General features: G+C 34.4%; 9 protein-coding genes across 20 annotated transcripts; 5 read left to right on the top strand and 4 right to left on the bottom strand.

Moving 5' to 3' along the window:
• Window positions 1-4,398: 4,398 nt before the first annotated feature.
• LOC7484636 (receptor-like protein kinase FERONIA) lies at window positions 4,399-7,901 on the bottom strand. Its single transcript, XM_002308223.4, has one exon. The coding sequence runs from the start codon at window positions 7,350-7,352 to the stop codon at window positions 4,671-4,673; it is 2,682 nt and encodes an 893-aa protein (XP_002308259.2). The 5' UTR covers window positions 7,353-7,901; the 3' UTR covers window positions 4,399-4,670.
• Window positions 7,902-13,907: 6,006 nt separating this feature from the next.
• LOC7484635 (mannan endo-1,4-beta-mannosidase 6) lies at window positions 13,908-16,846 on the top strand. Of its 6 annotated transcripts, none has more exons than XM_052454112.1 (8): window positions 13,908-14,152; window positions 14,255-14,278; window positions 14,707-14,790; window positions 14,875-15,155; window positions 15,289-15,482; window positions 15,597-15,719; window positions 15,836-16,047; window positions 16,209-16,846. In XM_052454112.1, the coding sequence occupies exons 1-8, from the start codon at window positions 14,046-14,048 to the stop codon at window positions 16,639-16,641; spliced, it is 1,458 nt and encodes a 485-aa protein (XP_052310072.1). In that variant the 5' UTR covers window positions 13,908-14,045; the 3' UTR covers window positions 16,642-16,846. The 6 variants fall into 6 exon arrangements, with proteins under 6 accessions (XP_052310072.1, XP_052310071.1, XP_052310074.1 ...); XM_052454111.1 differs by having other exon boundaries at window positions 14,704-14,790; XM_052454114.1 differs by lacking the exon at window positions 14,255-14,278.
• Window positions 16,847-18,483: 1,637 nt separating this feature from the next.
• Window positions 18,484-21,323, bottom strand: LOC7497580 (serine/threonine-protein kinase STN8, chloroplastic). Of its 2 annotated transcripts, XM_024603880.2 has the most exons (5): window positions 20,433-21,323; window positions 20,037-20,210; window positions 19,392-19,796; window positions 18,765-19,128; window positions 18,484-18,679 (listed from the first exon to the last, which is right to left on the bottom strand). In XM_024603880.2, the coding sequence occupies exons 1-4, from the start codon at window positions 21,009-21,011 to the stop codon at window positions 18,781-18,783; spliced, it is 1,506 nt and encodes a 501-aa protein (XP_024459648.1). In that variant the 5' UTR covers window positions 21,012-21,323; the 3' UTR covers window positions 18,484-18,679; window positions 18,765-18,780. The 2 variants fall into 2 exon arrangements, with proteins under 2 accessions (XP_024459648.1, XP_024459647.1); XM_024603879.2 differs by having other exon boundaries at window positions 18,484-19,128; window positions 20,433-21,320.
• A 558-nt stretch (window positions 21,324-21,881) lies between these two features.
• LOC7484634 (serine/threonine-protein kinase AtPK2/AtPK19) lies at window positions 21,882-26,006 on the bottom strand. Of its 2 annotated transcripts, XM_002308221.4 has the most exons (7): window positions 25,843-26,005; window positions 24,133-25,092; window positions 23,828-23,910; window positions 23,620-23,740; window positions 23,342-23,515; window positions 22,777-22,884; window positions 21,882-22,440 (listed from the first exon to the last, which is right to left on the bottom strand). In XM_002308221.4, the coding sequence occupies exons 2-7, from the start codon at window positions 24,769-24,771 to the stop codon at window positions 22,138-22,140; spliced, it is 1,428 nt and encodes a 475-aa protein (XP_002308257.1). In that variant the 5' UTR covers window positions 24,772-25,092; window positions 25,843-26,005; the 3' UTR covers window positions 21,882-22,137. The 2 variants fall into 2 exon arrangements, with proteins under 2 accessions (XP_002308257.1, XP_024460344.1); XM_024604576.2 differs by lacking the exons at window positions 23,620-23,740; window positions 23,828-23,910 and having other exon boundaries at window positions 25,843-26,006.
• A 4,051-nt stretch (window positions 26,007-30,057) lies between these two features.
• On the top strand, window positions 30,058-33,875 carry LOC7484633 (uncharacterized). The gene is made up of 7 exons (XM_052454269.1): window positions 30,058-30,602; window positions 31,688-31,768; window positions 31,944-32,018; window positions 32,339-32,383; window positions 32,461-32,550; window positions 32,696-32,797; window positions 33,407-33,875. Exons 1-7 carry the CDS (start codon window positions 30,135-30,137, stop codon window positions 33,587-33,589), a joined length of 1,044 nt encoding a protein of 347 aa, XP_052310229.1. The 5' UTR covers window positions 30,058-30,134; the 3' UTR covers window positions 33,590-33,875.
• Window positions 33,876-34,655: 780 nt separating this feature from the next.
• Window positions 34,656-35,780, top strand: LOC7497579 (high mobility group B protein 6). Of its 2 annotated transcripts, none has more exons than XM_024603577.2 (2): window positions 34,656-35,308; window positions 35,380-35,780. In XM_024603577.2, the coding sequence occupies exons 1-2, from the start codon at window positions 34,874-34,876 to the stop codon at window positions 35,563-35,565; spliced, it is 621 nt and encodes a 206-aa protein (XP_024459345.1). In that variant the 5' UTR covers window positions 34,656-34,873; the 3' UTR covers window positions 35,566-35,780. The 2 variants fall into 2 exon arrangements, with proteins under 2 accessions (XP_024459345.1, XP_002309188.2); XM_002309152.4 differs by having other exon boundaries at window positions 34,664-35,308; window positions 35,383-35,780.
• Window positions 35,781-38,263: 2,483 nt separating this feature from the next.
• LOC7484632 (transcription elongation factor TFIIS) lies at window positions 38,264-41,936 on the bottom strand. Of its 2 annotated transcripts, XM_024604664.2 has the most exons (3): window positions 41,692-41,935; window positions 41,411-41,589; window positions 38,264-39,406 (listed from the first exon to the last, which is right to left on the bottom strand). In XM_024604664.2, the coding sequence occupies exons 2-3, from the start codon at window positions 41,573-41,575 to the stop codon at window positions 38,513-38,515; spliced, it is 1,059 nt and encodes a 352-aa protein (XP_024460432.1). In that variant the 5' UTR covers window positions 41,576-41,589; window positions 41,692-41,935; the 3' UTR covers window positions 38,264-38,512. The 2 variants fall into 2 exon arrangements, with proteins under 2 accessions (XP_024460432.1, XP_052310134.1); XM_052454174.1 differs by having other exon boundaries at window positions 41,411-41,936.
• Window positions 41,937-53,253: 11,317 nt separating this feature from the next.
• On the top strand, window positions 53,254-62,856 carry LOC7484631 (phospholipid-transporting ATPase 1). 3 transcript variants are annotated; one of them, XM_002309151.4, is made up of 9 exons: window positions 53,256-53,538; window positions 53,761-55,837; window positions 56,266-56,605; window positions 56,767-57,508; window positions 57,681-57,804; window positions 59,827-60,046; window positions 60,663-61,121; window positions 61,213-61,512; window positions 62,406-62,856. In XM_002309151.4, exons 2-8 carry the CDS (start codon window positions 54,040-54,042, stop codon window positions 61,412-61,414), a joined length of 3,885 nt encoding a protein of 1,294 aa, XP_002309187.4. In that variant the 5' UTR covers window positions 53,256-53,538; window positions 53,761-54,039; the 3' UTR covers window positions 61,415-61,512; window positions 62,406-62,856. The 3 variants fall into 3 exon arrangements, with proteins under 3 accessions (XP_024459927.2, XP_002309187.4, XP_024459926.2); XM_024604158.2 differs by having other exon boundaries at window positions 53,612-55,837; XM_024604159.2 differs by lacking the exons at window positions 61,213-61,512; window positions 62,406-62,856 and having other exon boundaries at window positions 53,254-53,538; window positions 53,612-55,837; window positions 59,827-59,957; window positions 60,663-60,967.
• Window positions 62,857-64,260: 1,404 nt separating this feature from the next.
• LOC7484630 (probable WRKY transcription factor 70) lies at window positions 64,261-66,335 on the top strand. The gene is made up of 3 exons (XM_002309150.4): window positions 64,261-64,735; window positions 65,396-65,500; window positions 65,611-66,335. Exons 1-3 carry the CDS (start codon window positions 64,383-64,385, stop codon window positions 66,152-66,154), a joined length of 1,002 nt encoding a protein of 333 aa, XP_002309186.4. The 5' UTR covers window positions 64,261-64,382; the 3' UTR covers window positions 66,155-66,335.
• Window positions 66,336-68,610: the final 2,275 nt, after the last annotated feature.

Below are 68,610 nucleotides of genomic sequence, written 5' to 3'. Positions count from 1 at the left end.
AAGAAAAAAACCAACTATTGAGGCGCGCAAGCATGAACATTAAAAGTTCATCTGGTTCTCTTGAATAGTTCACCTGAAAAGTTTAACAAAATAGGTTAATATAAACTGATAAAAATTAAAAAAAAAAGAAAAAGAAAAAACAATATAGAAAAGAGAATAGACAGATCCAACTTGGAGAGACAAAGAACTTGAAGGAGCGACTGCTAGTTTTGATTTAGAGACAAAAAGATTGAGAGATGAAGATTTGATTGAGAGATTGAACAAGAGGGAGGGGGGCGGCGGCTGAGTTTGCTAGGGTTGGAAGAAGAAACTAACAAGTAGATCTGTATATGGGAGAGATGAAGATCTGATCGAGAGATTGAATAAGAGGGAGGGGGGCGGCGGCTAGATTTGCTAGGGTTAGAAGAAGAAACTACAAAGCAGATCTGTAGATGGGAGAGAATAGAGATGAAGATTTGATCAAGAGGGAGTGAGGGGGGGCGGCGGCTAGGTTAGAAGAAGAGACTGAAATGTAGAAGAAGAAGTGTTGATGGGAGAGAATAGAGAAGAGATGAAGATTTAATCAAAGAGAGAGTCAGAGGGGGGGGCGGCGGCTAGGTTAGAAGAAGAGACTGAAATGTAGAACTGTAGATGGGTTAGGAAGGTATTTATAGTACCGGTTTTTTTTTCTATTTGAACCGGTTCGGTTCGGTCCGGGTTAACCGGTTCCTGCATTACAAAACCGAAAACCGAACCGAACCGGGATTTTTTCTAACTATTCTAATCGGTTTAATCGGTTTTTTTTTTCGGTTCGGTTTTTTCGGTTAATTTTTTCTCGGTTTTCTCGGTTTATTCGGTTTTCCGGTTTTTTTGCACACCCCTAATGGTGACTGGAGTAGTCTAGTAGACTACATTTGCTATCAAAGGTGAGTCCCGCCACCTTTGAGCAATAATCCATTAGTCTATGTTTTTTTTTCTCTCTCTCCTCTAATCTCTCATCCTCATAATATGCAACCCATTTCAAATTTTTTTTAATGTCATAATTCTGAATAACAAGCTATGAATGTCATGTTTTCCAATCGCGACATGTATAAATTGTGTTATTTCATCAATTTTTTTAAACTATATTATTTCACTAATATTTTAAAAAATGCTATTTTTTTAAAAAAAATCTTGTTTTACATAATGTTATGACATAAATTCTCAATAATTTGGTTGATGGTTTTTCTTTGAAAAGGATATTGTGGATGCAATTTCCACATTTTACCACCTGGTGCCTACTAATACAAGCTCTGCTTATTGACTATTTTTGGAATCTTTAGAATGCCTCGAAAGCAATAGCATTCACAAAGCTTAACTCTTTCTCCTTTGACCACCATGTTTTATTATAGTTTTTTGGGGCCAATTTAAGTATGCAAAAAAGCAAATAAAATAAAAGATTAAAAGAGTTGTCAAGAGTTGGATGACATTTCCTTTTCTGTTATAGCTTTATCTCTTTAGCACTCTTAAGTTTTATAACTAATAGATTATAGATGAAGGCCTCATTTGGTAGAGAAGATACAATTATGTTTGTTGTTGGGTATGATCCCTAATAGCATAAAAACACATATAACAAAAGCATGTTTTTCATGCTTTTGTTGTATTTTCTATTGGGCCTTATATATAAAGTTGTTGCAACTGCTCCACCAAACACATTCATAACCTCTTATGGATCCATGAGCACCCTTAAATTTCCCTCATATAATATGGTTGTGTCGGTTTTTCTAGCATTATCAAATCATGTCGTTAGGTATTTTGAAACTTCTAATATCATGTCACATATGGTTCCAAAATAGGCCCTACAAACATAACACATAAGCATACTTTCAGTTTATGCATGATGTCATTTAGAAACCTTTAACAATTAGGTTAGCATTTAAAAGGGCTTGCGGGTTAAGTAATTATATTTCAGACTCAAATTCAAGTAGGAACTGGTTTAAATGAATTTACTTTTTATCATTTTGCCTTATGTACATTATTCTGGATACAAATAACATATTTAAGATCTAACTTGGAAAAGATTGTTCTTTATACACAAAACCTAAAAACTAGTGTAAAATGATGCTTGTCCAAAATGCTTCTTGTATCATTAAGTTGATAATTAGATAGGAGGCTCGCGCTACATTGCAAGCTGACCTAAAGTTTTTCCAACCTAAAAAAAGATGCTAAGGCGACACAAATGTTCCTAAAAAACAGGTTATTGACTTAATTATGTTTAATAAACTCAATTAATTAAAATAACATGAACAAAAAAAATGCAACGACAATAAATAATCTGGAAAAAAAATTGACAAAGTGAAAAGGCAAAAAAAAAAAAAAAACCCAACTTGAGCCCATCCAGGTTAGCATGCCAAATTTGCAACATGGTCGTGATATCGAGGTAACCTCACCGAAAATAAATTGAATAAAACTATAAAGCTCAATTATCAAACAACTCAATGTTGAAGGGTGAAACTGAAACAAAATTAATGACAAAAATAAACAAAATAAAAATCTAAGTCAACCCAAGTTAAGCCGCTATACTCGCGACCATGAATTTATGATTGTGATAACCCCATAGAAAGGAGATTGAAAAAAAAAAAGCATGAAGACTAACCCCCAATAAATCAAATATTGAAGGATGAAAAAAAACTCAATTTTAAAAAACGACCTAAAAAAATTCAAAGTCAACATGTGTTAACCTATAAAACTCGTGACCCTAGTCATGAGGCCGTGACTAACCCCATAGTAGGAAAACCCTAAAAAATAATGACGCAAAATACCAAATGATGAGATTGAGAAAGAAAAATTCAAAAAAAAAGTTTTTTTAAAAAATAACAATTAAAATAATGATGACTAAATTTGATGTAAAAATAATTTGAAATCAAATGTTAAGGAATGAAATTGAAAAAAATAATTAGGAAAATGATTAAAATAAACAAACAACATTCAAAAGAATAAGGATCAAATTTGTGAAAAAAATTAAATGAAATTAAATGACGAGGGCCAAATTGAAGAAAAAAATTAATCAAAAAAAGATTAAAAACAAAATAAATAACAATCACAAGAATGGGGACCAGATTAGAACAAAAAACAAATTAAATAACATCTTTTATATTTTGACAAAGGGAAACAAGTGAAAGAGGGAGGAGAAAAAAAAATCAATTGGAGCTCAACTATCGTGTTGCCGGCACCAATGAAAGAGGACAGCAAGACACTTTTAACACCACCCTATAAGACGGTGTTTAGTGATGGGGTGACACCACACATGCCAATAATATTTTTTTAATAATATTTATATTATTCAAAAGACCAATTCATCCTCTATCAACTTATTTATTACAAAAAAAAAAAAAAAACTAATATGAAAAGGTCTCTTTGTATAAGTTTAACAATTTTTGCATTAAAGGTAATATATATATATATATATATATATATATATATATATATATATATATATATATATATATATATTTTTTTTTAAAAAAAAAGAAGAAACCCGGAATGTGTAACCTTTTATAATAATTTGCTTTTTAGGATAATACTGTACTTTTAAAAGGTAAAAAGATCAAGTTGCTCAATGAATTTTATAATGTCTAATGGACATATATGGACCCTTAAAAAAAGACCTCCCTACCCCAAACACCAAGGTGTTGATTTTTTAAGGGCAAAATAATAATTATATTATTGTCATGAATACTAATTTGTATCTAAATGAACAGTAAACCATCCATGAATTTTAAGTTTTTTTATAATAAGTTATTTTGTAATATAAAAACTCAAATCGATATCATGCTACAAAATTTTGGAACCTGGCTAAGTTTTTGTAATATAAAAACTAAGTTTTTTTAGTATTCTACTCGAATAGAATACTAAAGCCTACCTGGATATACTTTCTGGTTATTGGTTCAGCCAGGGGCGGAGCCAAAAGATACAATTAAGGGGGGCAAGATTTCAGTTGTATTATTATTTTAACTAAAATTATATAAATTATCAAGGGAGAGCTGTAAAAACAATTTTCTTGCAGGGGCCCCAGCCCCTGCTTGCCACCCCCTGTCTCCGCCCCTGGGTTCAGCAGCCTGCACGTTCACCTTCTGTAAGAACTAATAATAATAAAATATTTTATTAAAATTCTTCACTCATGAAAGTCAATTAATCAACAAATCCTATGACAGCTCTCCCAGTTACTTTCCCCGCGTTTTTGCCAGCTGACTCGAATATTCGTTGAACCGAACAGTCTGGCCTGTCCTCGTTATGACAACAATCAACTTGGCCCCCACCACATGTAAGAGACCAGATTTCATGGCAATTCAGACCTTCAAATACTAACAACTACCACATGAAAACATGCATCTTCAGACATGGACGGTTGTTCTATCCAAATCCAGACACTTGAGAATCTAAGCCAGAAAGAACAGCATGAAAGCAGATAGATTGTAGAGATACAAATAAAAGTTACACCACACTCTTCAGGTGAATTGTAGATACAAATTATAGTAATTGATTTGATCAAAACATATCAGAACCAGGTGAACAGGTAACTAAATGAATTGGATAAGAAAAACATTAAAGAAAAAAGCCAAATTCAAGTCCTCTGATGATTGGCAGCAGATTGCAAACTGCCTTACTGGGTTTCCGAAAACTTGATAACAAATCCAGTCCTGTTTATGATCTCATCTTCCTTTCGGGTTCATGATCTGTGAGAAAACAGCGCTTGGAGTTAAGCCATCAGAGTCTTCACTGGCGAGGCTCCGACCGCCTATGCTCATACTGATTCCACTGCTCCTTGAATCTGTTACATTACCATCATAACCAGGGGATGCATCGGGATCTTTCTTCCCTTTATAGGCAACATTGAACGGCACCTCCTCGTCTACTCCGACAATACCCTTGGCACCGTCCTCTGCACTCTCTTGTAGCTGCAAGGCAAACTCTAGGTTCCAGAGTACGTCTCCCATTGATGGCCTGTCAATGCTTTCATCAGAGACGCACTTCATTGCAGTCTCGGCAAACTTTTTGAAGCATTCTGGTGCAATCTTCCCCTTCAGATAGGGATCAAGAATCTGATCAAGAATGCCTTTCTTATGGCAATGAGCAGCCCATTCTGCCAGGCTCACCTGTTCCTTGGGCAGCGTTGGGTTCAAGGCTGGTCGAGCACAAAGTATCTCAAAAAGCACAACTCCAAAAGAGTATACATCGGATTTTTCAGTTAGTTGCTGCCTCCTGAAGTACTCTGGATCCAGATAGCCGAAACTACCTTTGACAACAGTGCTGACATGAGTGTGATCCAAAGTAGGGCCTGTTTTTGACAACCCAAAATCAGAGACCTTAGCAACCCACTTCTCATCCAAAAGAATGTTTGTTGTCTTGACATCACGGTGGATGATAGTGTACTTTGCACCAGTGTGGAGATAGTGCAAACCACGAGCAGCCCCAATGCATATCTCAAGTCTTTGCTTCCATGGCAGAGGGGGCTTTTGGGTTTTGTATAGATGTTCACGCAATGTTCCGTAAGCCATGTGGTCATAAACAAGGATCATCTCAGTATTCTCTTCGCAGTACCCAATCAATGAAACAAGGTGGCGGTGTCGAAGTTTTGAGAGCATTTCAATCTCAGTCTGGAACTCATGCACTCCTTGCTCAGAGAGTGGATTACCACGCTTGATCGCAACTTTAGTTGTTCCACCATCAATTTCTCCCTTGTAAACTTTACCAAAACCTCCCACCCCAAGGATCAAAGCCTCATCAAAGTTCTTGGTGGCAGCCTTGATCTCAGCAAATGAGAAGTGGCGGCAAAGGTTTGAAGGCAGGGAGGAAACATAACTTCCTGTAGTATTTGTCTTGGCCGAACTAGCAGAATGTGAATTTCCATAAAGAGAAAGAGGAAGCCACCCAGATGGCCCGTCACTTGAACTTGGCTCCTTTCTATGTCTATGGCGGCGGCGTGATGCAGCAAGAACACAGAAACCAATGACAATAGCTAGAACAACTCCACCACTCACACCTCCAGCTATAATTGCTGTTTGGCTCTTTGATTGACCAGAGCCAGATCCTGGTCTGGCCTTTATGGGGTCAATTTCCTCCTGTTTAGGAGCAGGGATTGGATTTGGTCCAGCAAGATTACCATCATTTGGATTGCTTAACTTGAAAATCTCTACACCATTTAAGATTGCATCATAATACTGGGGCTTTGACTTCGGATTAGGATGAAGACCAAGCCACATATCCTGCTGAGGAGGTCCACCAGGAACTAGCACCACGTAATCTTTATAGACTGGAACTCCATTGTTCCCATTCCCCCCTGCCCAGGCAATCACATCCGCTCCATCTTCAGCAGTTTGATTATTGAGGAAGATGTCAAACACTTGCTGGTTAACCTTGGTTATATTCGAAACCTCACAGAAATGTAGCCTAACCAAGTAATTGAAATTGGAATCCACGCTAAAAACCCAAGTCAAATTGTAATTCATGTTGATGCGAGGATCTGTTCCCATGGATCTAGCAGTAGCATACACGTCACTTGGGGCAACATAAGAGGACATCCCTGCAGGATATCTAATTGTCATATTTGGATCAGCACTCTGTGTAAGACCATACGCTGCCCCGTAAAGATATATCTGATCATCAGACCACGACCGAAATAGACCTGTATCGGCAGAGGGTGTAATGCTATTACCTCCCACATTTAACCTATATACATTCTCAAGGGCAGTAGTATTGTAAATGGTAAACGGGGCATCTTGGCCGACAATCATCACCCCATCAACATTGCTATAAATGTCAGGCATTGACACGATTTCAATTCCATTTACAAATGCATAAGCACTCGAAGGATTTGAAGACGGACTGAAAGTTATCTTCAATGTATCACCATCCACATTGACCAAATACTCCTTCATAATCGAAACATAATTCAAAGCTTCTGCGGTTTGAGCAACACTAAAATTGCTAAGAAGTGTATAAGACCCAGCAGTAACAGAAAAGAGAGCATTGGAAGCATTAAGCCCACTATATGAAGAAGGATAGAAATACAAACGAATGAATTTACGACCAGAAACCACTGGAAAACTATAGGTAAAACTGGACCGAAAAATACGTGCTGTTAGATACGGAACTTGGGGAACAGAAGGGTCTTGAGTGGAAGCAGTGGCTGTGGATGAATTTGTAGACGAAGACAAAAATGAAGAACCCCTATCTGAGGTCCAATCCCGACCATCTGAATCGGACTGATCGGAATTCGCCCCACAATCTAGGAGGATTTTCTCGGTGGGAACATAATTTGCAGCAAAAATAACTTGAATAGAAGATAACAAGCAAAGAGAAACATAAACGGAAACATAGAAACACTTATCCATGCTTCTCAGGGCCTCAAAACCTCAACAAAACAAGCTAAGAAGTCCCACCACGAAGTTAAACACCCAAAACAGAAACAAAGCAAGCTCAAAACTGAAGCTTGATAAGGATAAAGTAGAGATCTGGGATGCTTAAGCACTCAAATCAAGCTCAAACCTTTAGGTGACCGGATCAAGGAATAGCTAAGCAAACACCAAAAACCCAGTTTGAAAACAAGAAAAACTAGCCAAGAACTTGATAAAAGAAAGCAAGGAATCCAGCACTAGAAACCCAAAGACAATGAAGGGAAGGAAGCACTGCTGATAACAATGCGTTTGTATAGAGAGAAAAACAGAGAATGCAAGGCCATTTTTCTGGAGCTCTAGGGGAACAAAACAATGGAGATTATATTAAGTGAAGGTGAGGGTGAGGGTTTACCTTTTTAGATGGAATCAATCTGAAAGAGAAATGAACTGGCTGGGTCAAATCGGACAGATGGCTTGAAATTTTGAGTAAGAAGTTTACGAAACTAGAAAGCAAAGGGAAACTAAACCAACTTGTGCTGGCTTCGTCGGTAGTGTTTATTTTCGCGGTAAAACCGTTATTGTTGTAGTTATTTTTTTTTTTTTCATGTTAATATTAAAAGTAAATTTTAAAAAATAAAAAATATATATTATTTTAATATATTTTTAAATAAAATATATTTAAAAAATCAAATTGTATTACAATATTAAACACTATCATGAAAAACCAATTACTAATTATGAAAAGAAACCAATTAAATTTAGGAAACCTAATAAAATCCAATCTGTTGGACCAATTATGTAAGTTATTGAGTCGAATTAAAAAAAAAAAAAAAAACCTGTAGATTTGGATTTTTTGAAGAACTACTCAGTACAATAACTTTTCCGGTACTTCCACCTTAAAAAAATTGTGCACTTACTGTTTTACTATTTTATGTTTTATGCCTCATATAATACTATTAATTCTATATTTAAATTAATGATTCGCTATTAGCTTGATTAGGGCACCATCCAAAATGGTTTTAATAACAATGTGGGAGAGGGAGAGGGGATTTCATTTTGAATTCATAAAAAAGGGGACTTGACTGTAAGAATATCTTGTTTGAGAACTAAATTAAAAAAAAAAAAAAAGATAGTTTGGGGACTGATTTTGAAGTTTCCCCGAATGGTGTTTTCGTGTTTGGAGCCTGTTTGGAAACGCGGGCAACCCGCATTTCTAAAAAATTCAAATGTTTTTTTTTTTTATTAAAGATTAGTTTTTTATATAATTTTTAGATCGTTTTGATGCGGTGATATTAAAATTGATTTTTGAAAGATAAAAGAAAATTTCGTTGGAGCTAGACTGTTTATACTAAAATGACGTGACTGTCCTTAGAGGTGGTGTTAATTACAGTATTTGCCATGGGAGTTTGGTTGGAAGACAGATCAGCGGCGGGTTCAAAGGAGACCGTTTCAACGCGTTCGGTGCATTATCTAGCTGCCTATTAATTGTCATCGTACCATTTTTCTATACATGATTAGTCAGTTGTTGGGCATTTGTTTGGAAAAAAAAAATAAAAATTGAATTGCTTTCATACGCTGTTGACACTTTAAACCTTCATCGTTAATGGTTAATGATTTATGGAAATACAGGAATTATTTTTTAGAGTGTACTTTAATAAAAAAAAATATTTTTTTTATTTTTAAAAATTATTTTTGATATTATTATTTCAAAACAATTTAAAAAAATAAAAAATAAATATTTTTTAATATTTTTTAAATATAAAAACAAGTGAGTAATGAAGCGGCTAATTTTATATTTTAAAAGTATTTTTTAAAAAAATCTAGTTTTATTATTTTTTATATTAAATCTATTAAATGACATTACTTGCTAGACTTGTCTACCACTAACCGTCGTAGTCATCATTCTTTATGAAGAATTCATTTTTAGGCGGTAGAGATAGGGTCCTTAAAAACAAAAAACAATTAAGTTTTAGCCCCATCCTAAAACATTATCCTAGTTTTAGCCCCCATCCTAAAACATTATCCTAGTTTTAGCGCCTCTAAAACATTATACTAGTTTTAGCCCCATCCTAAAAAATTATCATAGTTTTAGCGCCTCTAAAAAATTATCTCAACTCTGCCGTGTCCACCCTCCATTGAAATTTATATGAACCATCAGCCATGTAATGTTTTGTTTTATTTATTGTAAGTATGAAAGTCTTTTTCCACCTTTGATGATTATATTTTTATTTTTAGTGTAAACAACATTGATTGATTTATGGCCTCTTTTCTAATTTTTGTACGCTGTAAACTTTCAGTCTAAAAATTGATAAATCAATATTAATTAAAGTAATTTTTAATTGAAAAATGATAAATTAAAAAAAATTATTGTGATTTGAGATGAATATCCCTGATAAATTAACTTAAATTTTATATGAGATAAAAAAATAAATTGGTATACAAAATGTTAATCCAAAAAAAAATCCTGTAAATTATCCAATTATGAAAGAAAACTGAAATAAACAGGGGGGGGGGGGGATCTACACCTAGCGCGGAGCAAGTAATAAGGAACATGAAATTTTTTGTTCCTAGTGGGCCAGCCATGTGTATAAAGAAATATTGACAAATTGTGTGTGAACTGAGAAAATAAAGTAGAATGTTTGATGTGATGGATGTTTGGCATGTTGTGATGTATGTGTTGGAAAATTATATGTATGGAAATGGTGAGATTTGGGGTAAAATTGTAGTATTGTTTAGCTATTAAAATTGTAGGTAAATTGTAGGTGTGAGTAAATTATGTTTGGGAAGGTATTTCAATGTGGTTTACATGTTGAATGTGAGTTGGCTAATTGGGTTTGGGGGTTATTGATCGGAATAAATATGCTTGAAAATAAGTTTAGGAAGAAATGATAATCGGTAGATGTTATTTGGATTAATCGAAAGGTTAATGATAGATTTTGAGATATTTAGAAAATAAATCTATGTGTACAGTGATTTAATTGTGTTATATAAAATTTTAAAGTTATTTATGTTTTGTAATTGACCGTAAAAGTGATAATATTGCATGTGAATTATGAAAAACTATAATGGTGATAACCAGTAGATAATTATGATAAATTGCAATGGTAACTAGTAAATAATTTTAAAATACTACAATAGCAGTAACTAGTAGACAATTATAATCGACTACAATGATGAAAATCAATTTATAATAGAAATTAACCACAACAACAAAAATAAATATTGTTAGGTAAGGTGGTCTAAGCTCATTTGAACAAGTCATAAGAAAATTTAATTGATTTCGATGAAATTCTTAATTATATGAATTAGGATTCATGATTGAGAATTTAGGAGCTTTGTAAATTAGTGTTAGAAATGCTAAAACATGTAATAAAAGATTGTTATAAATGTGAAATTGGTGTTATTAAGAAGGAAACATGGTGAGGATTTGAGTGGAGGTGGCCAACCAAGTGTAGAAAAACAAAGAGAAGTATTGTTTTGATGTTTATGAGTTGATATTGTAAAGAATTAGTGTAAAGTATATGTTAGAAATTATTGAAAGGACATTAGATCATACATATTGAAATGTAGTATTGGAATGAAGTTTTCATAAAATATATAAGTGAGTGTGTTGTATTTAAATAATAGTTTTGTAATGTAAAAATTGTAATTTAAACTATGATAAAATTTAAGAAAAACATTAGAAAGGAAAAGAAAAGAAAAAGGTTTATGGCTGAATATGTATACAAAATAAGGGGGACAATTGAAAATGAAGTAGTAATTGAATTTGATTATTTGAGAGTTGATATAATGAGAAAAGGTTAAATGATAAGTTATATGTGATAAGTATTTAGTATACTTGGAGCTAGTTGGAGGAAATAATAAATAAAACTTTGAAAATGAATTGTATAATCGGATGCAAGTTAAAGGAATAGTGATATGTTATGAAATGATATAAGTATTAATTTATGGTACCTTTTTTAGATTCAGGAGAGGTACCAAGAGTGATATCTTCTACAGCAGCAAGAGCACGCTCAACTAGAGGTGCAGGTAGGTGCTTATGCATCTTATCTTTTTAATTATATAATTTATTTCTTGAAATTGCATTAGATTTGATAATTGTTATTGAAACAAAATTGAGTATGATATATGAAGTAGGAAAAAAGAAAAATAAATAAAGAAATGAGGTACAAATAACAAAGGTTGTGTTTGGAAAATTGATTATGTGAAAGAAATCTAAGATTATGTTGTTGCCATTGATGAACGGTAACCAATGATTTGTTGTTTTCATTGTTGAATGGAAGCCGCTATTTGTTGTTTCCATTGTTGAATGAAAACCATTGTTATGTTGCTACAATTGATGAATGGTAGCCAATGATTTGTTGTTTTTATTGTTGAATGAAAGCCATTGTTTGTTGTTTCCACCATTAAATGGAAACCATTGTTATGTTTCTATTGTTGATGAATGATAACCAATGATTTGTTAACCTTAAGAACCATTTTTATCATTAGTCTTCTCAAATTTCTTCCTTCCTTTCTCACTTTGTTTTTTCAAATCCTTAAATTGTATTTTTCTTTTTTCCAATTATGTTTGAACTTGCCCCATCACGATACATGATTGTCGAAACAGTCTGCCACATCGCGTGGACACCATGACTAGTTAATAAAACACTAAAGGGTATGTGGGTAAATCAATGTAGTCACTCCCACAAAACACTTTTTATTATAATAATGTTTTGTTTTGGTTATTTTTCAATTTAACCCTTCAACAACCCAATATTTTTTTTATTTAAGTTTTATTTTCAATTTCATCTTTCAATATTATATCGTTTTAAGAATTGTGCTTTGTAGTTATTTTTAAATTTTTTTTATGTTAGGTTAGTTTCATGGATTTAGTTTTTTTCTTTTCTCGATTTAAGCCTTCAATACTAGATATGTTGGAAGTGGGGCTTTATAATTTTTTTTTATATTTTTATATGAATTTATCCTAATCTTATGATCCAGGTCGCGGGTTTAACAGATTAACTCGAGTTAACTAGAATTATTTTTTTTATGGGCCTATTTCTCTAATTGATTTTTTTTCCTGATTTCATACTACAATATTGGGTTGGTTGAAAATTGGTTTTTGTAATTATTTTGAATTGTTTCCTATGAGATTATCCCATAATTTTTTAATTGGGTTTTATAATTTTTTTATTTGATTTCCTTGAAATTATTTTGATCTCATGATTCAGATCATAGGTTTGATAAGTTGCCCCAAGTTAACTTTTTTCATTTGTTTAGTCATTTTTTAATTGAGTTTTTTTTTATTTCACCCTCCAACAACTCAATTTTTTTTTCAATTTCATCTTTCAATATTAGATTTTTTGGGAATTGAACTTTGTAATTATTTTTAATTTGATTTGTGTAAAGTTATCTCAGTCTCATGAATTTATTTTATTTTATCTTGATTTCAACTTTCAACATCGGATCTGTTGGAAATGGAGCTTTTTATTTTTTTTATTTTTATTTTATAAAGTTATCTCGGTCTCATTACCCAGGTGGTTTAACAAATTAACATGTGTTGACTTAGGTTATTTTTTTAATTGATTTTTTTTATTTTATCCTTCAACATTGAGTTGGTTGAAAATTAGACTTCATAATTTTTTTATTTACTTTCTATGAGATTATATTGATCTCATAACCCGAGTTGCGAGTTTGGCAGGTTAAACCGAGTTGACTTTAGTAGTTTTTTTATCCTTTTTTTATTTTTAATTTCATTTTTTAACATTGGATTAATTAGAAATTGATTTTCATAATTTATTTTGATTTGTTTTCTATAGAGTTGTTACGGTCTCATAACTTGAGTTATAGATTTAATAAATTAAGCCGAGTCGATCTAATATGCTGCGGTCTCAATATTTTTTTTAAAAAATAATGATTCAATATGTCACCATATCAATATTTTTTTTAAAAAAATTATCCAATATATATCATATTTTGAGTGAGTTGCAGACTCATTATTAGAATTTCTATTTAAATAACCTGTCTTCAATTCTATATTATAAAAAAATTCAACGTTTAATTTTTTGATTCTCAATCTGATATTTCTCGAAGAATAATATATTTAAATTTAGTAAAGTTCAGTTTAGTTTATTAATTAGATTTCTTATCTCTAATATCCATTAATATTCTACATTACGTTTTATTTTACTCTCATAGTATATAAGATACTAATATTATGAATTTTTATCAAGTCAAAAGTGTTCATAATGATTTATTGTTGCCTTCATAGAGAAATTGAATTATAAACATTGAAGCACTATTAATTAATGAACAATTCTACATCGACAAACTCTTTAAATTCAAGTTAGATTCGAAGACTTTGAGATATATTATAGCCGAGATTTCCACTCCTTAGTCTCTATGAAAAATATTGATTGTGAAATCTTGTATCTTATTCGTTTCTTTCATGCTGGTAGCCATTGTTGTGCTGCCCATCGAATATATTTAGGGGCATCAAATGATGAAAATATTAAAAATTGTTTGTTCAAAAGGCTAATATAGAAGACAGATAAGACCCAAAAGGAGAACAGAAACAATAAATCATGTGATAGTGGATGAATCAGGCAGGTTTTGTGAGAGGACAATCAAGTCAAAGAATGCCATTGCCAGGCAAGTTAAAATGGGGATTAATCTAGGGTTTGCCACATAGAGCATAGCTGCTCCCTGATGCGTCACAAAACATTCAAGTCAAGTTCGCAACAGATCAGTTTAGTATTGCTTACCTTCTTATCAGCTCTCCTCTACTTCCCCCGATTGCTTTCAGCAGAGAAATGGTGTTTATCAATCTCTGTACATTGTCTTTCTATCTATAGATTTATTCTTTCCTGTATTTGTCTATATATATGCTTACTGCTTACCAGCGCCATAGTCTCCAGGAGATGCAGTGACCTTGAAGTAAGGTCAGTGACATCTGAACTAAAAAGTTAAGTGGTTTTTAAGGGTCTCATTTTCTTGTAGGACCCTTCAGACTTACCTTAGGAGTCATACCTTGAGCCTTATCCAAGTATGCACATAGACTTATGTATCTGTGTTTGGAAGAGAAGAAAATGGCTGAGAAAGTGCAAGAATTGAAATTTTCTTGGCTTTAAAGCTAGAGTGTTGATCCCCTCTTCAACACTCTTCTTGTATATCACAGTTTCTGTTACCCAGTAAAAGACAGAATTAGATGATCAATATGCATATAAATATGTGGTCCAAGGAAGAGGAGTGTGCAACACTTGGCTTGCTGACTCAATACAATGGATACCCACAAGAGGATATTTGGTTTCAAGATCATATTTTTCGTATCCATTTTTATTCTTCTTAATGAATGTTTAAAATGCAGCAGCTTTGGTGTTATGGATGGTGACCAATGGGATACAACAGCGGAGGAAGTAGACAATCATTTGCCATCTTCTAGCTCAAGTCAAGGGTAACCATAAGCAAGGACTATCTCATTTAATTTTCTGTAAAATGAGATTGTTACGTTTATTACTCTGATTATTCAAATGTTCAGGGCCTATGAGTTGAATGATGTGGGAGAAGATGAATGGCAAATGGTGGCCAGAAAAGGAAACCAGTTTGTGATCAATGACCAACCTTTCTATGTCAATGGATTTAACACATACTGGTTGATGGTGTTTGCTGCTGATCAATCTACAAGAGGAAAAGTCACTGAGGTTTTCCAACAAGCATCCTCAGTTGGTCTAACAGTTTGTAGGACTTGGGCTTTTAATGATGGCCAATGGAGAGCTCTTCAGAAATCTCCTGGTGTTTATGATGAAGATGTTTTCAAGGTACTGTTGCCTAGTTTTTGGGCTTATAACAGATGCAACCTCGCTAGGCCACTGATAGCTAGGCTGCCAAAGCTATTTTACTTTGCGTTCTTCACGTCTCATGATTTTTTTTTCTTTTTTTTTTTTTGAGCTGGCCTTGGATTTTGTGGTGAGTGAAGCAAAGAAGTACAAGATCAGGCTCATATTATCGTTGACTAACAACTGGGATGCATATGGTGGAAAAGCACAGTATGTTAAATGGGGAAAAGCTACTGGCCTTAATTTGACATCTGATGATGATTTCTTCTCGCATCCAACACTCAGAAGCTACTATAAGGCTCATGTCAAGGCAACTTTCATACTGCTGTCCCAAAAAAACTTTTTTTTTGTGCACTCTGACATCGAACTCGGAAAATAATCCATTGACAGTTGGTCTTACAGTTTCTTTATTCATTGAATGCAGGCGGTACTGAATAGAGTCAATACACTCACGAACATAACCTACAAGGATGACCCTACAATATTTGCTTGGGAGTTGATGAATGAACCTCGGTGCACCTCAGATCCCTCTGGTGATAAACTGCAGGTTTGTTGTTCATCAACACTTGATTTTACATTAATCCTATACAAGATATTCTGATAGCTGGTAGTGCTTTGTGCCATCATTTTCTAAAGCAATTGAATGTTATTGTTTTTTTATAGTCATGGATAACAGACATGGCAGTATATGTGAAGAGCATGGATGCAAAGCACTTGGTAGAGATTGGATTGGAGGGATTTTACGGTCCATCGGCTCCTGATAGGGCCCAGTTCAATCCGAATTCATATGCTACACAAGTTGGAACTGACTTTATCAGGAACCATCAGGTTCTTGGTGTTGATTTTGCTTCTGTTCACATTTATGCAGACTCCTGGTAAGTACTCACTGCATCAACAATGACAAAAAAAACTGACACATTAAATTGTGCACTATTTCTGAGCGCATCATTGTTTGCATTGTGGCCTATTTAACTTTGGATGCAAATTACCTTTTCTCATTTAGGATCTAAACAAATAATTAAATCTATTGATGAAGGATTTCGCTAACAATCTCGGATTCTCATATCCAATTCATCAAGTCATGGATGGAAGCTCACATAGAGGATGCTGAGAGATATCTGGGAATGCCAGTTGTGTTCGCGGAGTTTGGTGTTTCTTCAAAAGACCCTGGTTACAACACATCATTCCGTGACACGATGATTAACACAGTGTACAAGACCCTCTTGAACTCAACCAAGAGAGGTGGGAGTGGAGCTGGGAGCCTTCTGTGGCAGATTTTCCCTGATGGGACTGACTACATGGATGATGGATATGCGATTGTTCTATCAAAATCTCCTTCCACGTCAAACATCATTTCCCTCCATTCAACCCGAGTCGCAATCTTCAATTCCATGTGTTCGTGGAAATGCAAATGGGGCTGCAAGAAGAAGAATCCCTTAGAGGCCCTCTTCTACCATGATGATTTGTAAAAGTACCTCACCAATCACAACAGAAAAGGGAAGAAGTACAGTAGTCATGATAACACCCTTGTTTTATAGTACCTCCAAAAACATTAATGTTGGTGTTGTTAAATAAAGTGAATGGCTTAAAGAAAGAAATTTGTATTTCACAAGCTGTTATTGTATTATCTGCCAAGCAATTTTACGTCTTCCACCCTTGGTTTTTCAGTTCAAATTGTCTGTTACAAAGTTCTTCCTTGCCACTCTTTGTATTAGGTATCCACTTCCTCCGATTCTAGTAACTAGTATCAAAAACATGTTCTGGCTTTCATTCTGCAACATCTAAAGCTTAAAAATTATCAAGAACCAACTAACCATTCCACGAGTAAACATTCGTTAATCTCTTCGGCGTCTAAAACATGAAAAATATTACCCATGGTAGCATCGCTCGTGAAGATCATCTCTGTCTTCTTTGGTTGGTTAAAAGAGAGACTTGGAAGGAGGATTCTGTATCTACCATGTGCCACGTTGGCAGTGAACTCATCATATAGGCATGCATGGGACTGCATAATGGTTTGGATGATGTTCGTCAGGTTCTGGCTTGGTTTCGGTACTGGATATGGCTACCCTCTTCCCGCAACCTTAACAGCAACAGGCTTTTCACCCACCAGTTGTGCGATTCCGGGGCTAATGAATGGAACTTTATGCCCAGTTGTTATAGTCACCGCTGTTTCTAAGATGTTCTTTAATCTGACAGATTAATGATGTCTATCCTCCTTGTCTTCTATCAATTGTATTAGTTAAGGCAAATTAATGGACACATTGAGATCGTTAAGTAGCTTGGATTGATGATTGTTTCCAGCCTTAGAAAAGTTGCATAGAAACCATTATAAATTAATTTCCACTCAATTTTTCAGAAAAATAGCTTAATACTTGTGTTCTTCTCTGTTTGCAAATCGTCTCCAATATGTCTCTAGCTGTTTAATTGCATCTGTCATGTCCAGTGAACACGATGCGAGCACAGGCTAGTTAAGTTTTGCCTAAATAAAAAACCACAAGTTCTGCATAAATCAGATTTTGGAGTAAATGAGACATCAAACGCCTTGGCCATTACGCATAAGAGATCTACTTTATCTAGTTCAACTTCTTGCAACATCATTAAAGAAAGACATTGTGCTTTTTGTTATGAATCTTTTTTCCCCTCCGCCGATTATAATTGCTGTAAAGCAGAAGTCATATAATCTGTTGAACGTTGTTCGTGCACTTCTCCATGACCAGAGGAATGGCAAGCAGGCTTCTAATTCACGTAGTAAACATTCAAATGATTGATTCAATGCCCAATTGGTATTTAAATTTCTCACCCAAGCATGGTATGGTAGACCACTAAAAGAGCATGGTACGTAGGCCTCATGCATAAATTGATTTTCACTTCGGCACCTATGGTTGCCGTAAAATTTATAGATCAAACTAACAAGATTAGCAGCAACTGGAATTAGCAAATTTTATTGCAGAGAGACAAGAAACATTTTGATTTTTGAAAAAGAAACCTCTACCATAATATGAAAAATCAATGAATGGAACTTTGGCCTTATGGCTGTTCTTATAGCACAAGTGCCACACAAAAATGAGAGAGCTATGTGCATAGAATAACAAATCAATTACCCTGGCCATTGCCTGCAGAAACAGCAACGCTCACGAAATAGTTAACAAGCAGTTCACAGTGGCGAGCCTCTTCCGTATTCTCATCATCAAATCAAAAGGAAACAGGATGCAACAGTTTGATATCATAACTTGGATTGTTTAGAAGAGTACTCGCTTGAGACTTTTATCATGCAATGAGAGCAATATAATGATCGAGACAGATGAGGCACAAGGTCTGAATAGGAGGAACCATGAAATAAATTGTTTCTCAGTTTTAGGAGGCATCAACCCTTCAATCAACAAGAAGACAAATGGATGGTGAACAGCACATCTACAATTTTATTTCATTAATTTGTTGAATTTTTAGTGTTGGATGATTCACTACGTTCCACCCATCAGACAGGCTCCAGTGCTGTATATGATAGGCCTGATTTTTGACATGTTATGCCAAGAAAAATAAAAACAAATAAAAGAAAATGGAAAATTTAAGGGAGCAGAATATGGACTCTCGCATCACCAGGAAGGTATCTATTTGATTAAGCTAAACTTTGAAAGAACTGCAGCTGCCTGATCACCACCCAACAAGAAATAAGGATGCCTTAGAGCAGCAGCAGCTGATAAACGTCCCCTTCCAAGATAACCTCTCTCTGAAATCAATTTTGTAGCTAGATCCCACCCTCTACCCGAGTCAAGTTCAAGAATTGTCAAGTCAGGCCTCAATCGAGTGCTCTCCCTCCATTTATTCAAGTCATATCTAGCTTTCTTTATTTCTGTATTGAAATTCTTTAAGCCTGATACAGGCCTTAAGCTTGGTATTGCCATTTGCAGGAGAACAATCCCAGCAGAGTACGTATCAAATAGATCAGGACTGTTTAACTGCAGCAATTGTTGCAAATTTCATTTCAGCATACTAGAAAACTTCAGTTAAAAGACCAAGTCAGTGAGCAGGGTGAAGTGATCATATAAAGGCTGGCTAACAAATCAGATTAGAACCCAATCAGCACTCGATAAATAGATGTGCACATGGAAAAAGCAAACTTATAGAGCCTGTCAACAGATTAGATGAGAATTAGCGAAGGAAAGTGAAAATTTGATACATTTGGTTTCATATTTGGAGAAGAGATTAGATGGTACAGTACCTGCCATATAACTGGAGAAAGAAGGGCAGCAACCGGCTCAGGTGGAGGACTTGGTGTCTCCTCTGGGAGCACAAATAGTTCTGGTGGACAATAGTCCGGATCAAGCAGACTTTGGTCAGGTATGTAGTTCTTGCCAATCCGGAGGTCAGTGGCCGCCCCAAAATCTATGAGCTTAACCTGTCCCTTCTTTGTCACCACTAAATTAGCTGGCTTTACGTCCCTGTGAACAATCCCAGTATCATGGATTTTCTTAAGTGAAGTAATAATCTGGCGCATTACTTGCTTGATGATCAATGCACTTCGTTTAACAGAAACAACTCCTTGCAAGACACGCCCAAACATGACAGACTCTAAGTTAAAAGGGAAGTTACGATCTTTCATGTAATCACCAAGGGTTCGATCTCCCTACAATTGGTGCATGGGACAATAGTTGTATCATTAAATGAATTTAGAACTGTAAACAAATCTGTGTGCATCAAGATTGATTTGAACCAAAGTTTCAAAATAAACAAATGAAACTGCAAAAGTCCATTCCATCCAAACTCATATGTAAAGAACTCGCAACATATTAGGGAAGTTAAATATAGAAAATACTTTTGATTTAGTTTTTCAAAGTTCTTGGAAGATTTCCAGCTAGGTGAGTACCTCAAATTTCCAAACAAGCCATTTTCCACCCTTTGTAAATTGGGAACTCGTTTGATCAGCTACAAAACTTCCAAGGAACTTAGCACATGTTTCAGGAGCTGCTCTTGACAGCCTGTAATTAAACCACTCCTCAACTTCGCCGAATTGTTCTGCCCCTGTGATTCCTACCTTCACCTGCACATTCCCATTAATATCACCATCACTTCCACACATTCCAGATTGAATTACAAAGTTGATAATTCATACGCAAGGAGGAGGGCTGCTATAAGAGTGAGAACTCATCTTTTGATTACATTTTCCTCTTTAAGAATTAAAATTCATTGAATGTTCTAAGAATGATTATCTTTTGATTACACTTTACTTGTATTCTTTTATATAAAGAATAAAAGAACTTACCTTTTTTAGTATGACCTTTTCTTTGAACCTCTCATCCAACTGTAATGCTCTTCCAGTTCCCCTCTTCGGCACCTTCTCCTCTACAGTTGCATTCCTTGGAACAACCACCCCAGAATAGACAACACCAAAAGAACCTTCTCCCAGTTTATCCCCAACCAGAAAATCACTCCTCTTCAAGTTCCTCCTTCCAGTCAAACTGTCCAAACCAAGTTGCAGAGGAGCAAGAAGGTATGCATCGATGGCACCTATGAGAATACCAGGCCTTGCAGTTAAATAAATCCATGCCACCCCAGCAAAAACCAGAAGACCCCATTTCTGCGTATCTGACAGTTCCTCAGTAACACTCTGAAATTGCACCAACCCAGATTGAAAAGCTGGGAATTGGTCCAGTTGAAGAGTGTTCTCCAATAAATCATCTGGAATGTTGCCGAAAAATGCTTTACACCTGCCTGGGTTACTTCTCAAACGGTCAGTGAAAGAAGGTGTATCATGATGCAAAGGAGGCTTGAAAGCAGAAAAGCAAATAATTTTAGGATTCTGCTGAAGTGCAGGTGTCATAGGTGATATCAGAGAAGCCATACTGCTTCTTCGGCGGGGAGTGAGCTCTAATGTAATGAGCTCAGCTCTGCCCTCAAGAAAATGCAGCTCATGTCAGCAAAGGCTGATCTTTTGCCACATGCCATACACAAATTTATCCACTGAGAAGGAAATTCGTGGACAAAGATACAGCCCCATTTCCCTGCCAAGTATATTCACAAGCTGATAACGGGCCTAAGGTTTTGTTCTTCTCTTCGTTGAATAAGACGATTTTGGGCTTAACCATGACGGGATAAACTCATAGCTTCGAGGGGCAAATGCATACCTTTTCATCGTATAAAATTCCAATCAATTTTGTTTTTAAGTCAGCATAGCTAAATATACGAAAAATCTTGTTTGTTTTTAAAAAAGTGATTTTAGAAAAATTATTTTCTAAATTTTTCTGTGTTTATTTACGATCAACTTGAACAACGGAAAACACTTTCCAGTTAAAGAAAAATTTAGCTTAGTTTCCAAAAAAGTGTTTTCCTGAAAAATTTGAGCGAAAAACACTTTCCGAAAATTGTAAAAAAATTAAAAATATCATATTATTTACTGATTATATCAAATTTGATCTTCAAACTTTTAAATGATATATATTTAACTTTTTAATTTATAAGATTTGTTTCTCATTATTTTAATAAACTTGAAAAAAATAAAACATTAATAAGTTATTTTTCAGCTCATTTTCCATTACATCACCAAATACTGAAAAGTGTTTTCCAACTTATTTTTCATTACACTACCAAATATCAAAAAATAATTCATTTTTCCGAAATTCACTTTCCCAGAATTCACTTTCCAAAAAAAACTACTTTCCAACAAACAAACAAACAGAACTAATTTACTCTTGAAAAAAAAAAATTCAGAGCATTCAAGGAACTCTGGCAGTAGCTCTTCCAGTTTCTCATTCAACGTAGTTTGAGTTAAAATTTCAAAAAAGACTAAAGATACCAGAGAATATTATCCACGGAGATGCCTTTTGGCTTCTGCAGAAGAAATGGCTTCTGTCCATAGGCAGAGCTTTCTTTGCAGCTACAAAATGATACCTAGAGGCTTCCTAAATAAACCACTTCAAACTCAAGACCACAAATCGTGGGAGATAAAGAGTGATCCGATGTATGCTATGCTAGTACAAGGGGCTGCTTTGTTGAAGGAAAGAGGCCGCAGGCCTTACATAAGTGAAGTTCACAAAGGGATTCGTATTCATCTTAGGGCTAGCAGCTGGGGAATCTGACAATGTCATGTCAGTCCAACACTTGTCAAAGTTAGCAATGCAGTGCTTCCCAGCTACATCTGGACGGAAACTGGGTTGGATCTCCCTTGCATCCAATTTCTTCCAGTTGATTGCCTTGAACCACTTGTGTCGCTTAATCTCTTCACTTCCCAAAGGTCCACTTCCTAGGCGTTTGCTGGCATCCTTGTTGAGGAGCTACAACAAAACCAAACAAGTTCACTTAGCTCTTTTAGTTAGTGATGAGCATCATAATTAGTACCTCACACACCACCCCCCCTTCCCCCAACCCAAAACTCAGCACCAATTCAAGGCTGATATCACCGCAAGATCAACAAATAAAGAATTGGGTGTTCGTAAATCTTAATCTGGACAATTAAAGAACAATATGCCAGAACCAACATTTTCTTCTTACCGTATCCTTTTATTTTATTTCATTCATTTCTTTTATTTTGGTGCAAACCAAAACCAAAATTCAAGCCCTATGCTAAAACACTGTTTAAGACATAAATAGAAGATGGGTTTAAAATTTACCCCTTTCAACAGAGTGTGCGCTTCACTTGTCAAAAACGATGGCAGCTTGATCTTATCCTTGACTATCTTCTGTTGAATTTTGTCTCTGTTCCCACCAACAAAAGGAGGCTGCAAGACCAAAAGACAAAGCAAACATAATAATTAGGCAACATTATTGATATAGAAAAGCTTAGCAGCCCTCATAGACACGTATGTTCATACTTCATATCAACAAGAAATGAGCTGCAAGATGAGGGGAATACGGGGATTCTCCCCAGTACCCAAAGTAAGCATAAAAATACACAAGATAGCACAAGATAGTATATACCTATGCATGCATTATTTCAATATCTTATGTTTTCAAACAACATCCAAAACTTGGCATATGAGCTTTACCAAATTTCCTTTAATTCCCTTGGGTCACAGACAAATTAAGAAAATGCTTTGCAAGAAGAAGTGTACACAGAGAAACCAGGATAATAATTTCAACAAATTATGAAAGCATCTAAGTGACAAGCGATTGTATGAATTAGAAAAAGGAGGATAACACAGAGAAATTACATTGAATTAAGTGAAGAAAGCCAACCTTGCCAGTGAGCATCTCATACAATAGAATTCCTACACTCCACCAATCAGCCGCCTTATCATGGCCTCTTCCCTGAACAATTTCAGGTGCCATATATTCAACTGTTCCACACATTGAGTTTGATCTTGTATTTTCGTCGAATTGCTTTGCCAGGCCAAAATCAGTCAACATCACCTAGACAAAAGATTGTATAAAACATAACTTTTTTTGTTCAGAAAAGAATATGTTAGTGCATGTGCATGGAGGGAGGTGGGGAGGGAAGGAGGGAAAGGAATTACATGGCCATCTGAATCCAGCAGGATATTTTCCGGTTTAAGATCTCTATGCATTATGCCATTTGCATGAAGGTGACAAACTGCAGAAACAATCTCAGCAGCATATATACGTGCCAGATCCTCCCTAAAATAGAATAGCCAGATCTTAATAAGTATCAATCTACTTCAAGCCTTCAGCAAAAAGTATCCAAACCAATGAAATTATAGATACCTGAAAAGGCCATGGTTATAGAGCTGGAAGAAAAGGTGGCCCCCATTTATGAAATCCAACACCAGGTACAGTCTATATTTGGTCTGCATGCCAGCAACAGCCAAAATTTAATGTTCAGTAGTCTCAATGGGAAAAGGAAGAAATTCAAAAATAGATACTTTCTATGTTAAGATCCTGTTGTCTAGAAAGATTTTCACACAAAAATGTAATTCCTCAAAAAGATTCTTTTTCTCCCCAGGTGGCTGAATTCATGTTAGAAACAAATAAAATCAATGCAGTAACTAGACTGTCAGATGGATAATTACTTGGAAGGAGTATTTGAGCTGGACAATGAAGGGATGGGCTATTTTTGTTAGAATATCCCTTTCACCTCTCATGTAATCAACATGATTTTTCTCCACTATTCTGTCCTTCCGCATGACCTTCATTGCATATATTTCTGGTGTACCCTTTTTCCTCACCTGATAAACTTTCCCAAATGCACCCTGCCCGACAACCTTTAAAACCTCAAAATCTTCAATGCCCACAGTTTGGACCTCCAAAGTATCTCCACTGACACCCTCCACATCTTTCTCAATGGCATCATCATCTATGGAACATTCCTCTAGTTCTTTAATAGTCTCATCCAGGACACACTTCACTAGTTCCATTGAATCTTCCGTCTCATTTAAATTAAGCTTGCTGAGCTTCAATGATTGGCTAACATAAGAAGAGGGGCCAACCAATGAATGTGACCGGTTGTGAATGACAACAGGGTTGTCATAAATAAGCTCACTGCCATCTCCCACAGACAGAGGATCACCACAATTCACATCTATGGATGGCAAAGGACCAAACACATCAGTGAAATCAAGTTCAACGTGATCTGATACTTCAGTATCTAAGGAATTCACAGGAAACAACAACCGGTTCTTGGTCGAACCAGGTAATTGAGAGGAAACCATTTCGCAAAAAAGCCAAATATCACTATGACACCAACTGCAGCTGACTCAAATCTATCACTACTACAGATGTTAACTGCAGAAGGCCAAATCTATAACAGCTAAAGTGTGATTTCTCCACAAGTATCCAAAACACGAACTACTGAGGGACGCCTGTCAATGGCCTTAATCAAAAGGAAGTTGACGTACGCAATAGGAGTCCCAAGAAACTTTGGCAATAGGCAAAATAGGATCCAGAAGAAAAAGTTGTTCTTGTTTCCTGATTTGCAGGAAACGGTTGATGCTCCAGTGGTACTTGAATTCATGAAGATCAGTCCGTCAAATCTGCAAAATTCAACACAAAAAAGAGCACAGGAAAAATTACCCATCAATGCCAAAATACCCACAATTCACCATCATTTCTACACAAAATTTAAATCGAGGGTTTGTTAACAGATAGTTCAAATAGAAAAAATTAATAAGCAAAGATGAGAAGCTTAAAGAAAACTTCAATTATATCCACCCATTATTCAAATACTAATTTCTCTTAATAAAAAGAAATCAAAAAATCAACTTGAAACCGAAAATCTACACTTAGTAATTATAAAACAAGAATCCAAAAACGGAATAACTAGAAACTAATAACAAATTAATGAATTGAAACCAAAGGTAAATTCCTCTACAATTATTACTTCAAAACTTTTCCAAAACAGATCAAGATATTAAATCCAAAACAAACAAAGACTGTAACTTTCATACCAAATCAGGAAAGGAAAAAGATTTAAATTCTGGGCTTTATAAACAGAAGTAAATTAAATCAAGTGAGCAACCCAACTCAGATCCAAAACAACAAAATTTACGGACACTTTGAGATAAGAACCTGCATGTTTTCATACATAACTCAAATATTAATTTCAATAAAACAAAGCAAACAAATGCCAAAACCCATACTCAGACCTAAAGAAAGAGACTAGCTTGGGAAATAAAACAGCAGCAGCAGAAATGCAATCCTCAAAAAATATATAAAATTAACAAGAAAATCTTAAAACTCCGAATTAAAAGATAGAAAAAATAAAGAGAGGGAATTTGGATTACCTGGGGAGGATGCCGAGGGAGAGAGAAATAATGGGAGAATTTAAAAGGAAAGAGAGAGAGCTCTCGAGGAGAAAGCGGGAGGCTGCCACTTCTATTTCTTCTTAACACTACTTTTATGCGTGTCCAATGTTTACGTGAATGGCAGCAATTACGTGGCGTTCTCTTAGTTGAGGTTACGTAACTGAGTTTGCCTGAACTATTGGATCTTGGAATATGCCTTTGCGGATCGCTTCGTGGATGACTGCCTGCGTTCTCTATCTAATCTCAATAAAAACAAGCAATTATTATCCTAAGCATCATAAACTAATTTTTATTCTTTATACTCCAAGTTCGATTTTAAAATTATATAATAATTTTTTTCTGATTTTTTATTTTTTTTTAGTTTAACGTGGGTGTCCGGGTCAGCTTGCGCGCACCTCGACTAATCCCACGGGCCCTGAAGTTAACGACCATGTAAGCCTCCAGTGGCCATCATATGAGCAATCACAGGGCTCGAACCTGAGACCACTAAGGGAGCAAACTTCTTGGTCCCAAGCTCTTACCACTGGGTCACCACCTAGATGGTTCTGATTTCTTATCTTCCAATTGTGGGGTGGAGCTTTAAAATCATTAGAGATTTGATTTCAATAATCCTAAAATCATTAAAAAATTAATTTAAGTAATTAGAAAAATAACATTATTATTAAACAAACAAATTATTCATTTTTATCAAGACATATTTAAATTTGGACCTCTCCTCTCAATAAGGAGTTTTCTTTTCTAGAATGGAGTCTAAGCGCACTATATATAACTTGTCAAGGTTTCTATTCTAAATCAATCATGAAATTTTTTTGACAAGCATTAATGTGTTTTGAAAGAACAATTTTTTTTAATAAAATAATTCTTAAAATTATTGCAGTTTCAGTTTAAAATGGTAAGGTTAGGACGTGGGTTTCACATTAATGCAATATTGTAAAAAAAAAAAAAACAGATATTTATCCATAGATACAATTACAAAATAAATAAAAAAGAGGGAAGAAAAACATTGCTGCATTTATTGTAGCTTTCCTCCCTTTTTCGGCGTGGATTGCTACATTAAATGCAATTAAGACATTTTGCTATTTTTAACATTTTTGTTTATTATTTTTGTGTTAGTGAATTTTCAAAGGTTGGGATATTAAAAAAAATTCAAAAGAACAAAAAACAAACGACGATGTTCTTCTTACTCTCAGGTCAACAACCAAAAATGAGAAACCCTACTTTTTGCTCCCTCGTGTTTGTTTTTTTCTCGTCAGAACAAGCCAAAGCACAGTGTCTCTCTCTATGCCGCCACTACACGACTAATTATAATCGTAAACCTAACCCTGAAGTTCACACAACCTATTGCAAGTCAAGCCAAAACACACCATTTTCATCCCTTTGTTATTTGATTCAAAATCAAGCCATAAAACATCACCTTGTCATCCAAGTTTATACCTATAAAAAGCTAAGAACACATCTTTTTCATCCAATTTTTCCAACTAGCTACAAATATTGTACAATCTGACCTAAAAAGATAGCTCATGTTTCCTTTGTTATTGCTATAAAAAGATGTCAAAAACCATATTATTTGATCTCTTATACTAGTTGCACCATCACGATAGGTCTATCCTTTTACAACCTCATTCCTTGCAACCAAACTAAACCAAAAACACCCCATTTATCCTTTAAAACTAGTTGTACCATCACCTCAAAAGACACTTTTTTTAGCTACAAGCATAGTACAAAAACAACTAGTAAGGAGAGCTAGATAGTGTAAATCAATTTTACAAAGTTAAGGGTCAGGATTGAATGTTGAAGAAGAGATTTTAGGTCCTTCTTTAATGCTTATAAAAGGGCAGGGCATCAATATTATAGAGAAAATAAGGAACAAAAATAATAAGGTTGAAACAAGAGAGAGAGAGAAAGAAATGATATATGCAAAAAGAGATTTGATTTAGAAGAGACAATCTGATCTAGTCAAACTAGAACATTATTCAATTTGGGTTCTAAATGGAGCTACATACCTCGATTTCAAACGTTCTTTGTCTTATCAAACCAATGCAGCAGCTTTCATCAAGGTATAAAACCATGTTATCTTTTGAATAAATGTTTTGGTTCATATTTAACCTTTCATTTAAGTCCTTTTAAGTTGCTTTTACTTCATGTTGTTCCTAGATTTTGATATGTATCAAAATACCATGATTTTAAATAACGTGAGTTTTGGTGAAATCTAATGTATTTTCCCTTTGTAGTTTGTGTTTTGGTTTTTTCCTTTAATATATTTTGTTTAAACTTTTTAAATGGTTAGGTTGACAAGTTTCATAGTTTTGAGAACCGATATAAACCTAACACATGGTTTTTAATCCTAAAATGAGTTAAAAATATATGTTAATGAATTTCCCACAAGTTTTCATCGAGTTGATGATGTTTTGATTAAACTCGTTTTTAATATTTAGATCGATGAGTCTCCTAGTTTTAATGAGAAAAATAGACATGACACATTGTTTTTAACCCTAAAATAAGTTTAAAAATGCGTCGATGAGTTTTTGTCAAGTATTGTTAAGTCTTGTTTAAGCTTTTTGAATGGTTAGAACGACAAGTCTCCTAGTTTTAGGGTCCTACACAGACTTAACATGATGTTTTGATCTTAAAATAAGTTTAAAAATGCATCGATGAATTTTCTTCAAGTTTTTGTTAAATTGACAATGTTTTGGTTTAAACTTGATTTTTAATAACTAGTTTAGTGGATCTCCTAATATCAGGGACCAACATAAGCCAAGCAAGATTTTTTATAGAAAGTGTTATTATATATATATATATATATATATATATATATATATATATATATATATATATATATATAGTTGCAAGACTTTTGACTCATGACTTGATACTATCTCAGACGAAAATCGATCAATAATAAATAAGTTGTGAATAAACTCATAAAATAATTTTGACAGTTAATAGTATAAAAAAAATTTAGAAGAAAACACATAGTCTGGATAACATTTCCTTGAAAAAAATATAGTAAGGGTGATGTTTATCTCCCTTTAAATATAATCAACCGCTTGCTTGAGTTTTAGAAACCAATACATATTTTAGAATTCATAGTTTCTTTAACAAATAAGTAGCAGATCTATTTTTTTTTATATTTCCCTTTAATTTTCAAAGGTCATGTTTTCATGTTGGGTCCGAAATTTAGATTCAATTTGATTTTGAGAAGATTAGAGGGTGTTTCATGATTTGAAAATGAAGTTATTGAAGTTCATATGATGCTGTTTTGGTGTTTTTAGATGGAAAATAGGTTGAATCTTGGGTTTTGAGATCTAAATTACCTAAACACCAATTTCTAATCATTAAAGGTGGCCAACATTTATTGTGGTAGACGACACTTTGTATGTCTAGACAAACAACATGCCATCCATGCATTTTCTTTAAAAATAGATTTGTACGCTTGGGCTTTCTCCTTTATAGTGACAGACACACGGACATGGGCTTTTAAGCCCCTACGCTTCTAGGTTGGGCCCTACCTTTTTTTACATTTTAAAATAAAATGATTTTCAATTAAAATAATTATAATGACATTTTAAAAATATTATGATGATACCATACTTTTCAAATAAAATTAAAGGATTTTAATGATGGTGTTTGAGGTTTTTAATAGTAATGTTAGCAATTACTCTATGAATATGAGACTAGTATGCATTATTTTGTTTTTGAAAAATTCCTCATAGATATTTAATGAGAATAAATTTGACATGAGTTGTAAATTTAATAAGTTAGTTTTTATAATTTTAATTTATTTTATATATAATTATCATAGTCTTATGACATAAGTTGTAAATTTAACAAGTTAATCCGGACAAATTCAATATGTTATTGTCTTAATATTTTAACAAATAACATATAATATATTGTTATATCAATATTTAAAAAAAAATATCATCTAATATAATTATATTTTGAGTTCATGATTAATTTTTATTAAAAAAGAAATTAACAATATTTGAATAGTTTTTTATATTAAAAAAATTAATTTAGCCCTAAAGTCTTCCTACTAAAATGAATCTTCTTGTTGTAATTAGTACGGTCAATAATTAATTTTAATTTCATTAAAAAAATTAATTGAAGCTCAGTTTTTTGTTTTCTTTTTTAAAGAAAAAAATGGTTTTCCATTGATTACGAATGCTGGGCAAGTGGGTGGCCGTGTTATCCAAAAGCTATATTAGCAGTGTTGATCTTGACAGCAACATTAGCTCTCTAAATTATAATCCTCAGCCACTGCCAACAACATGTGTGATTGCCTTCCTTCCTCCCCACTTCCCTTTTCCATCATCAAACCTCAAAAATTAAGGCAACAATCTTACTCAACTGTTAACTTTTCAAGTGTTAACAGAAGTGGAAGGTTAAAGCTTACAAGCATCAAAGCCAGCAAGAATACTGGTGAAGTGGGGTTTAAAGAAAAAGGTCAAGAGGAAGAAGAGAAGAACTTTGAATTAGAATCATCAAGGATTCAGAAAGACAAAGAAACAAAAGTGGGTTCTCTTGGTTTTGATATTCTCGAATTGAAGGATGGTGAAAAGGATGGAAAAGAAGAGCAAGATTTGGTTGCAGTTGAGAAGGAGCGAAATAAGATAAGAAACGGAAGGAGAGGGAAGCAAGTAATTAGAAGATCGAGTATTTTGGCAAAGCAAGTGATTAGCATTCAATCTGCGCTTAGTTTGGGTTTTGTCTCTCAAATTTGGGTCGATACTAAATCTGTAAGTTCAATAGTCTTTCACTTACTGTTATATATATTTTTAAAAAATTCAAATTAATGCTGTTACTTGTATAAGGTTGAAAAAGGATGACACTAATCAAGCAAAAGCCATACCTGCTATCCTGGTTAAAACAAACATCAATCACTACTTTCTGCTTAGAAGATAATAGCTTGTAATTAGCAAGAGAATTAAACTGGCACCGCACCCTAGCTTTTTTTAATAGTTTGTTTGAATGAAGTTTGAGTTTTGTGTGTCTTTCCCAAGTTGAAATCTTATGAACTGTCTTAATTTTGATGTGAAAGAAGAAGACATAGAATGGCTGACAAGAAATGTGGTCGGGTTTTCATGCTGCGCAATCTGGCTCACTATTTTATTTAACCCATCCTTTGACGTGTTTTACATCTGCAGGATTTGCTGTCTGGTTCTGTGGTTCTGTGAATTTGCTATTTGATTAGTTCAGGCTCTCTTGCTGGTGCTTAGTCCTCCTGGATTTTACTAGTTTTTGTCCCCTTCCTCTGTTGATGCATCTTTTCTTGCCTTAGATCATAGTTTTGCTTTTGAGTTCATACATCTTAAAGGCCTTTTCATATTGTTTTGCTTTTGAGGAATGGTTTTCCAAGATTATCTGCTGCAGCATTTTTCCCTTCTGTTATTTATTTGATGTTGTTCTGTGACTTGTGATGCTGCTGTGTTGTTCTGATGTATTGTTCATTTTCCTGCTCTTCTCCCTCATCCCCATTCTGCTTTTTCTGTCTTAGTGATGCTGCGATTTCTGCTGTTGTGGTTGTGGTGCTTTGGCTGTTTCTCCGCCTTCTCTGCTGCCCATTTTCATAGCTGGTTGTCCAGATTGCTTTTCTCCTCTAATGTTCCTTTTTTTCTCCTCTTTCTTTCCTTAGATGATGTTATTCTCCATCTATAAGTCTTGTACTTGAGCTGAAGCTTTTTTCACGTTCTCTTCATCAGTATTATCTTATTTGATTGATAATTGATTTAATCACTTTGATGTTATAGCATCTGGGTGGTTTTGTAATTAACTGTGGAATTTGTTCCCAGTTTGTTAAAATTTTGACTTTTTCTTTGTTCAGTGGGTGGTGTTAGTAGTTGAAGTAAGGCCAAACTTGCTTTCTGGAGAATCAGAGAGGTTTCTTCTAGAGGATGTTAGCCAGGTAAACTTTTTCCATCTCTAAGACTTTCTTCGCAATTTGGCACCTAGGATGTTAGCCACTACATGATATTTAATCACTCTTGAAAAGTTGTTTATATTTATTTAATTTTATGTATCATCACTGACCCCACCTTCATAATAATGGTTTTTATGGATTACAATGTTGATCTTAGCAGGTTGGGGATGTAGTACTTGTTGAGGACGAGAATGTGATGGATACTGAATTAAAAATGATTGGCCTGGAAATGTTGGTATGTGTCACTGTTCACTGGTGTGCTCATATTTCCGTGTGTCACATGCATGTTTGTTTTCATAATTTGATGAATTGTAACCGAAAAATGTTTCTCGTGTCAACAATATTTTATCACTTTGTACCATTTTCTGATTTCTGGTTTGAGTAGTTCATTAAAGAAGAATTTTCATTCTTAAAGGTGAACGTTTTTGTCCAACATCCAAATGCCTTTCAGGTGTTTTCTGTTTTCAGTTTTTCTTGAAGTGTATCTGGTATTCCTACAGTTGATTTCATATTGGCATATCACTTTTTGAGAGATTAACTTTTGATGCTTGTTAGGTAGGATATAGAGTTGTGACACCAGGTCAGCGAGATATTGGAAAGGTCAGTGCTATATATTCATCAAGTCCTGTAATTTGTCTCGTTATTCAATTTCCTTGTTCTCATTTGCAATTTTTTAGGTGCGAGGGTACTCTTTCAACATTAATTCTGGGGCAGTGGAATTGCTCGAGCTTGACTCATTTGGGATTTCTATCATTCCATCTAGTTTGGTTGGTTGACTGGTCCTTTTTTCTCTCAAAAGAGCACATGCCACAATTTCTTGCTATGTAGCAATTGCGTGTAAAGATTTACTCGAAAATTTCCTTCATGAAAAAGGACAGGAGCTCAAATGCTAATCATTTTTTATACCTTCAGGTGAGTACCTATGCTTTACCTGTTGATGATGTGCTTGAAGTTTTATCAGACACAGTTGTTGTGCATGAATCTGCTGCCTCACACATACAGAGGCTAACAAAGGTATCCCCTGATGCATAATTATTTAACTCTTAATCTTGCTTTGGGTTTGGCATTATAGATTTATTTGGATGCCAAGAAATTTCTTAATTTCAATTAAGTTGCCTTGCAGTAACTTTTGTATGCTGAATATTTTCCCGTTCTCTTCAGTAGTGTAGCAATGCTTGAAGGCTGCTCTTGCTCTTGTATAAAATATTATATGTTTGAATATTTATGTGCACACGCTTGTTTGCACACAATATAGATGCCTGCTTGAAAGCAGACTATTTGATGCAATAGACTGAGGCTTACTGATGTTTGTTCTAAGCAATCATTGTTCTTGAGAACAGTTGAAAACACATTAACTGAACCAATCCTGCACCACATGTTTGATGCTATCTTGTTTTTAGTCAAAATTTAGTACTGGTTTGAAACTACTCTCCTTTGTGATTTGAACCAGAGCAGATATCCCAACACCCAAGTTAACTTAAATTTTGTTTTTGCCGACTCTATCTCTAGAGAAAGCTAATATCCACGCACACACCCTTTGTTTCATTGTAGGAATTTGAAAGCTTTCCATCATTTTGCTTGATATGACGATCTGTAGGTTAACGTAGTATGTTTTCATACTAGGGCTTCTGGGATGCTCAGAACGTGGGGACAAAAATAGATGAAGGTGAAGAGTATTCTGATTATGAAAGTTCTGTTACATCTCATCGAGGTCGGAGCACTCGGAGAAGTTCTAGGAGCCAGAAATTTCGTTCAAAAATTAGAGAAAGTGAGGATGATTGGGAACTTCCAATGGATTACTTGTGATATTTTAGTATTTTGATGCTGCTCGGAATGTGTATATACTCCATTGTAGAGCAGCACATTACATTTCCTCGAGTTCTCATGTCTTTTTATGTTGCCTCTTTTCCCAAAGTTAGATGAACTATCGAGACAAGCAGGGTAGTTAAGAATCATCAACTTTGGATGAAGGCTCTTTGATTGAGGTCTTTGACCACCCACCTACCCTGTTGGAGGACTTGTCTCTGAAAATTGAGCTATGTTGTATTACTGTATATATGTTATCAATGGTAAAACAAAAAACATTATACTATTGATATATTTCCAACAGTTTCATGTGCAGGAACAGTTGGAACTATGCATGCTTTCATGTCAGCAATATTGTCAATAAAAAGAAAGAAAGAAAGAAATAAAACCCATCAAGGTCTTGGACCTGCTAGTCTGCTCCGACACTGGCTCCGGTGAGAATAATTACTCGCTTGGAAGGGAATCCAAAGCCAAATCATCTAGTGGATGATGATGGGCTCACTTCCCATTGGTGTGTCCCTCCATGATCTGTGTAGTCATCAATGACTGGAATTAGCAGTTACAACTGGCATAGCAAGGGGGTGTTTTCTTAATTTCTTTTTTCTTTTTTGGTGGAAACAGAGGAAAGTAATTTGGATTGAGAAAAATATAGCAAAAGGTTTTATACAAACTGGATGATAATGATAATAATATTTGTAAATTATTATTACAAATGGAAAATGTGTTATACAAACTGAAAAATGGCTAGATTGTCATGAATAATAAAAAAGCAACTAAGGAAGTGTTTGGGTATCATTAAACTATTTTTTTAAATATTTTTTTGCTCGAAAAATATATTAAAATAATATTTTTATTATTTTTTAAATTTTATTTTTAATATTAATATATAAAAACGATATTAAAATCATATTGGTACGTGCTCCAAAAATCTCCTAGAATTATTTTGAGAATTAGGAATGAAAATGAGAAAAAAAAAAAAAGATTTCTTTTTTTTCCTCTCTCGAGACTTGCAACCCTATACGATGTTAATTTATTTATCTCATGAAAAATCAGTTTATAATAAAGGCTTGTCTATTTAATCTCAACATCAAAATACTATATAATCAGCAACCTCGGATCGAGGAGCCTCTTGTCTCCCCTCATCCACATATATATATATATATATTAGTAGCCGTTATCGCCTGTTTTCATTCAAATTCAAACCTAACCTTGCTCTCTCCTACCTGCTAAAATCCTCTCTCTCACACACGCATTTTTCTCATCTGACATAAAAGCAATAGAACCATGCTTAAGCTCCAATCTCCACTCACCGGAGACGAGAACCTCCGGCAAAAATCTTGTCGGAAACCACTCCAACCAAAGAACTCACCAGTAACTCCAATGACCCAGGTTCAAATTTTGAAACCAAAGCAAGAGTGGATTGAGTTCTCAGTGGTTAAAGATTCCAACAAGGAGAACCATCCGATCTACACCACAACCCCAACAAAATCCATCATTGAGCCATTGGATTCTTCACTAGCAGAAGAGTTGAGTGCTATCAAGAAGAAGCTAGAGAGGCTGAGACTAGACAGAGAGAGAACTGAGAAGATGCTCAAAGAAAGGGAGATGGTGATGGATTTGCAAATGAAGGAGCTTGAACAGAGAGGAGAAGTTCAAAAGAGGTTGGAGATTCAAGTTGATATACTTTATAGATTGAAGGAACTCCAATCCTACTCTATGGTAAGTTGTTGAGTATGGAACGCGAAGATTAAATTTGTACTTGTCTGATAATTTTTGTTTATATTTTGAAGCAGATAATTTCTCCGATTCGAACACTGAGAGAGAAGGAGCATGAAAAGAAGACATGTGGAGTGCAACCAGAGGAAACGAGAGCCGAGGATTCGGAGGAATCAGTGGGAGAAGATGTAATGCAGAGTCCAAGTTCAAGTTGGGGTTCAGAAAATTCGATTTCATCTCAACTTGTAGCTGTGAAGTGAGGAATTTCCTCTGCTGCAAATGTGTTTTGATTTGTGATTTGGGTTTTATGGATCATCAACTTGTTCTTTCACTTCTACACCGCTTCATTGTAGAATCTGAAAGATGGTTTTTGAAGAGCGAAAAATAGATTGAATCTGATTTCTGAAATGATGATTAGCTGCTGTACCTTGACTTTTACTACAACTTTCCAAAATGTCGATCTAGAGCTTCATTATTTTCCTTTTCTTCTGGATTGAGACATGCCATCTTTTCTTTCTTTCTTTTTCTTTCGAAAACATAAAACTATACAGGCTGCCTAGAAGGAGGTGGTGTTGTGGAACCAATCATGAACACAGACACAAAACTCGGAACCAGGACACCGGATTTCGCAATTCGCACCAAATCCATGCAAGAAGGCATTGAGGATTTGTATAATCGCATTCACTTCAACAGTACATAACTGTGTCACAAGTCAAGGGAACAATGGAAGTAGCAGCAGCCAGGCAATGTGAACAATTACTACTATCACTCCCATATCCCAAGAAGATGCTTTGCAGCAATGCCACATTCCATCAAACTCATCAAAGCAAACCGTGACAAGAATGCGACACATCATCAGCTCTCGAACGCGTTGTTATTAGGATAAAAAAATAATGGCAAGCTTCAAAAGAAATGAAAATCCATCAATAAGGCTGATTGATTGATCCTGCAACCAGTGTCAACTCTTTTTGCCGTAAAGTATTAGAGAACTCGTATCCAACTATCAAGTGAGTGAGCCTCTGAACATGATTTACAGGTAGAATTCCTTTCTGCTGTTTCCCCGGCGAATCATTGTTTCTTCCCTTTGCAACCAATTTTAAATATGCGAGGGTCAAACACTTTTTTTTTATTATTATGTTTTCATTTTAATATTTAAAAAGAAATTAAAAATAAATAAAATATTATTTTAACATATTTCCAAACAAAAAATATTTTTAAAAGAAATTGCTACCGGAATCTAACTCAACATACCTTTACATATGATTATTTATTAAAACGATACATTTGTTGCATTGTCCTTCTTTAGTTTCTTGACAAGAACAATTACTGAAAATATTTTAAACTTACCGGAATCATCATCTAGAGGTAAAGCTGATGTGACATTGCATTGCTTCTTTTAATTTTAGTGAAAAACAAGGTGAAGAGGTGAAATTGCATTCTAAATAGTATTTTATTAAAAAAAATATTTATGTTTTTAAATCGTTTTGATATGTTGATGTTAAAAATATTTTAAAAAAAAATTAAAAAATATTATTTTGATGTATTTCCAAACAAAAAACATTTTGAAAAACAATTATTTTCTTACTCTTAAATAATATCAAACCATAGATCCAACTAGTTGTTCTAGGTTACAGGAACTAAATCAATTCTTTGCAAAATATTGTAACGTCCATAGAACCTAGGATTGTCAGGGTTTCAAATTCTTCCATGGAACCACACTTGCCTACTTATATGATTACAACTTTCAAATATACATAATCTCCAGCATTAAACTCCTTCTTAGTTCTTTTGTCAGCAATCTGTTTCATCCTATTCTTAATTTAAGATTTAGAATTTGGGCTTTAGGAAAGTGCTATTTTGAAAAAAACGCACAGCCTAGTAAGGGGTGTTGCTGCCTAATTCTACAGCAATCATACGGATTACGGACACAAATTCGACTAGGACACTGAATTTGCAACTCAGTTGGAAAATGCAATCAGATTAGAATGGAGAGACAGGGAAGCGGAAGAGAGATTTTCGAGCTTGCAAGATGTAACGTTTGTATTATACATTTATTTTAATCTTTCAACAACTTGGATATAAATTAGAATGAAATTTTCAAGGTATCTCACGTTCGGTATGCAAATCATACATGGTCTTGAATTTTCTTGTTTTTATCAGAAAAATATATTTCTTGTTCAGATCCTAATGATTTGGCTCTTCTGTTCACTTTGCTCGTTATGTTTGGTGCTATTTGTTATAACATTGATCTTCTTCCCATCGCTCCTCAAATTTCTGCCTATTGCTATTGTAACAAGTTCAGCACTTTGCGCATTGTTTGCATTCGTCGATTTCCTTTTTTTTTTAATACTCAATCACCCCCTGTTGCTGCTATGAAACCTTGTCCAGGGAATTAACCTCAGGAACAGGAGAACGATGATTTGGTTGTGTTATGGATTCATTCATTTGTCGACTCACCTTGCTAACAATGATAGTAAGTTTTGTTGGTGCGATTGTGTGGCTTCTGCTTCTGGTTATTCAGTCCGCTTTGCAAAATCATTTGGAAAGGTATCGTACCTGTAATCATTGCACGGAAAACCCCCATTATGGTGATGGCCATATGGCCGAATGAAGATTTCCTTCTACTGGAAAAAAGCAAAACCTGAAGAAATAAGAAACCCCATAGCAGATTCCTCAAAAGCTTCTGCAAGCCAGCATTATAAAGAGGCAACGGTGAGAAACAGGAGCACAAGGGGCGGCTCATGTGGTAATTGAGAATGGATGATCTAGCTGTGACAATGTAGCAGCCTCTCATCATGTATACACTTGTACAACAACAACAAAAATAATGATAATGATAATAATTGAAGAGTAATCTAGTTTAGACCTTTCTTTTTCAATAGTAGTAGTAGCAGTACAAAAAAAAAAAAAGGAAAGCTTCAAGCGTTAAAAAAGAAAGAAAAAAAAACACAAGAAGTCGAGGCAACCAGAATGTTCCGATCTCAGGTCTGGCTGAAGTCATCAAATGACAAGACCAGAAGCCTGGATAGACCCCCTGAACAAAATATCCCTACAGGCTACAGAAAATGGAAATGAATGAAATATTTTCTCCCAAATACCTAAGACAACAAACTGAAATGGTAGTTCAGTTAAAAATACAGATGAAGCTTCACAGATAACCAGCTCCATACCAGTTCTACAGAAGTGCAGTCCTACCTAAAGACCAGATTAGCAGAATTTCCAATGGTTGTTGCAGTTTACACATGTTACATATGTTGTCATAGGTTCATCTGCACTCCTGGTCTGCATCTGATAGTAAGTGCATTTGCGCTGTCTACAACGACCACACTTAAACTGATCAGTTGTGGCTTGTGCTTGACCACTACGCTCACAATCAAACAACACTTTCTCTTTAATTTGGTTATTCTCTCGCTTCCTTTGTTCACTTGCCATTTCTTCAGGGCCCATGGTAACAAGCCTCTCAGGTTGGACCTCTCCAAGAAGAACTTTTCTCCTAAAATCTGGGTTGTTTTGGTCCTTGATATTGAACATTATAGATCTGTACTTCAATTTTTGTGCTCCATTTGACCGACCGAGTTTTTCAAACATCATGGATTCTACAGACACAGCAACTCGAATAGGGTCACATGCTTCTACTTCATCCCTGATGTCCTCATCAGCCTCGCTGGCAACTTTGGACAAGGCCTCTGCAAGAAGTTCGCGGATTTTGTCGCGTAAAGCATCATTACATTTAACCAGTGTCTTCAGCTTTGGTGGACCAATAGGTGATTGTGATGGTTGCTTCACACTGGAAGTCTGGATTTCCTGCTTGCTCATCTTCTCAACCTTGACAGTCTTATCCTGATCCATTTTCTCAACTTTAACAGTTTCTGAGGTTGAAGCCTTTTCAACCTTTACCACACTAGTCTTTCGAAGCTTCTCAACTTTGACAGTCTCCGATTTTGATACCTCAGCTTTTACTGAACTTTTACTGTCAATGCTGCCATTTTTTTTTCTCGTCTCATCAATGACCATCTTTTTCCACATCTCAAGCAAGTCAGAGGCCACAGCTCGGATTTTCTCCTTAGGATGCTTTGCAAGAGGTCGAAGTTTTTTCCCAACCTGAGATGCACGGAGAAGCAAAATGTCAAAGGCAATCCACCAAGCATACCAACATAACCATTTCAATCATAAGTTCCCAACATAAACATTTCAATCATAAGTTCAAGGTTAAGAATAACAAAACTTGAAAATTTAACCAATTAAAGTGCAAGAAAGTAGCAAGTATAAGTGAGTTGGAAAAGAAGTTAAAACAGAATGAACTTTGGCAATCATAATAATACACAAAAAATCCAACCTATATTTCGAGGTCAAATACAATGGCATCTGGTATTCATTGCCATTGTTTTCTGGGGTAGATCTACATGGACTGTTATACAAACAAGATCCACTTCTAATAAACTCCGAACCTGATGTCTACTTTGCCAAAATAAAATTAGCAAAAAACCCAAGTAGGCCCAAAAGAGATGACATTTCAACATGATTTGATGTGAAGGGAACGCATCAAACAAGCTATGCAACAATTTCAATATCCAATCCCTGAACAATCATATTACACTTGAGATACTACAAAAACTTCTCCATCCATCAAAACAGCCATGTAATAACTACAGGAACTGCTTCAATTTAACGTGGGGTAGGGGACAGAGTTGAGAAAGAATGCATAATTCAGGTTGGGGGATACTTTGGCAATTCCTGAAATTGATTGCTATAGATAGACCATTAATGGGCACCTGCACTGTTTTCTTGCATTGCAACAACAAATACAAGTTTCCAACAATATTGCTTGAGTTGAGTATGTATGGTTAAAGGACAACTAGCTAAAACATCTGACTAAGCATCTCCACTGAAAAAGTTCTAGATGAAACCCACAGGACCCAGCTCACTTCTTCTCATACTTAATTAACAACTTGGCAATTAGCATGGCAGACTAATATCAATTGGACCCAAAAGGTACAGAAACTGAACTCCTTTTTCCAAAATGAAAAAAAAAAAAGCATTTAAAATGTAAAGCCACAAATAAACAAAAACAGGGGAGAGAAAAAAAACATCATCCGAGTAGAGTCTAACAAAACTTGAAAGTTAAGCAATTACAGTCCATGAAGGTTGCAAGAATGATTGAATTGGGAAAGAACAAAAAACTGACTGAACTTTAAAAATCATGATTGTAGAGAAAAAAAATCAAACTATATTAAGAAGCCAAATAAAATGACATCTAGTTTCTATTGCTATTGCTTCTAGGGAAGATTTCTCATGGATTATCTACAACAAAGATCCACAACCATTCGACACCAACGCAGATGCCTACTTTGCCAAAGTAAAATCATTGGAACACCACAACAAGGCAAGCAAAAGATAACATTGCAGCAAACTTGATATTCACACAAGACTTAAACATACTTCATATAAAATCCTTATAACAAGTGATATTAGACTTCATAATCCAACACAATTTTTTGTCCATCAAAACAACCACATAATCTCTATCTATCAAAAGCAACTCAACTCTTGGCTACCAACCACGCACCAATGAACTGCAAATCAAGGGTAATGAAAACAAGTATTATGCAAGTTAAAATAATTCAGCAATTCATGAAATTTATGATTCCAGAGAGAACATCAAGCACAACATAGCTAAGCTTTTTTTCATATTATTGAATCAACAATTATCAACCTATTAAAAAGTTATGTTAAACCATCGGATTTCAATCAATGACCCTTGCAAGACTTTTCATATTTCAACCTATTCATTGTAATCCAATTTATAACAATAAGCAGAAAGGAAAAAAAATTGAAAGAACTGATTCCTTGCTTGAAATAAAAGCTTACAATTTTCTTCTCTTTCACTAATCTTATCACAAAATATAAAACACCTCCAGAACAATTTTGCAACTATAATCAAACTCTAACCAATTCAATCAACTCAATGCTTAATTACTTAATGAAGCAATCACAATTTAACATCATTTGGAGCCCACAAAAACAAAAATTTAACAAAATAAACACAAAAAACTAAAATTTAAAAACAAACAAATGAAAAATAGAAGAAACCCTTAATAAAATTACCTGAGTAGAAACAAGAAGTTCACTAGTAACTTTAAACTTCCTGAGCTGTTTCAGCGAATCAACACACCGAGTCACCTCCGGTCCACTAGACCATACGTCATCATTGAGAGAAGCATCTGCAGCTTTCTTTGCTTCATCAAATAACTCCACAAACTCCATCTCCATTATTGATTGATTCCCTAAAAAAACACAAAAATAATTAAAAAAAAAAAGACTCGAGCTTTACGATTTCTTTTATAAAAAAATATTGTATAAAATTGACAGGTAGGTGAGATTGCAACCCAAGAAAAAAAAATTGGAGAGATCTGAAGAGGAAAAAAATAGATCCTTGCACAATAACAGAATAAACGGATCTAGAAAGGTAGGTTTTTGATAGTATTGCCGGCAGGTGTATTTTAGAGAAGCCCTCCCTTGCCTGTCTCCGGAAGCCTTGGTTTTGGGGTTTGAAGATTTCTGTGTTCGTTTGCTAAGGTTATTTTGCCAAGTGTGTGTTTTGGGGCAAGGTGAGCTGTTGTTAGGTTTTTTTTTGTGGAAAAAAAAAGAAAAAAAAAAAGAGTGTATTTTTAGTTTACAGTGGTGTGTGGTGTGTGGTGTGTGGTGTGTGGTTTAAGGTTATTGTTATTAAATAAATAAATAAATAAATAAATAAACTTTACCTCGTCGTACTTCAATTTCAAATACTGGCGATAGAAAAATAGAGATGATAGAGACAGAATGGGAAAAAAAATAGGAATAGAATTGTTATTGATTATGGTATATAAAATCAGTCAGGCTTCAAAACTATGATAATAATCAATTTTATTTATATGTTGACTCGGGTCAATCCGTATTGACCCTTCTGACCCGTGACTTGCATCTTGCCTTGGTCAACCCTCAAATTGAGTTTTAAAGTTATGATAATAAAAAACATTATCCTTGCATTGATCAGGGTCAGCCTGGGTTGACCCTCTTGATCCATGACTCGGGTCATGCCTCGAATTAACTTCTGAATCGAGTTTTAAAACTATAATAATAACCATTTTTATTTTTATATTAACCCTCCTGACATGTCATTGGGACCTTGTCTCGGGCCGACCCCTGAGTTAGGTTATAAAACTATTATAATAATTATTTTTTCCTTACGTTGACCCGATTCAACAGTCAATCTCATCCATGACTTAGGCCTTGCCCTAGATCAACCTCTAAATTGGGTTTTAAATTATGATAATAACCATTTTTATTCTTACGCTAACCTGGATCAACTCGATCCCCTACCCAGGCCTCGATTAGTGAGTTGGGTTTTGCCTTCAATCGATCCCTAAATTAGATTTTAAAACTATGATAATAATAATTTTTCTCCTTACATATCTTAATTAGATGATTTTGAAATTTAGAGATTTTTATAACGATATTTTAGGAATAAAAAATAAAAAATATTATTTTTAGAGATATGTTCCTTTTATACCTCATGTTTTAAAAGCACAAAACTCGCTCCAAAATTGTCCTAGAAAAATATTTATTTTCATGTCTTTATCATTGTCTCTTTAACTAAATTTATTTTTGTTTTCATTATCTTCATCCCTTCTATCCCAAGATAGTAACCAAATGATACCTAAGTGCATTGCGTTTGAGAATTTATAATTTGATAATGTTTAAAAGGTATTTTTTAAAAGTGTTTTTTAATTTAAAATATATTAAAATAATGTTTTATAGTTTTTTTAACAATAGTATATTAAAATTATCGAAGAACACCAAAAGCATCAATTTGATGTTTTTTAATTAAAAAAACAATTTAAAACTACTTTAAAAAATAGAAGTTCTTATGCTAAGCCACTGCTAGCTTGTTTTAATCTTGACTCATTCAAAATTTTTAATAAATTTATAAACAAATCAAATTTAAATTCTTATTTATTTATTATATTATGCTAATAGTGTGAGGAAGGACTAACATAAATTAACAAAAAAACTAAAGGAGGAGAAGGGGTTTAATGTACTCCTTCTCATAAAGCCTTATTTATTATAATAATATTTTTTAATTTTTTTATCTTTTTTAATTTTTTTTCAATCAATGCCTTTTTTTTATATTCATCATTCGAGATTAAATTTGTTTTTTATTAGGTTGGGTTGGGTTTTCTCATTCTTATGACACAATTCAAAGGTTTGATTGGTTAACTCGGTTGACTCTGTTAGCATAGGTAGTGGTTGTTATTGATAGAAATACAGCTGAAATAAGAGTGTAATTATAGGATAAGTATCTTCCTATAATTTAGGCCTAAATTATAGGAATGTGATGTAAATCAGGATTAATGTAAATCAAGATTCCTTCCTATTTAAGGAACGGAACTCTCATGTAAAGGGATTTATTCAGCCAATTTGACATGGTATCAGAGCTATACCTTTGAATTTGTATTCCAAAATCAGGTTCTTTCTTGTTGTTCTCGGTTTCTGGATTATTCTGGATCAGTCCTAGATACATAGGACTCTCGGTCTCCTGGCTCTTTGCAATCAGTCCTAGATACAGAGGACTCTCAGTTTCTTGGTTCTTTTGGTTTGGTTTTCGGTTGTCAGCTGAGGTTTGTATTCTCCTTGTTATGTGATTTTTTGTGTATCACTACAAAAATGTCAAACAATGCTGATCTGTTTGGTGTCTGATTTACTGGGAAGAATTATTCTGCTTGGGAATTTCAGTTTCAAGTATTTGTCACAGGAAAAGAATTGTGGGGTCATGTGGATGGGAGTGATCCAGCCCCTATTGATGCTACAAAACTGTCTTTATGGAAGGTCAAGGACGCTCGGGTAATGTCCTGGATACTAGGGTCAGTTGACCCCCTCATTATTCTTAATCTGAGGCCATACAAAACAGCAAGAACCATGTGGGAATATCTGAAGAAGGTTTACTATCAAGATAATAATGCTAGACGTTTTCAATTAGAAAACGACATCTCTAATTATTCTCAAAGCAATCTTTCTATTCAGGAGTATTATTCTGGTTTTCAGAACCTATGGGCAGAATATACTGATATCATTTATGCCCAGATTCCAGCAGAATCCCTTTCGGTTATTCAGAAGGTGCATGAGCAGAGCAAGCGTGATCAATTTCTCATGAAATTGAGATCTAAATTTGAGATTACTCGCTCAAATTTGATGAACCGAGCTCCCTTGCCTTCCTTGGATGGTTGTTTTGGGGAATTACTGCGGGAAGAACAGCGAATCCTTACACAAAGTACTCTAAAGCAGGACAACCCAGCTGCAGTTGCCTTTGCTGCCCAGGGAAGAGGTAGAGGCCGGAATATGGGCAATGTTCAGTGTTATAGCTGCAAGGAATATGGCCACATTGCTAACAATTGTAGAAAGAAGTTCTGCAATTATTGCAAACAGCAAGGGCATATTATCAAGGAGTGTCCCACTCGTCCTCAAAACCGGAAAATACAGGCCTTTCCAGCGGTGGTATCTGAAAGCTCATCTGTGACAGTCGCTACCAGTTCTCTTACTCCAGAAATGGTGCAGCAAATGATCATTACAGCCCTCTCGGCCCTAGGGCTACAAGGTAATACTTCCAATTCACAACTTTGGCTTGCTGATTCCGCTACTTCAAATCATATGACCAACTCATCTAGTATGCTTAAGAATGTGCGAGAGTATCATGGTTCATCACAGATTCAGGTTGCTAATGGTGGTCATATACTCATCACTAAAATTGGAGATATTGATCCCACCTTCACGAATATTTTTGTATCACCGGAACTGTCTACTAGCCTTATTTCAGTTGGTCAACTGGTGGATGATAACTGTGATGTGCATTTTTCTCGTAATGGTTGTCTTGTGCAGGATCAGGTGTCGGGGAAAGTAATCGCGAAGGGGCCTAAAGTTGGACGCTTATTTCCGCTGTATTTTTCCATTCCTAGTTGTCTTTCTTTTGCATGCTCGAATGTTCTAAATAAAAGTGAAGTCTGGCATAAACGTTTAGGCCATCCAAATTCTGTTGTTTTATCGCGATTGTTGAATTCTGGTTTGTTGGGAAATAAAGATAAATTTTCTTCTTTCGATGCTTTGATTGATTGTTCAACATGTAAGTTAGGTAAGAGTAAAACTCTTCCTTTTCCTTCTCATGGTAGTCGTGCCATAAAATGTTTTGATATTATTCATAGTGATGTTTGGGGACCTTCACCGATACTTTCTCATGCTCATTCTAAGTACTTTGTAACTTTTATTGATGATTATAGTAGGTTTACTTGGGTATACTTCCTACGTTCCAAATCTGAGGTTCTTTCCGTCTTTAAGACATTTCTTGCCTATGTTGAAACCCAATTTTCTACTGGTATTAAGGTATTAAGATCTGATTCGGGTGGGGAATATATGTCACGTGACTTTCATGATTTGTTACTACAAAAGGGCATTATTTCACATCGTTCTTGTCCATATACACCTTAACAAAATGGGGTTGCTGAGCGTAAGAATCGACATTTGTTGGATGTCACTAGAACCTTATTGCTTGACTCGTCTGTTCCCTCTAAATTTTGGGTTGAAGCATTGTCTACTGCTGTTTATTTAATCAACCGTTTGCCCTCCCAGGTGTTAAATTTCGACTCCCCTTATTATCGTCTATATCATGAGGCTCCTAGCTACTCTGATTTGCATACTTTTGGTTGTGTCTGTTTTGTTCATTTGCCTTCTAATGAACGCCACAAACTTTCTGCTCAGTCTGCTAAATGTGCTTTTCTAGGTTATAGTATTTCTCACAAAGGTTTTGTTTGTTATGATCTAAGTTGTAGCAAATTTCGTGTCTCTCAAAATGTGGTCTTCTTTGAAAACCAATATTTTTTCCCTACTGCTACTCCTGCTGCATCTTCATTGCATGCTCCTATTCTTCCTTATTTTGAGGACGTGTCGTCATTTGAGCGGTTTAAACCTGGAATTATGTATGAAAGACGGCGCCCAATTTTGGCTCTTCCGGAGACTAACCCACCATCTGATACTGCTTCTGAGACTGCTTCGGTCCCTTCCCCTCTGTAGCCTGTTCTTCGTCGTTCTACGAGGGTTTCTTATCCTCCTGATAGGTTTGGTTTCTCTGCTACTCTATCCAATATTATTGTTCCATCATGTTACTCACAGGCTGTCCAGCATAAGTGTTGGCAAACCGCCATGCAGGAAGAACTTTGTGCGCTTCAGGATAATCATACATGGGATCTTGTTTCATGTCCTCTATCGGTTAAACCCATTGGGTGTAAATGGGTATATTCCATAAAGCTTCGCTCTGATGGCACTCTAGACCGCTATAAAGCTCGGTTGGTTGCTCTGGGGAATCGACAAGAATATGGGGTGGATTATGAAGAGACTTTTGCCCCCGTAGCCAAAATGACTACTGTGCGCACTATTATTGCCATTGCTGCTTCACAGGGTTGGCCACTTCATCAAATGGACGTCAAAAATGCGTTTCTTCATGGTGATCTCAAAGAGGATATTTATATGGCACCTCCACCGGGTTTGGTTTCATCTTCTAAATCGGTTGTTTGTAAATTGAAGCGGTCCTTGTATGGTTTGAAACAAGTTCCCCGAGTATGGTTTGACAAGTTTCGCACTACCTTGCTTCGCTTCTCTTTTGTGCAAAGCAAATATGATTCTTCATTATTTCTTTGCACAACATCTACTGGACTTCAGCAACATCTTCAGGATTCCTTTCATATGAAGGACCTTGGTTCTCTCACTTACTTCTTGGGTTTGGAGGTTCATTCTTCCCCTTCTGGTATTTATATGCACCAACAGAAATAAACTCATGATTTGATTGCTTTGGCCGGTCTTCAAGCTTCTTCTCCAGTGGATACTCCTTTGGAGTTCAGCAAGTCAGTCAATTTATGCAATCTCCTCGTCATCTACACTTAGCAGCAGTCCGTCGCATCATTCGATATCTACTTGGTTCTTCTAACCGTGGTCTATTCTACCCAGCTGGATCTCCTATTAGTCTTGTTGCATACAGTGATGCCGATTGGGCTGGTTGTCCTGATACCGGACGCTCTGTTACAGGTTGGTGTATGTTTCTTGGTGATTCCTTGATTTCTTGGAAAAGTAAGAAACAAGATCGAGTCTCCAAATCCTCGACCGAATCTGAATATCGCGCCATGTCCGCTGCCTGCTCAGAAATTGTTTGGCTTCGTGGCCTGCTTGTCGAGATGGGATTTCACCAGACTACTCCTACTCTCCTTCATGCAGACAACACGAGTGCTATTCAGATTGCTATGAATCCCGTCTTCTATGAGCGCACCAAACACATTGAAGTGGATTGTCACTCTATCCGCGAAGCTGTCGATGCTCATGTTATTTCTCTTCCACATATCTCCACCGATCTCCAGATTGCTGACGTGTTCACCAAATCCATGACTCGACAACGACATCAGTTTTTGGTTGGCAAATTGATGCTTATTAATCATCCAGCATCAATTTGAGGGGGGATGTTAGCATAGGCAGTAGTTGTTATTGATAGAAATACAGCTGAAATAGGAGTGTAATTATAGGATAAGTATCTTCCTATAATTTAGGTATAAATTATAGGAATGTGATGTAAATCAGGATTGATGTAAATCAGGATTCCTTCCTATTTAAGGAACAGGACTCTCATGTAAAGGGATTTATTCAGCCAATTTGACAGACTCGGGTTGTTTTTCTTAATTGACTTTCCTCACCTAATTTCATTATTTAATATAGACTCATAGAAAGGGCTTAGCAAACCTTTTGTCGTTATCATTTTACATTCAGTTAAAATTAGATAGTTATCCCACAAAAAAAATAAAATGAATATAAAAAAATATTCATGTTATGGAGAATTTTTTTATATATAATGTTATTAAATCTGATTTATCAAGTCAATCTTGATATCTCCGCACTCAATTCTTTCTCTAAGCTAAGTTTCGAATTAAACCATGTAAGAGTTGTCTGGCATAAATACGTTGACTTGACATGTTCAAAAATAACCTGAACAAATCAGTAAAAATATGGTTTGACTCTAAAAAATTTCAAGATGATATTTTTTATTTTAATTATTAAAATGACAACATATTAGATCGACCTGAGTTTCACAACTTAACTCGTCAAACTTGCAACTTGAGTCGTGGACTTCATTAGGTTTAATAATTTTTTCAAATAATTTTTATTTAATTAATTTTATGATAACAAAAATAAATACTCATAAAATCAAGCATTAACCCAATGTCGAGATGTTTGTTTGAGACCACCATATCCCTATAGAAAAACAAGCATAAACAAATCATGAAATTCAGTTCTCAATTAACCCAAGTTGAGTCGCCAAACTATTATATATCTAGGTTATGGACTCCATTAGATTTAATATATTTTTTTCTGAAACTATTTTTATATTTAATTTTATAAAAAGAATAAATGCTCATAAAAGTAAACACTAATCAAATGTTATGACATTTGTGTTGAGATTGTGATAAACCTACAAAACAAACTGAAATAAATTATAAAGGCTAATACAAAATTAACAAAATATTGAAGAATAAAATTAAAAAAAACAATAGTAAAAAAAATCAATAAAAACTCAATATTGAAGGATGAAGTTGAAAAAAAACAAAAAAAAATCAAAGAAAAAAAAAACAGGTCAAGTGCACGAGCCCAACATGCATACGTCTTAAAAAAAAACCCATACATGTTGGCCTAGGAAAGGCTGGCCTACCCGGGCCTTTATTCATTTTTATCTTTTTTAAGGTCTAATGACATATTTTTCACCTTTTTTTTTTAGAAAAACAATATACAATAGAAGATGCATCTTCTATTGTTCAAGTTTCTGACTATAAAAAATGGATCTTCCACCTTTTAGGTTCAAACAAATTCATTTTTGTCAACTAAAATATCTAATAAAAACTATAAGAACCTCAATAAATTCATTTTTGGTCTTTAACTAACATTTAATAGGTTAAAAAATGAAAAATCAATCTTAACCTATAAAAAATTCTCTATCTATAATCTATTTTTTTCAGTAAGATAAAGGAAAAAAAAGACCTAAATGGAATACTCTTTGTTAAATAAAACTCATTAACACCAAGAACGACTTATTTTGTTGTTGAAAAATAGCAATTCTCCAACTTTCTCTTTTCCTAGTTGTTTTCCAACGACTCTCTCTCTTATCTCAAACTTGGATACTAAAATCCAAGAAAAATAAAGTTTGGGACCAAATCATTTAATTGCGAAACTAAAGGGACCAAAAAATTAAATTTGACAAAATCCCAAGGAACAAAGGCACCAACATAATTTTTTTTAAAAGGCCTCCTATTTTTTTTCCTTTTTGTTTTTCAATTTTAGTCCTCTAATTTTTAATTTTTCTCAAACAATAAAATCACATCTTTTTTCATGAAATCAAGCAACAACTTAATGACATGATATTTTTTTAGATTGAAATAATCACAACAAGTTATCAACCTTGAATCCTAATAAACATAACATTGAAGGATCAAATTAAAAAGTAAAAAATTTGATGACCAAAGGAAATAAATAAAAAAAAAGGATCAAAGTTGACATCAATTTTTTTAAAAAAAACAAAAAGCCCACCATTTTTTATTTGTTTTGACTTTGGTCCTATTGTTTCAACTCTTTCCGACAATAAAATTGAATTTTTGTTTTTGAAATTGAACATCAACCTGATGTTATAACGTGTTTTTAAGACCGCACTGAGCATATAAAAAACACATCAAAATCAATTATAAAGAAAAAAAATGAATTTTAAAGAAAAAAAGACTAAAAAAAGCACAACACTATGCTAATTCAAAATGTTTTGCGTCAGAGTCCTTAGTGATTATTTGATGCCTTTTAGTTATTTTTTAATATAAGACTGCAAGAAATAAATTTCTTATAAATGGATTAGTCTTAGTGATAAAAAAAGGTATTTGATCTGAAGAATAACAATTTTTTAGGAAAATATATTAATTCAATTAAGTAATTGGCAAGTTGAGTAGAAAAATTAGCTCTACTTGTTTTAAAATTTAAAATTTTAGGCTCATTTTCCAATTTGTTTCTATGAGTTTAACTGCTTGTGATTTATCCCTAAATATATGATATATAATCATTTTTCAATGTTTCACTTTGTCATTTATTTCTATACAAACTAACAAAAAAATCCTCACAATAAAATTAGATACAACACAATTTAGTTTTACTTAATTTACATAGAAAGTTCATCGCAATATATGAAGGTCAAATATTTTTTATAATAATGTAGGGAAAAACATGTCATTCATATGAAAAATATATTTTTGAAAAACAGATTTTTTCTTATAATTTTATAAAAAAAGGTTTTTTAGTTAAAACTCCATTTTCTTGTTTATGTATCCTTTTTTAATTAAAAAAACATATATTTTTTTATTCATAACATGATTTTTGTAAAGGAAAGTTACTCTTGCTCTCTTACACTTTAGTCATTTATCATTTTGCCTTTATGTTTTTAAAATTTATTGTTTGCATTTCAGAGTTTATAAATTGATAACACTTTATATACTAACATATGTTATAAAAATAAAAATAAAAATCAAATTATTTACAAGATTGTTTTTATATTCATGATAGTAATTCCTGATCATGTTAAAGATATTATTAAATTTACTGAAGACAATATTGATGCTGAAGATAAACATGATCATGGATTACTATTATGAGATCATGATAGTAATTTCTGATCATGTTTATCTTCAGCATCAGTATTGTCTTCAATAAATTTAATAATATCTTTAACAATAACTAAAAAGCACTTATATTAAATATTATAATTTTTTTATTAAATTAAAAAAAAAACATAACCATCACCCTTTTAATCCAAACTCAGATCTCCAACAACAAAAAGAAACCCCAAATTAAATTGAGTTTAGATAGTCAACTTGGCAAGGGATGACCAATTATTTTACACTAACAGTGGAGATCGAGACTTTTCTTTAACCAGTAGACTTAGAGCCCGTTTGACTCTGCGGTTGCGGCTGCGTTTTATTTAAAACGCAGTCGCAGCCGTTTAGTTAAATAAAAATGCGGCATACTGTTCACTGGGTCCCATCTTTTTTCTGCGTTGGAAACGCAGTATTTGCAAAGCATCTATTCCTTGCTTTTTTTGCACTGTTCACGTTAATTGCACTGTTCAATGAACAGTGCAATTAACATGAACAGTGCAAAGTGATGCACTGTTCCTGAACAGTGCAAGAAAAATTGCACTGTTCATGTTAAAAATAGTGAACAGTGTAATTCTCTTGCACTGTTCACTTGCACTGCGTGGACTTTCTTTTTTTTTTTTTTGTTAAAAAACTAGTTTAGAGTGAATTTTATACATGATAATATTTTATCTAATTTTATTACACGCTAAAAAATTATGGAAAATATAGTTCTTGTCAGATAAATTTTGTACGTAATGGAATTGTAGATAGTTTAATAGAATAATAAATTTTTTTATATATATAAAGTATGATTTATTTCATGATGTTACCGCAATAGTTAAATCCACAATATTTAAATTAAAAACTATCAATATTAATTTATATATTTTTAATTATTTTATAACCTCAATTTCAAAAACATTCTTAACCAAACACATTAAATTACTTTTTCTTCAACCTCAATTTCAACCACAGTTTTAACCAAACACCTATTTTTTCAAACCAATCACAACTAAAAGTACTTTTTATAAAACAATTTTTTTTAAACCACAACCACAACAGCTACCGCAATACCAAATATACTCATAATGTTTGGTTCCACTAAAAACACAATTTAATTCTAGTAGGTCCCATGCAATTTCACGTTTTGGACGCGAATTTTGCAAAGCAGCTTATAGTTGCTTTGCAAAATTCTGTGCACGCAAACAGTGTAAGTGAATTGCACTGTTCACGTGAACAGTGCAATTCACTTGCACTGTTCGAGTGAACTTTTTTTTTTTTTTTTTTTAAAAAAAAAAAACTAGTTTAGAATGAATTAAATTTACTCGCATTGTCATGTAAATAATATTTTTTTTTCCCGAAAAACTAGTGTAGAGTGAATTAAATTCACTTGCACTGTAATATCAAATCAATTTTATTCCTGATAATATTTTATCTAATTTTATTACACGCTCAAAAAATAATAGAAACTGTAATTCTTGTCGAATGAATTTTGTACGTAATGGAATTGTAGATGGTTTAATGGCATAATAAAAAATATTTTATATAAAGTATTATTTATTTCATGAAGTAATAGCAATAGTTAAATCTACAACATTTAAATTAAAAACCATCAATTTTAATATATATATTTTAAAATTATTTTATAACTTTAATTTTAAAAGCATTCTTAACCAAACACATTAAACTACTTTTTATTCAACCTCAATTTCAACCACAGTTTTAACCAAACACCTATTTTTTCAAACCAACCTCAATTAAAAGTACTTTTTATAAAACAACTTTTTTCAAACCACAACCAAAACAGCTACCACAATACCAAACACACTCTTAGCAACAGCGACCAGACCTCTTTCCCTTACTACCAAGTCTGATTTCAATCAATTCACGTAAAATTTTTAATCTGGTAATTTATCTAAAATTTAATGTAATATATAATTTATTAAAATAATTAATTTAACTTATTTTCATGTTTAATTATATTAAATTAATCCTAATCAATGATATTCATAATTAATTTAACGAATACTATATTCAACATAAATTTTAAATAATAATTTTATTTTAACTAAACCAAACATAAATTAAATATAAAACCAATATATTTAATGTTAATGTAATATAAAACTAATATATTATTTTAATTTTTATTTAAATAAAGTTATTCTTTCAAAAAATTTAGATTATAGTGTTAATTTTTTTTAAAAACCCTTCTCTCCCTCTCATTTTTTCTCCTTTCACCATCATCGAGCACCCCTGTCCTTTTGAATTTCCTCTTTCTTCCTTTCTCTCTCTTTAAAATCAAACAACAAATCGTTTATTGTGTAATAAAAGAAAGATAGATCCGATCCGGTTCCATAAAAGACAACCTCTGTGTTCCTCCTGTTCCTGCTTCTCTGTTGATTGTCCATTTTCACTATCATTTCGTTTTCAGTGCGTTCATCACCTTCGTTTCTCTAATCCCGAGACGATAAAGCCACTCTTTCTATTCCTCGCTCTGTCGCTCTGGTATCTCTTTTTCCTCTTTTTTTTTTTATGAATCAAATTTTATTGTTTGTTAGTTTGTCTTTTGTGTTCTTAGTTTTGGCTTGTGTAAGAGGGAAATAAATCTCTGGAGATTTGTTGGTACTATCTGGATCGTTCAGGGATTTGTCGTCATTGAATTAAATCACAGGTTTTGTTTTTGTTTTTGTATTTTTTATTGTTCTTTTTTGAAAACACCATTTGCAGTTCGGAGCTATTTATCAACTCTGAAACTCAATTTCTTGGTGAGAGAGACAACAAAAGAAACAAGGGCTTGTTGCTGTAAACAAAGATTGAAACTTTTGAATAGGTTTTAGATGTTCGAGGTAGATGAATAATTTGTTTGTTTTGTGTGTTAATGGGGTTTGCCAATTTTGGAAATAAAGAGCTGTTTTGATTGGGTTTCGATAAGGGATTTGTGTTGTTAATGGTAAAGTGGGCAAAGTTTTTATTTGATTCTCCAATGCGGTCATTGGAGGATTATTTATGACTTCTGGCTGGCCACTGCTTTTATCTTTGGATAATTCTCCTGTATCGGAGCAGCCATTGCCTCATCATTCTGGTAGTTTTAGTGCTTTGGGGGTGTCACGCCGGGATTGTTCTTTCAATACTTCTATCCTCCATCTTGCTCAAGGAGAGCCATTTGAGGTAGATTGTTCAGAGAAGGACGAAGGCAGGGCACACTTTTTTGGTGATACTAGATTCCGTAGTGTGAATCCAGTTGGAGAAAGTTTTGATTTGGTTGTGAATACAAAGAGGCTCTATTCTCTCAAGTCTGAGTTCTTTGAGGAAGTTCCATTGGAATGCCCCAAACAACGGAGCAAACACCTTGTATGGTGGGGTGCAACTGCTAGTGAAATGCTACATAACAACAATAACACAACCTTTTCAACTGGCTTTGAGATTTCCAGGGACTGTGGTAACTTGGGCAAGCCTAAGGGGAGGAGCCGCAGGAGAAGTGTGCAATTTGATGATGTGTTGCGCGAAGAAGATGCTCGGTTCATCTACATTAATGATCCGAGGAGAACCAATGACCAGTATGAATTCACAGGCAATGAGATCCGAACCAGCAAGTATACCTTGATCACCTTCTTGCCGAAGAATATTTTCATTCAGTTCCATCGGGTTGCATATTTGTATTTCCTGGCTATTGCTGCTCTCAATCAACTTCCTCCTCTTGCAGTTTTTGGGAGAACAGTGTCCCTATTCCCTCTCTTGTTTGTTCTTTGTGTCACGGCGATCAAAGATGGATACGAGGATTGGAGAAGGCACAGATCAGATCGCAATGAGAATAACCGAGAGGCTCTAGTTCTGCAATGTGGTCAGTTTAGATCGAAGAAATGGAAAAAGATACGAGCTGGTGAAGTTGTGAAGATCTGCACTGATGAGACAATTCCTTGTGACATGGTTTTGTTAGGGACAAGTGATCCTAGTGGTGTTGCTTACATACAAACAATGAATTTAGATGGCGAGTCGAACTTGAAGACTAGGTATGCGAGGCAGGAAACGTCCTTAGCAGTATTGGAAGGTGGTGCAATTTCAGGGCTTATAAGATGCGAGCAACCCAATAGGAATATTTACGAGTTCACAGCCAACATGGAGTTCAATGGGCAAAAGTTTTCCCTTAGCCAATCTAACATTGTATTGCGTGGATGTCAGCTGAAGAACACTGGTTGGATAATAGGTGTTGTGGTGTATGCTGGCCAGGAAACAAAAGCAATGTTGAATAGTGCAGCTTCTCCTTCCAAAAGAAGCAAACTGGAAATTTACATGAATCGGGAGACACTATGGTTGTCTATTTTTCTGTTCATAATGTGTCTGGTTGTTGCAGTGGGAATGGGTCTCTGGCTTGCACGATATGAGGACCAGCTTGATTATTTACCTTATTACAGAAAGAGATACTTCACGCCCGGGAAGGATTATGGGAAAAGATACAAATTTTATGGGATTCCTATGGAGATTTTTTTCTCATTTTTGAGCTCTATCATAGTGTTTCAGATAATGATTCCCATTTCTCTTTATATTACAATGGAGCTGGTTCGTATAGGGCAGTCCTATTTCATGATTGGAGACAGGCACATGTTTGATAGTAGTTCTGGCTCAAGGTTTCAGTGCAGATCCTTGAACATAAATGAGGATCTGGGTCAGATACGCTATGTTTTTTCAGACAAGACAGGGACACTTACTGAGAACAAAATGGAATTTCGAAGAGCAAGTGTAAATGGGAAAAGTTATGGAGGCTCCTCGCTAACTGCTGAGCAATTGCTGGAAGAGAACATTTCAGGTAGTAAACCCTGCTCTACTTGGTTATCAGCTTCAATTCAGGATAGATTTTGTTGTAGTCTTGCTTCTTAAATCATGTATTAAGCCTTGTGATATGTTGCACTCATCAGCAGTTGCAACATTGACATATTGCACTCACAGTGTATTATATTTCTGTTTTATTTTATGGATTATTGTCAGGTCTTTCAAATTCACCTCTTTTTTCCACTATTTACAAGAACATACATGTTGGTAAATGTACTGCTTAGTCTGAAGCTTTTACTGCTTATTTTGATCTATGCATTATTTGCATTTATCATGCTTGTCAAAGATGATTGTGTAAATAATGTGTACTGTTCAGTTCGTGAGTGATTACTATAGATTTCATCATTGTAAAGCATGCTAGGATTTCATTATATATGACATTCCATTTTCCTTGACTGTTTACAGCTGCAACTACACAAAAGAGATGGAAACTTAAATCTACTATTACTGTTGATTCTGAGCTCTTGAAATTGCTGCACAAAGACTTAGTTGGAGATGAAAGAATTGTTGCACATGAATTTTTCCTTGCACTAGCTGCATGCAACACCGTGATCCCAGTCCGTACTCATGATGGATTTTCTAGTTGCACAGACAGTCAAATTTTTGAGGATGTAGAAACTATTGACTATCAGGGTGAATCTCCTGATGAGCAAGCTTTAGTTGCTGCTGCCTCTGCTTATGGTTATACTCTCTTCGAGCGAACATCTGGACATATAGTAATTGATGTTAATGGTGAGAAACTAAGGTACAAATCTCTCCAGTCCACACTTCATTCTCTAGCTATCATGCTTTATTTGCTTTTCTGAAGTTCAAAATTTAAACCATCTCTTTGGTGTCATTTGAAGATACTTTTTATTTCTTATCAATGGAAGAAGTGGTAATAAATAGATCTTATGTGAAATTCAGGTTGGGTGTTTTGGGCATGCATGAATTCGATAGCGTGCGGAAACGAATGTCTGTTGTAATCAGATATCCTAATGATGCTGTAAAAGTGCTGGTCAAAGGTGCTGATTCTTCAGTGTTGAGTATTTTAGCAAAAGACTTAGGGAAGGATGATCATGCAAGGCGTTCAGCAACATACAGTCATTTGACGGAATATTCATCACAAGGTTTGCGCACACTTGTGATTGCTGCCAGGGATCTTACAGAGGAAGAACTTGAGCTGTGGCAATGCAGGTTTGATGATGCAAGCACTTCTTTGACTGATAGAGCAGCAAGGCTACGCCAAACAGCAGCTCTCATAGAGTGCGACTTGAATTTACTTGGTGCAACTGCAATTGAAGACAAGCTACAAGAAGGTGTGCCGGAAGCCATTGAGTCCCTACGGCAAGCAGGGATCAAGGTCTGGGTTCTGACTGGTGATAAGCAAGAGACGGCAATGTCTATTGGCCTCTCTTGCAAACTCCTGACACCAGATATGGAGCAAATTATTATAAACGGCAATTCAGAGAATGACTGCAGAAAACTTTTGTCTGATGCTAAGGCCAAGTGTGGTTTAAATTTATCAAACAAAGGAAGCCAATATTTGAAATGCAATGCTGAAATGGACTACCTTCAGAGGCCAGAAAGGAAGGAGGAAGTGCCACTAGCTCTCATAATTGACGGGAACAGTTTGGTATACATTTTGGAAAAAGAACTCGAGTCAGAGGTGAGAATCATTTTCCTATGTTTTACACAACATATGGATTTGATTTTATACTGCACTTTCTAATTTCTGGCATTTGATACTTTGAGTTCCATCTTATTTGGAGCACACATAGCCTTGTTGGTTCAAATTTGATATATTATAAATAATCAGTTCTTTTATGATCTCTCTACAGCTTTTTGACATCGCAACTTATTGTAAGGTTGTGCTTTGCTGTCGTGTTGCACCATTACAGAAGGCAGGGATTGTTGATCTAATCAAGAGCCGATCTGATGATATGACATTGGCTATTGGTGATGGTGAGTTATTTCCAAGAATTTATATTTTGTAAGAAAATTGTTTGGGCTTGCTTGGAAAGTTGAGCATGGTGTCCTTTGTCACGGAAGGAACGATATTTAGTAGTTTCTGTCCTTCTCCTAGTATAGGGCAAGCTCTATTTGGTTTTGTCAACTAGATTATTTGTTAGCTTTTAGTTTTGAAATATAATTTTTTTCTTGTAATGATTTGGTTCAGTTTAGTTTATGCATTTCTATTTTCATCTACAAATATCTATTGTTTGAAATAAAATAAAAAATACATACACCTAGAAGCTCTGCATGTTTTGTGCAGCCCAAATTGTTAGAATAACAGATGGGGGAAATGCCCCATCATTTAAGATCTGGATCAGTTTTTTTTTTTAAGCTCTTTTTTTCCCCAATTATGTAACTACAAACACTTGTCATATAAAGTAAAATAAAAACACCTACATCTAGTGAGTGTCCATTTTATTTGCAGCCCAAAACTTTAAAATAACAACCAAGGGTAATGCTCCATCATTTAGCATCTGGCTTTGGCTTGGTTTGTCTCCCCTATTCAGTGTGTGGTGCTTAAATTAAATGTTATATACTTATATACATCCTGTCACCTTGCACTGCAACCAAGCTCACTCCTTAGTCAGTTTTTGTGCCATATTGTGAAATATCATATGTATATGGTTTGTCTCATTTTTTTCACTTGATATAGTACATGATTAATAGTATATACATGTGTTATAGTAAGTATTGTTGTATAGATTTTTATATCCCTTTGATAGACAGTAGTAGATTCTTCTATTGACAAACATAAAGAATAGTGCTTTAGTCAACTTTCTTCTTAATTTTCAGTTAGTCTAATGCCTGATGAGGGAATAAGGAAATATAAAGGGTAATTGGATGCGTGACTGGAAAGTCACAAAAGCTACTATGCTTGGTTGCTAGTTTCCTATACTAAGACTCGTTTAATCACTTTTTAGGTATTTGATGTTAAACAACAGAAAATTCATCAGCTCTGAAGGACATAAATGTAATTATACTAAGACTATAAAGTACATAGCCTTTGTAAGGTTTTTTTTTTTTTTTTTTTTAAAAAAAAAAAACTGCCTTCCCTTATTCATCATAACTATTTTAATGTTTTGATCACCAAATGGTCGTTCGAGGTACTCAAGAGATTCTGAGGTATTAAATGTACTTGTGATGGTTCTAATTAGCTGTGATCTTTTGGGCCAAAAACCCCTAGACTACGAGGCTAAGGAAGTAGACATGCAAATATTTGATGTCAAATCCACTTGCCTGAATGCTATGACTACACTTAATATCTTGTATAGTAACAATAGACTACCTGCACATGTTGGTCATTTCTTAATCCCATCCTTTATTTTCTTGAGTTAGATCTTAGGCCCTCTCTTGGTCGCTACATTGCCTGGATCTACAATATTCATCATTAATTTTTGTAGGAAAATATTGTGACTTTAGGTTATAATGTTTGCGTCATCTTAGTTAGGTTTCCATGTTAGGGCAAACTACCTCTTTGTGATGCAACTCCAGTTTTGATGGCAATTAATATATGCATGAGACAATTGTTTGTCTCATACAGAAAATGTACAATTGAGAGAGATGAAAGGAGTCTATTAAGGGCACCACTCTTCCCCATTCTCATCTCAGGTATGGTTGGAGGCCATATTTAGGTTAAAATGCCTTCTCCTAAAAAACATTTAGTGTATTTTATAGGATAACAAGGTATGTAAAACAGAAATAACTGACTATCAACTGAGATAGTTTAATATTTTCGTTGTCAATGCAGTTAGTGATTGTCCCCGTTCAGTTTTGTTTGGTATTTTAGAAAATTCTGTTTTTTGAAAAAAAAATTACGATGAAATTAGTCAGAGCTAAATCAAAAAACTCACTCCTACTTCAGCTGGTATCAATGGTTGAGTTTTTATGTCACTGAGCTATTTGTGCTCTTTAATGTGGATGCACAAGCAAATCAATATCCTTATACCCTTTCTGAATATTGGCATTTCGTAGGAGCTAATGATGTTTCAATGATCCAAATGGCGGATGTTGGTGTTGGAATATGTGGTCAGGAAGGGCGTCAAGCAGTTATGGCATCAGATTTTGCTATGGGACAGTTTCGGTTCCTGAAAAGACTACTTTTGGTACATGGACACTGGAATTATCAACGCATTGGTTATTTGATTCTCTACAACTTCTACCGCAATGCTGTTTTTGTATTGATGTTATTCTGGTACACCTGAGTCCTTGGCACTTTATATCTTTGATTTCTTTCAGTTTGATGTTTGTTGATGAGATAGGTTTCTGTTCCTGGATTTAAATCATGAAATGGCTTAGAGTCAGACATGCATTATACAATTAATCCTAAAATACTTACAACCTACGAGCAACAAGACACTTTACATGGCCATTTGTTATTTCCTTGCCATTTTTTTGAGTTCACTTTGCATGGTCTGAAAAAAATTTGAGTTGGGGTTCTATTCTTTGTTTATCCAAAACTTTCTCCCTCCACTCGCTCCAACTTTAAGTTCATTGGCTGGGCCATGCTCAATTTAGAACTCCATTTTTGGTGAGGGTGGAGTGTAGCTTTCTTTGCTTTTCATTACCACTTCTAAAGTTTATGTTGAAAGTTACTTACTGTCTGGGCCATGTCCATTTGTTTTTCAAGTCCTTGTGTAGAATTTACTTTGAAAAGATGTCTGTTATGGATTAAATTCTAAACTACAAACTTTCTTTCTCTTTAAAATTCTAACTATCATCTCTTGTTTTCTTTGAATTGTATACTATGCACAATTACATGAAGTTTTGGTCCTAAGTCACTATGCGCTTTCTGTTTTTGGCATCTGTAGGTATATATTGTTCACAGCTTTTTCAACAACGTCAGCATTGACAGATTGGAGCAGTGTTCTTTATTCTGTTATCTATACTTCTGTGCCTACCATTGTTGTTGGTATTCTGGACAAGGACTTAAGCCATCGGACACTGTTACAGTATCCAAAACTTTATGGTGTGGGGTATAGACACGAGGCTTACAATATACACCTATTCTGGGTCATGATGGCTGATACACTATGGCAGAGTCTTGTTCTCTTTGGCATACCCATCTTCATTTATAAGGAAAGCACAATTGATATATGGAGCATAGGCAATTTGTGGACAGTAGCAGTTGTTATCCTTGTCAATATACACCTGGCAATGGATGTTCAACGTTGGGTTTCTATTACTCATCTTGCTGTTTGGGGATCAGTGATCGTTGCATTTGCTTGTGTGGTAGTATTGGATTCTATACCTATCTTCCCTAATTATGGGTTAGTATTATTGGTGTCCATGACAATAATTAGTGTGTTTTAATATGGGCTTTATTCAGATAAGCTAATGCATGCCATTTTCCTTTGCCAGGACCATTTACCATCTGACAAAGTTGCCTACCTATTGGCTCACCATTTTTCTCATAATAGTTAGTGCATTGCTCCCTCGTTTTCTATTGAAGCTTGTACATCATCATTTTTGGCCATCAGACATTCAGATAGCAAGAGAAGCTGAGATACTGGGAAGAGGACCTGATTATTGGGGATCAAAACCTGTTGGAAGTTCCAGCTGAGATGTAAATTACTTCATAGAAACGCACACTTGAAGATAGCTTTCATCAAGTTATCCATTGTCTGGCTTTCCTGTAGCTGGAAGCTGTAAAGTTCAATGGTAAGCGTATGTTTGATTTAATTAGTCGCGGTAAAAATGGTATAAATGATCTCATGGTACATTAATTTAATTTTGATTTTCCTTCAAAAAAATGCTTTGGGAAACATCAGAAATCATCCTTGTTGATGTAGTGGGAATGGAGTTGAGTTCTTGCTGCCTTGTAAATTTGGAAGATATGGAAACGAGTGTTGTAGTAATCTCATGCTTCGCCTTATGAGGTGTGTGTTCATTCAAAAACATTTGTAAGGTAATGTCCAAATCAAAGTTGAAGGGACATTAATCTGATAGGTTCCCTATGACATTTGCCAGCCTTGAAGTGTTGTTAGGTTGCTTTCTGGTTTGAATTGGAGTGGCTTTACCATCAAGTAACCTGCATAAGAAGCTGACAACTATTAGGAGTTTGTTTTCTAATGTTTTGAAGAAAAAACATGATGTGAACTTTCGAAGTCGGGTTCCACCGACTCTGTATAACCCTTTAAATGGTGATGGCATGGGCATCAGTGTCGTGCTGGTGGCCTAAATCTTGGGGAGAAGTGCACAATCCACGTTGTTTTGAGCTTTGAAAAACTGATTAATTTTGGAAGTTATTGTAAGGCTTTATAAATGTTATTGGAAGGACAGATTTTAAGGTCTAGATCAACCAGTTGCAAATAAGAGAACAGCAATGCTTTTATGTCAAGTTACTGCTATGGTTATAAATGATGTAAACTGTTGTTGTGAGTCATGATTTTTGTTGAGGTTGTATATTATGGGATCCATAAGAGATGCTACAACAGACATGTAATGAATATGCCTTCTTTTTTTTTTTTTTGTAATTGACCTATGTTTTTTTATTTGTTGTGTAAGTTGGTTTTTGTTGTCTTCTTGATGTTCTTCTGTTCTTGTGTCCTCAGATGAGTTGCACAAGTTCTTTTCACCAACATTGGAAACCGGTCATGCATACGACAACAAAGCAGCAAAACTATGTTATGGATAGAAAGGGAAGACAGGATGGTTTGCTATGATCGGCTGGCACAAACAGTAACATTTCCATGATTTGATAGAGGGAAAATAGTTGGAAAACGGCCTTTAGAGGATGGAGCTCAGGCAACAAAGTTGATTTTCATAGCAATGGTGTCAGCAGACGTGGAATTGCTGGGAGTTGGTCAGAATTTAGAAATGATATCACAATGATGAGGGTCTATGGCCGAAAGAAGAGAAGTGAGATATAGACCAATACAAGAGCAGGGAGAGAAAGAAATGATGTATATAACAGTTCCATGTAAAGGGCAGGCTTGGCATTTTCTTCAGCACATTTGACCTAATGGAATGAGAAAAGGTAATTGTTACCATGTTTTCCTTCAACTCTCCTTGCTGCTCTATCCATTTCTTTTACAGTTGAAAAATTATGACCAATCCTTTTTACATTGAGGCCAGGACAAGACTTTCTTTTGCTCTTCCCTAAAGTGATACAGGGATGGTAGAGATATAGAGTGGCAATAATTTACTCGCAAACGATAGTTTATGAACGCAAATAACACACCACTTTAAAGATATAGATTTATTCATTATTTTAGAGATAAGAGTTAAAAAGAATAGAAGCTACTTCTCACAAGTAGATCCAAAATTACGGTTTGGAAACACGTTTGAAACAGTATTTTTAAAATAATTAAATTTGTTTTTTTAATTTTTTTAATATATTTTTAGATTATTTTGATTCGTTGATATTAAAAATAAAAATAATATTTGATATATTTTCAAAGTAAAAAAATACTTATTTCTATTTTTCTAATTTTTAATTGTGCTAGTTTGTTAAAAAAGTTTTCCGCTGTGACGGTCTAAAAAAGAACTCCCACTCTATGGGGTTGCAATGCTGTACCCTTCATCGAAAATGATGCTGATGCACTGCATTTTATCACCGCCCACCCATTCTTATCCATACCTTAAAATAATAGTGACTTGAGCACTATTATATCACCATGAACCAAAGACCAAGGAGACATAACGAATAAGTTGTTGTCGTATTATTAGATAGCCTAATTTCCTCAAATGCCCTCTTCTTCCACTAACACATTGTAATTTATTAAAAAGTTAATCTAAAATTAAAAAAAGGCTATTTTTTATATATATTATTATGATTTAGAGATTTATTTAAATCCTAAAACTATATTATTTATAATATTATGACGCAACATGGTTACATTAATTCAGCATGATAATTCACTTAATCAACTTAATTTTTATAAGTAGGAGTTGATTCTAAAATATTTATTATTAAATCTAAAAAATAAGTAAAATGTCATTCTAAGATATTTGATCTCTTTATTAACTTTAGCTTTTATTAATTTTCTTAAATATGACAAGTCAATATAAAATGTGTGATCAATGAAGGTTGATTTAAAAAAAAAATCTTAATTTAAGAAAAAAGGGGGTTATTATTGGTATTTTAGTACATTCAAAAACGTAACTAGCCCCACTTGAAAAATTTTCCACGAGAGTGACGCAGTGCTTAGTGACATCACAAGGTGACATCAGGAAACAATCGTAAGCATCTAACAGTACCTCACGCGCTCCTTGTATGACGTGTAGAAAAGACAACGGTGTTATGCTGATATAATCCCTTTGGATTCCGCGAATTCCGCGCTATTCAAGAGCGTGCATACAAGCGCGCGTGGTATTGTAAAATAAAATGGATGTGGAATTTTCCTGCAAGGTTCCTTCAATCTTCCTTGCATTTGCCTCAGCAAAAAGAAATGAACTCCCCTACATAAAGGGATTTCCTGAGCTCCGTTCCTGGTTTACTACTAAGCCTTAGGAGAAGAGAGATCAGTTCTTGACACCCACCACTCCCCTCCCAAAAAAAAGAAGAAGAAGAAGAAAGAGAGAAAAAGATGGAGTCTTCTTGGCCTGAGAATTTACCCTCACATAGAAAGAAGGTAATCGATGAGCTACTTAGAGGTCAAGAAATTGCAAAAAAACTTAAATTTGTAATGAGTAAATCCACAGGGGATGATGGGTCTATGTCTGCTGAGAATCTTGTCAGGGAAATCATGAATTCTTTCAACAGTACTCTTTCTATATTGAATGGAGGTGGGTATGATGACGATGTCTCTCAAACTCCAGCAACTACAAAAGTGTGTTCACCTCTTTGGGATGGCCGCAAGTCATCAGAGGATTCCGGGGAGAGTAGCAAGAGCACTGCCACTGTGAAGGTTAAGGACAGGAGAGGATGCTACAAGAGAAGGTAATTCTTAATATATATAGTGTTTATGTCAACTTACTTACCAAGTAGAGCTTAGTAGATAATCTGGCCCTTTTATCTGGGTTCAAGATCGAGTCTCCGGTTCCAATCTTTTCTTTCTTTCTTTTTAAAAATTAGAATGAAAGCAATTTAGTTCCAAGCTGGAGGATCCTTGCTGTTTTCTTGGTTAGAAAGATTTTAGACATCTATTAGTCTCCATGAGAAAGAAAGAAAGAAAGATCTCGATCGAGATGGTAGATGGGATCGATAGTTTTACCCTTGACGTGCTGTGTTGCTTGTAATTTGTACTTCTTTTAGACTAAAGTCCCATTGTCCTTGCTTAAAGAAAAAGAAAAAAGAACACAAGTTGCTAGTTCGGACAACACGAACTAAGATGGCATCTCTGCTTTTGAGTGGACAATATATTGGTTCTATTTGTTATTCTTAAAAGAAAAGGTAGTTGCATATTTTTATTTAATTATTTTACAACTTGTAAGAATAAATAATATACTAAAACTAAGGTAAGTAATCGGTTCCATGTATAAAAAAGCAATGATCTCTGCATTACGATGAATCTTTTTAGTTTTTAACTACAATTTTTTTTTTTGTTTGGTGCTGCATCGACTAACTATGAAATTGGATCTACTTGTTAATTACCTGCAGAAGAAGCTCTCACTCATGGACAAATGAGACCTCCACTCTAACCGACGATGGCCATGCATGGAGAAAATATGGACAGAAAATGATCCTTAATGCCAAATTTCCAAGGTAATATTATTAATGGTATAGCTAGAATCAACACATTAATTAACTAATTAATTAATCTGAATTATTGTTCATATTTTCCAATATATATATATCCTTGTTGTGGCTTGCAGGAACTACTACAGGTGCACCCACAAGTTCGACCAACATTGCCAAGCAACCAAGCAAGTGCAGAGAGTCGAAGAAGAACCCCCTTTATACCGCACAACATATCACGGATATCACACATGCAAGAACTTGCTGAAGGCTTCTGATCAATTTGTCTTGGACCCGATTGATCACTTCCACACAGATTCTTCCACTCTTATGAGCTTCAACAACAGCAGCAATCACCACCAGATGATGACAAACAAACAAAACCACCCATTCTTTACCACATCCTTCCAATCAATAAAACAGGAATATTACAACAAGGAGGACAATGACATGCCAGGTTATGATCCAACGATCCACAATAACCAAGCATTATCCTCCGATTATCTCTTGCCAACTGACGACCATGATCGCATCTCTACTTTTGATCATGGAGATCTGATTTCTGGGGTCAACTCATCTTGCACCACCAGTTCACATAGCTTAGACATTGATAGCATCATGGCGGAATCTGTTGGTTTCGGTGACGGCGGTGATGTTTTAGGATTTGAATTTTGTGGATAATTTCGGTGCATAATTATATATATTGCAGCCTCTTTGTATTTTCCATGTACAAATTAAGATCAGCACTAGAACGTACGAACCATGTAGCTGTACTGTATCATAGAAGTTGAATATCTTTCTTGTGTAGTTGAAATTTGCCTTGAAATTAAGAAAATAATCGGGGCCAGTACTTTTCAGTCTCGATCATTTGCATTTCTAAGTAGAGAGAGAGAGAGAGAGAGAGAGAGTCCCCATGCTTTTCTACCAAGGCAATTATTGAATGGCTATATCAACAATACACATAAAGGTGTCTTCTATTATCTGATAGTCAGTTCTCAAATAAAAGACAATATAAAAAAATCACATAAAATTGATTGAGAATTTTTATTTCATAATAAATTATTAATATCACAACAAAGAAACAAATTTAAAATTAGGGGTGAGCAAAAAAACCGGAAAACCGATTAAACCGAGAAAACCGGAAAAAAAATAACTGAAAAAACCGAACTGAAAAAAAAACCGATTAAACCGATTAAATTTTTGAAAAAACCGGCCGGTTCGGTTTCGGTTTTATAAGCAAAAAACCGAACCGAACCGAAACCGACAAAAAACCGGAAAAAAACCGAGCCAAACCGAGCCAAAACCGAGTCAAACTGGAAAAACCGAGCCAAAACCGAGCCAAACCGAAAAAACCGAGCCAAACCGAAAAAAACCGAGCCAAAACCGGAAAAACCGAGTCAAACCGGTTTGAACCGGTTTTTTCCCTAAAAAAACCGAACCGAAACCAGTCGGTTTGACCCGGTTTCGGTTCGGTTTCGTTTTTTTTTTCAAAAAAAAAAAAAAATCGGTTTGGTTACTTTTTTTGATAAAAACCAAACCGAACCGAAAATGATCACCCCTACTTAAAATTTCAACATCAAGACCAAATCAATACATCTTAATTAGATAAATCAAAATCAAAATCAATCAAAATCAAAATCAAAATTAGTTCACATTCATCCAACCTCGTCACGAGTTGTAAAATAAATTTAAGGTTGAATTCACCGCATAATAGTATGAAGCTCAACACTTCAATATTTTATCATAATACACATCAAAATCAACTACATGTTAAAAATTATTCACATATAAATATTTCATCATAATATTCATAAAAATTAATAACATGTTAAAAAATATTAAAAAAATACTAAAAAGAAAAATCTATTCATTTGCATCCATCAAGAGACATTACTCGAAATTCTTAAATATTAATCTCTATTCATAGATTCATCACTAAATTAGAAATATATTACATGCCAACGATAACTTTGTGAATTAAAAATACACGGATGGCACAACCATTTACACTTTAGCATGACACAATGAGCAGTACTCATTTTTTATTTCAAATTAAATAATAATAATAATTAAAAATATCTGTCATGGTAAAACAATATTTTGACATTTAAAAATAATTATTTCTTAAAAAAATTGCAGGAGCAGAATGATTTGATAAATGATAATAACCCCTTAAATGACTTGAGTGTGAAGTGACTATTTAGGAATGTGAATGAGGATTTATTTGAAAGTTTTTTTTGTTTTAAAATATATTAAAAAAAATATTTTTTATTTTTTATATCAATATATCAAAACAATCTAAAAATTTAAAAAAAATAAAAATTAATAAAACAATATTCAACTACAACACCAAATAGACCAGAAGATGAAGACAGGGATGTAACATGATTCAAACTGTACTATAGTTTGTCCCTCATGTTTAACTGCTTTTGAGAAGTTTGAGTTTAACTATTGTGTCTGTAATAATAATAATAATAATAATATTTTATTATTATTATTAATAATTTACTACTACAATGTTCAATGCTCTGTTATTGTGAGATAATATTGTTTTTGGAAAATGTTAACAAGTTTACCTAGATAAAGTTGTTAATATCACAGTCAACAACTCAATTTATTAATGTAATATTAGATAATTTAATACCTAATTTCAATAAATTAACATGTTAATTATTATATATTACCATGAGTACTGACATGGTTCTCGACAAGTTGGCTTTGTTTAATAAAAATTTATTTGATTTTTATTTTTTATACAAATAAACAAAAATACCTTTTGACTTCAATTGTTTTTGGATTATTTTTTTAAAGTTGATTAAATTTTCATCATCATCATCATCATCTATGAAAAAATTCAATTGAAAATAATAATATATAAATGTTTCTTTTCTTTACTTTCCATGTTCAAATCCTAGGATAATCGTATGAGAGAATATATTTAATTATTCTGAAAGTATTAGGTTGATGTAGAGGATGTGTTTTTTTTTTTTTTTTTTTACGTGGGGTGTCCGGGCCAGCTTACGCGCACCACGACTATTCCCCACGGCCCACTGGACATCCTGCAAGCCCAGGAGCAGGTAAGGCACCGCGGGGGTGACAGGCGTGCACATAGAAGATCGAACCCGGGACGGGGACGA

Source organism: Populus trichocarpa, chromosome 6 (genome assembly GCF_000002775.5).
Source record: "Populus trichocarpa isolate Nisqually-1 chromosome 6, P.trichocarpa_v4.1, whole genome shotgun sequence".
Taxonomy (NCBI): domain Eukaryota; kingdom Viridiplantae; phylum Streptophyta; class Magnoliopsida; order Malpighiales; family Salicaceae; genus Populus; species Populus trichocarpa.
This window is presented reverse-complemented; position numbering and strand designations above follow the sequence as displayed.

Excerpts from the sequence above, each read along its gene's own strand:
- LOC7484633 (XM_052454269.1), top strand. The coding sequence starts at position 30,135 with ATGTGTGATTGCCTTCCTTCCTCCCCACTTCCCTTTTCCATCATCAAA. Across the intron at positions 31,769-31,943 it reads TTCTAGAGGATGTTAGCCAG|GTTGGGGATGTAGTACTTGT; the intron begins GTAAACTTTTTC and ends TGATCTTAGCAG. Across the intron at positions 32,798-33,406 it reads ACATACAGAGGCTAACAAAG|GGCTTCTGGGATGCTCAGAA; the intron begins GTATCCCCTGAT and ends TTTTCATACTAG.
- LOC7497579 (XM_024603577.2), top strand. The coding sequence starts at position 34,874 with ATGCTTAAGCTCCAATCTCCACTCACCGGAGACGAGAACCTCCGGCAA. Across the intron at positions 35,309-35,379 it reads AACTCCAATCCTACTCTATG|CAGATAATTTCTCCGATTCG; the intron begins GTAAGTTGTTGA and ends TATATTTTGAAG.
- LOC7484634 (XM_002308221.4), bottom strand. The coding sequence starts at position 24,771 with ATGGTTTCCTCTCAATTACCTGGTTCGACCAAGAACCGGTTGTTGTTT. Across the intron at positions 23,741-23,827 it reads TATAACCATGGCCTTTTCAG|GGAGGATCTGGCACGTATAT; the intron begins GTATCTATAATT and ends ATTCTATTTTAG. Across the intron at positions 23,516-23,619 it reads TGCTGGATTCAGATGGCCAT|GTGATGTTGACTGATTTTGG; the intron begins GTAATTCCTTTC and ends TCTTTTGTCTAG.
- LOC7484632 (XM_052454174.1), bottom strand. The coding sequence starts at position 41,575 with ATGGAGATGGAGTTTGTGGAGTTATTTGATGAAGCAAAGAAAGCTGCA. Across the intron at positions 39,407-41,410 it reads AACTTCTTGTTTCTACTCAG|GTTGGGAAAAAACTTCGACC; the intron begins GTAATTTTATTA and ends CGTGCATCTCAG.
- LOC7484635 (XM_052454111.1), top strand. The coding sequence starts at position 14,046 with ATGCGTCACAAAACATTCAAGTCAAGTTCGCAACAGATCAGTTTAGTA. Across the intron at positions 14,279-14,703 it reads TGCAGTGACCTTGAAGTAAG|CAGCTTTGGTGTTATGGATG; the intron begins GTCAGTGACATC and ends TTTAAAATGCAG. Across the intron at positions 15,483-15,596 it reads ACTATAAGGCTCATGTCAAG|GCGGTACTGAATAGAGTCAA; the intron begins GCAACTTTCATA and ends CATTGAATGCAG.
- LOC7484636 (XM_002308223.4), bottom strand. The coding sequence starts at position 7,352 with ATGGATAAGTGTTTCTATGTTTCCGTTTATGTTTCTCTTTGCTTGTTA.
- LOC7497580 (XM_024603880.2), bottom strand. The coding sequence starts at position 21,011 with ATGGCTTCTCTGATATCACCTATGACACCTGCACTTCAGCAGAATCCT. Across the intron at positions 20,211-20,432 it reads AAAAGGTCATACTAAAAAAG|GTGAAGGTAGGAATCACAGG; the intron begins GTAAGTTCTTTT and ends GGGAATGTGCAG. Across the intron at positions 19,797-20,036 it reads GGCTTGTTTGGAAATTTGAG|GGAGATCGAACCCTTGGTGA; the intron begins GTACTCACCTAG and ends CACCAATTGTAG.
- LOC7484630 (XM_002309150.4), top strand. The coding sequence starts at position 64,383 with ATGGAGTCTTCTTGGCCTGAGAATTTACCCTCACATAGAAAGAAGGTA. Across the intron at positions 64,736-65,395 it reads AGAGGATGCTACAAGAGAAG|AAGAAGCTCTCACTCATGGA; the intron begins GTAATTCTTAAT and ends AATTACCTGCAG. Across the intron at positions 65,501-65,610 it reads CTTAATGCCAAATTTCCAAG|GAACTACTACAGGTGCACCC; the intron begins GTAATATTATTA and ends TGTGGCTTGCAG.
- LOC7484631 (XM_002309151.4), top strand. The coding sequence starts at position 54,040 with ATGACTTCTGGCTGGCCACTGCTTTTATCTTTGGATAATTCTCCTGTA. Across the intron at positions 55,838-56,265 it reads GCTGGAAGAGAACATTTCAG|CTGCAACTACACAAAAGAGA; the intron begins GTAGTAAACCCT and ends GACTGTTTACAG. Across the intron at positions 60,047-60,662 it reads TTTGTATTGATGTTATTCTG|GTATATATTGTTCACAGCTT; the intron begins GTACACCTGAGT and ends TGGCATCTGTAG.